Here is a 72,089-nt window from a genome sequence, read left to right as displayed (position 1 = left end):
AGTAAGTTATATACAATTCCATAAATATTCACATAATTACATAATAAGGAGAATGGGGAAATTAAGTTAAATTCATAATATAGCTGCACCAAGTAAGTTGCTAACTGATGAAAGATTTACAAATAAAAAACAAAACTATGAAAACACTAGAAGTAAGATATGATATTATACAAAAATAATCTAGGGGTGAGGATTTATTCCTGGGCAAGATGTAAAATCTAAAAGCTATAAAATAAATATATTTGTATATAATATTTGAAAATTATATAGGTCTAAAATGCCATAAAGACCAAATTATTTAAAGGGTAATTCAACAAATATACAAAATTCAACAAATAAAAAGAAAGAAAAAGAAAAACCAACAAGTCAATATGCACAAATAAAAAAAATGTAATAACAGAATTGAGACATATAGGAAACAAGACTAGAAGTGATAAAGTATAAATTTTTAGAATATGAAAAGTTCTCCCACGTTGAAAATGAAAAGTAATAAATATAACAGAAAATAAATAGATATGAAAAACATGATTTTTAGGCAGGTTAGTTGGTTCCTAATGATGAAAGAACTATCTGAAAAGAAGCACTAGCCAGATTGAATTGAAAATAGCTTAAGGAAAAAGTCTCAGTGTTCAGACAAAAGGGTTTCACCATCGGGGATTCTAGGGAAAAGAGAATGACTCATATACACAGAGTAGGTCATCTTGTCCCTTTGATTATTAAAGTTCTACTCTGCTGAGGTTGCTCTGTGGTGAGCATTCACATGAAATACTATCTTCACACATTGCCTCCATTCACAAGTCTATCTACATACCTCTTCCTCAGACCTCCTGTTCTCAAATTTTGAAATGTGAAAATAAAGACCAACCAAAGGAGAAAAGCACAGGCTTTTCTTGACCTTGCTATTGCAAAGGAGTCAGCCACCATGACTGACTGGCATTTTGTCATTGTCTCAAAGGAAGACATAAGAATGAGAAAGTTGTATAGTGGAAACAAGGGAAAGCTCCAGGTATGCACTGACTGGAAGTTGTTGGTATAGAGAAGCTGTAGATGGGCTAACTAATAGGTGGTGGGGGCACCCTATGGGATTGATTAGGAATATATATATGGCTTGCTTTGGTTGATACTAAGTTGGAAGCCGGAACAAACCAGGTTGGTTCAATTGTTACAGAAATTATTGTTTAAAACTGCTTGGATTGTTACCAAGATAACAATCTGGCTTTCTATAAATCTGATTTATAGCAGGCTGGTTTCCTGAGCTGTTTATTGTAGATAACAAGGCTCGTTTCCTAGGCAGATTTCTTCAGACTGTACATCTGAGTTCTATTTTTACTCATGGTCTGACCATGCTTCATGTATATATTCAGTTTCTCAATACTATGTTTGTTCCAAGTCCTGGCTCATTATGCCAAACCCACTGACTACTATTACTGGATTAGTGTAGATCCTATCTCTGGCTATAACTACTTCCAGGGGAAATGTGTAACAGTTACTCTACTCAAAGCTCTCTTCAGGGAGGAGTTTCCCCTTTTACTTCTGTCCTATCAAAACCACCCTACAGTGCAGCTATAGTAATACTGGCTTAATCCACTTTAGGGAATTGCAAGCATAATGTGCAGAACTATCTCTAAAAACACACCTATCTTTTTTTTTTTCTTCCTAAGTCAATTGGTCATAGGAAACTCACCATGAGGCCACAAATGGTATTCTGAGAGAGAAAAGAGATTTGACCGGAATAGGCATTTAGACCATTTACTTATGTAACTTATTTGTGTTATCAGGGCTTGTTTGAGCCTAATAGCAAATTTACCATCCCGTTTGATATTGGAGTGCTGTTGTGCACACTCAATCCTATGTCTTGGTGTGACAGAAAATACTCAATTTATTATAGTCTAGGTTTAGTCTCTAGTAGCCCTGATAGCAAATTAGAAGTCTATTGCATCTCAAAAGGAAAATTGTTTTCTGCAGAGGATGGCATGGCCTTACCTCAAAATCTCAAAGGACTGCAATATGATTCATCTTTAGAAGCTTGCCAGAAATTCCATATAGCATTCCTAACTGCCACTCCAAATACCACCAGATTTGCTGATCTTTTGGTCCAATGACTGCAACAAATACAAACTCCCATACAAACTGTTCAATCTTTCCTTATCCAGGTTTTACTCAAAACAGGAAACCTTTTATATTATTTGGTAATTGGTTTGGAGCAGCACACTCAAATGAGGAAATATGTTGCTTCCCAAATCCAAAGAGATCTATTAACAATGTTACTGCTTTCTTCATGGTCAAGAAGCAGATGCAGCAAATTATCCTTCTCCTGAAATGGATAATTCACCCTTCCTGAGATAACTGGACACCTACAAATTTCACTGACGTTTTAGATCCTTTGATTTTTGGGATTTTCTACTTTCTGATAATGTTTTTTCTTATTAATTCATCTAAAGTCCCCCCCAACTTTCTACTCCAGATACAACTCATATGTTATCATCAGGTAATGGGCTAGCATGATAGTCTATAGAGAGATGGTCAAGATCTCTGTGTACTATATTATGACTTAGAATTGGTGCATTGATACAGTGTTAAAATAATAGAGTGGATGTGAGTTGTTGTCCTGCTGAAAAGAAACTATTCTACTTTTCTCAGGTGAAAAATGTGAAGCATAAGAAATAGAATTTTGACTTGGGTCAAAATTTCATGGAAGTTCCTGAACCCACCATGTGGTTATTTCCTTACTTCTAGAACATATAGTTTGAATAAACATATTCAGAAACTTATAAAATCCAAAACTCACCATGAGGCCACAAATGGTATTCTGAAAGAAAAAACTCTTCATGAGATAGAGAAAAAAACTGTTCATGAGGTCAATAACTGCGTAACTGCATATCAGGTATTGAAGGGTGTGCTGATTCACTCCAGCAATGAAATCACATTTGAAACAAAAACTGAAATTGTATCAATACCTTACTAAGTTTATGATGATCATTGTCATTCTCCAAAAACCATCTTTCTTCATCATCGATCAAATAAGTGAGATGAAAGATATAGTGGGAGTCAACATTCATCATTTTTGTTAACATTAATCTCTATAATGTCTTTTGGATGCAGTATGGGATTTGCTTTATTGTTTTGATAGAGGTAGTCCTGGTAGCTTCCACTTGGTTTTTCTTGTCGTTATAATCTGTATTCCATGGGTCAGGGGACAAATGTGAGGATCTTATAAGTTTCTGAATATGTTTATTCAAAGTATATGTTCTAGAAGTAAGGAAATAACCAAATGGTGGGTTCAGGAACTTCCATGAAATTTTGACCCAAGCCAAAATTCTATTTCTTATGCTTCACATTTTTCACCTGAAAAAAGTAGAGTGCGATAATAACATCTACTTTAAACTGTTGAGATATGAGATGACGATAAGTGACATGTTATAAAGTTCTGCTATTTAGTAAGCCTTAAAAATATTAGTTTCTTTTTTCTTTAATTTGATATCCATGAAAAATATTTTTACCATACTGACAATTATCAGTAGTATGACTTTAAGTAAAAAAAAAAAAAATTAAAGAAGTCAAGCCAACAATATAGTTATTTTTAATTATGAAATTCTAAACTTAGAAATTAATCTTCAACATAATTTTGGATTTTAAAAGTTCTTAAAATATAAATTAACATTTTTATATTTTAACTTAAATTATAAAAATTATAAAATATGTAAAGCATATTTTTGGAGAAAATAAAGTGCAAATCTATCAAAATACAATATAAATTTTTATCATGGACTGAGTAATTTATTTTGTCAAGAAGGACAGAGCTGAAGAAAATTTAGTCTCTGAGGCTTGTCAGTGAACAGGACGGAGAGAGATTATAACAAGAATAACACATGAAGAGCTATGGTCATTACCTGGATACATATAAAGAATTAAAATAGACCAATGATAACCAAAGTTCAACATAGGAATGGAAGTTGAGTATAGAAGGAAAAACTGTCTGGACTCTGAGGGTGAAATCAGAAGGGAACAGAAAAGTTCCCTTCATATTTTATATTCAGCTAGTCAGCTTGTCCTATATGATTCTTCAGAAATGTTCTTTTTGGATTATTCTCTTTTCCATTTCCACTGTTACCCTTGGTAACAGGCTCCTCTGTATTACTCAGAAGAGGATATATTTTGCTGAAATAAGAATTGCAATTTAGGGGCTGAATATAAACAAACATTTTTCCCTCATGCCATGGGGGTAGATCATTTTTCTTCTAAGCCACAATTCAGGGACACAGCTCTAGACCACTGTAATATCAACCATCTGGAAAACTGGGAAAGGAGAATAGGGGAGTGATAGAGCAGATACCAAGTTACCCCTCCTAGAAAGGACACTCTTTCCTTCCACGCACTTGCTCTCACCTATACTAATCACATGGCAGACATAATCCCTAATAGGTGGAGAACTATAGAGAGGCACATGGACAATAATTTCACTAACAGTTTCTTTTTTCCATTCCACCTTTATTCATTGCTACCTAACTAAAATAGCATTGCTTTAATCTTCATGACAATTTTCTCCTCCATTTCTAATCCATGTATTTCCCTTAAAATTCTCATTTCTCAAAAGTGCCTTCATTAATAACCTATTACTATGAACTAGGTTGACACTAAACTCCATATCCTAATTTATAAAAATCTCCATATTCCGTTTCTACTTTGCAAACTGGGCCAAATGATAATAAAAGACATCTATTCTGTTACTTCTGCACATGTCATGCCACTTTCAATCTTACCCATGCCATTCTCTTCACTGAAGTGACTGTCTATGTGGATAGGAGGGAGACTATCAACATTAGGAATTCTATCTGGATACTAAAATGAGTTCACATCTAAGGAGATCCCTCCTACCTTCTACTCTTGATTTCAATCCAACCAGCAACCAGCTTTCCTGAGCTTGTGGCTGTGAGATTGGTAAGAACATAATATCTGGGAAGATACAAAAACAACAGGCTCTGCAGGATCCTAGAAAGAGAGAATTGACAAAACAAAACAAAACAAAACAAAACAAAAACCTCCCCCTTTAAAGTAAAGGCCAGACAGGAAAAACCATAAGATGAGGGTCAAATAAGAGTACTTCTGTAGACAAAGCTTGGATGAGAAAGACCAGTACTCATCTCTAAGCATATCTATGAAAGGATTTTCTGGTGCCCTGGATCTCTAAGACAGCTGCTGGGAAGAAATGGTAGTCTGACTTCTCCCTACTGCTGAGGCAGAAATAGCACCAGACTTTGCAGATGAGAACTCCAGGAAATAGAAAGACTAACCAGGAGCAGGAAACGGATACAAAAAAATTCATGAATGGATTCTGCTAACTCACAGGACCCAGTTTTGGCCCTCTCATTATTCATAATGAGACTGTCACCTATTAAGGACCTGCAAATTGTTACATATCAGGAGTGGTATATCAGTAGGCAATAGAATATAACCTAAGAGAGCCCAGCAAATATAAGGAGGAAGAGGAGGAGGAAGAGGAAGAAGAAAAAGACAACGACAACGGAGGGAAAAAAAAGAGCACTCATAGTATAGTGAGCTGGACTGCTATAAGAGAGAAAATAACATGAAGCAAAATAAATAAGAGAACTTAGGAAGATTCAATTACAGTACACATATTTTCTAGAATATATAGGTAGGTAGATAGTGGTATTAGCTAAGTATATGTGCTATATTTTATTTGAATTAAAGCAGAAAAATGGTCACTGAATTAGATTACTAAATGAGGCAGAATTAGGAATTCACTCAAAGAGAAATTTCAAAGCACACAGCAAATAGAGTTACAGGAAGAGCAAAAAAACAACAGCGAGAAGAGACAAGAATTAGATAAATAGGAGAAAACATCCTTGGGCTGGAGTAAAATCAGATTCTATAGATTAAAAGGCTTCACTGACTTCCAAAAAGGCTAAATGAATAAAAGGAAAACAGTTAGGTATATTGGGATATAATTCTTTAACTCTAGGAGTAAAGAAAAAAATCTTGTATGCTTTAAGAATAAATAACTACTTAGCTACAAAGGAAAAAAAATCAGAGTTACATGAAACCTTAAAATGCTAACACTGCAAGTTAGAAAATAGTAGAACAATAGAGTCAATAAGTCACACATACATGCAATATAAAAATATACTTGTAAATATGGAAGAATTTGAGATATAGAATGAAAGAACATGAAAAGAAATGAAATCTCATTTACTATCTCCTTCTAAGTAGAAAGCCAGTATTTCTTTTGATCAAATTCCTAAAACATATTATTTCATTTCTGGGGTTCTAATAGTATTACTTTCCCATTTCTGAATTCCACTTGGAGATATAGAGTATTAAGATGTGCGTACCCAATCAGAACATATCCCTGCCCCCATTTTTTTAATGCTGACCAAAAATACATAAAGGAAATGGAGAGTGTACTTTCCCAAAAGAAGTTCATGTTGTTAGAAAGTGAAATAAAAATCAGGGTTGTATTCATGTCCATGAAGACTCAATATGACAAGATGTCAATCTTATCAACCTAGTCTATATATTTAATGAAATCCCAAATAAAATCCCAATAAATAATTGTGTAGATTAAACACACACACACACACACACACACACACACACACACACCTGATTGTAAAGTTTATATAGAGAGGAAAAAGATGCAGAATAGACAACATAATATTGGAGAAAAAAAAAGTAGGAAGACTGACAATACCAAACTTCAAGATTTAGTATAAAGTTATGGTATTAACAATAATAGAGCACTGGCAAAACAATAGATAAATATATCAATTGAACAGAATATAGAGCCAAGAAATAGACCCTTATATACTCAATGATCTTCCACATAAAATATAATCTATTAAAATTATATTATAATATACTGTATTAATGTAATATATATAAAGGAATATTACACAGTAATAAAAAGAAGAAAGAAATCCTGTTATTTGTCACAATATGGAAGGATCTTGAGGGCATTATGCTAAGTGAAATAAGTCACACAGGGAAAGACATATACTTTAGGATGTTACTTATATGTAGAATCTAAACAAAAGAACTCAAATACATAGAATAGATTGGTGTTTGCAAGAGGTGGGGTCTGGTGGGTGAGCAAAATTTGTGTGAAGGTCGTCAAACATACAAACTTTTAAGATAAACATGTCCTAGAGATGTAATGTACACCATGGTGACTATAGCTAATAATACTGCATTATATTTTTTAAAGTTGTTAAGAGTAGTTCTTAAATTCTCATGATGAGAATACAAAATTTATTTGTGATGATGGATGTTAACTAATTTTTTGTGGTAATCTTTTTCAACACATACAGATCGAATCATTATACACCTAAAATTAATGTTTTATGTCAATTATCTTGATAAAAAAAGATTATATGTATTCAACATAAATATATACCTATGTGTATGTATATATAAAACATTGTATGTATATATTTATATTTATATATAAGTATATTATATATATATAAATAACCAAAACAACAATGAGGTATCACTATACACATATTAGAATGGCCAAAATCCAAAACACTGACCCCAAATTCTGTCAAGGATATAGAGCAATAGGCTAGGGGCTAGTTGATCTCATTCACTGCTGTTGAGAATGCAAAATGGTACAACCATTCTGGAAGACAGCATAGTAGTTACTTACAAAACTATATTGTTACCATACAATCTATCAATCATGCTTCTTAGTATTTACCCAAGGGAATTGAAAATTTATGTTCACACCAAAGCCTTCACCTAGAGGTCTATAGCAGATTTATAATTGCCAGAACTTGGAATCAACCAAAATGTCCTCCAGTAAGTGGATAAATTGTGGTACATTCAGACAATGGAATATTATTCAGAGCTAAAAAGAAATGAAATATCAAACTGTGGAAAACGTGGAGAAAACTTAAATGAGTATTACTAAGTGAAAGAAGCTAGTCTGAAAAGGCTATAAACTGTATTCTAACTGTGTGAAATTTTGGAAAAGAAAACTATGTAGAAAAAAAATAAGTAGTTGCAAAGGGTTGAGAAGATAGGCAATGAATAGCTAGAACATAGATGGTTTTTAGGGAAGTGAAAATACTCTGTGTGATACCATAATAATGGGTGCACATCATTACATATTTGTCCAAACCTGGAGTTGATAGAAAAGTATCAATTTTTGGTGATTATGATGTGTCAATATTATGTACTGTAACAAATCTACCACTCTGGTAGGAGATACTGAAAATGGGAGAGATTCTTCATGTGAAGGTGAATGGAGATTATGAGAAGTCTCTATTCCTTTGTCTCAAAACTGTTGTCAACTTAAAACTTATTTTAAAAATTAACCTATTACGCCTGGGTGGCTCAGTGGTTGAGCGTCTGTCTGCCTTCAGCTCAGGGTGTGATCCTGGAATTCCAGGATCAAGTCCCACGTTGGGCTCCCTGCATGGAGCCTGCTTCTCTCTCTGCCTAGGTCTCTGCCTCTCCCTCTCTCTCTCTCTCTGTGTGTCTCTCATGAATAAATAAAATCTTTAAAAAAATAGAAATTGTCCTATTGTAAAAATAATAAATAAAAACTAGGTCTATTACTTGTCAAATGCTGTTAATAGACCAAAAGGGTGTTTTTTACGATTCTTTGGATGGTGGGACACAACACACTTGGCAGTTGAATACCTGAAAAGGACAGATCTTAACAGCTCCAAAAAAGAGTATGCTACCATGGAGGCCCACACAGTGTTTGCACCCTGGGACAAGCTAACAGCACCCTGGAGTTCCAGTTCCAGAGGACAGTTTATGTATGTCGAGCAGGGTGGGATTAGCTAGGTTTTGCAGGCAGGCTTGCAGTCTTTAGGAAACAATCTTGTGGATTGTTTAATTGGAATAATTTCATAGGCTCAGGGTTTAGGGGCTGTCCCTAGCTGTTTGACACTTGGTCTTGGGGTAATTAAAACAGGTGAGTAGTGTATCTTACACTAGGGTGTGAGAGCCTGATGAGGAAAGTGGTTGCCATGGAACCTAATCAGCTGTTCAAATAGGGGAACTGACCTGCCTTAAGCCAGGGCCTTGAAACCGGATTAAGAGAGCATTTAAGAAATATCAAACTCCACTAAAAAAAATACAAGCCAGACTTGCAGAACAAGTTCATAAACATATCTGATAAAAGACCCCCATCCAGGTTCTGGAATGATTTTCCACTCAACAAGAAGACAACCAAAACCTTAATAAAAAGAAACGTGCAAAAATTTGAATGGACACTTCCACAAAGATCTAAGATTTAGAAAGAAGTACATTAAAGGATGTTTATTAGTCATTAGAGAAATGCAAAGTAAAAACACAATGATATACTACTAAATATCAAGGTGGATGGCTAACACCGACATCAAATCCCGGTGATGCTCTAATAAAAGTGGAATTCACATTTTGCTAGTGACAATACAAAATGACTTAGACACTTTGCAGAACACTTCATAGCAATTTCTTGTAAGATCCTTGAAAATCCTTTCCTAAAAACTACTAAAGGTAAATGAAAAAATGTGGGGTTTTTTCCTCACAAAGATTTGTTTCTAAATATTCCTAAGCTTATGTGTGATATCCAGATGCTTGAAACAAACCTCATGTCCACCAATTTATGAACTGATAAAGCAATTATGGTCGGTCCTTATAATACAAATCTACACAGAAATAAAAGTAACCTGATTAACTATTGATACACCTAACAACATGAATGAAATTTAAAAGGATCATGCTTAGTGAAAGCAGTCAGACACAAGACTATCTACTCTATGGTTAATTTATGTGATATTCTGGAAAATGTAAAATTACAGCAATCAGAAAGCAGAGCAATGGCTGCCAGGAGCCAGTGATGGGCAATAAAATGCTTTGGCTACAAAAGGGCATTATGGGACATTATTCAGTAATGGAAATATTTTCTATTATGCTTATTGTATACTTTAAAAAAAAAAGCTTATTTTTTTTACATGCACATTATACATTGAAACTGTCGATTAAAAACATAATAAAGCCCACCACAACTTGGTTTTTGGCAAAGAACACATTCAATTCCTTTACAGAATAACAGATTTACTATTTAATTTCTAGTCCTAATTTATAGCACAACTCAGATTTGTCATCTAAAAATGAAATGGTAAGACACTTAATAACGGTCCAGCCCATGTCACCGATCCTACACTTGTAACTCCTGGTTTCCTTAGGCTCATCAGAAAGTCAGTTTTGCATATGTATTCCCATATCTCACTAGATGTTAGACGTTTTAAATAAAGTCCAAGAGATGTATTGTAAATTACAGAACATTATAAAAATTAGTTACCATTATTTTTTTTTAATTTTTTTTTTTTTATTTATTGATGATAGTCACATAGAGAGAGAGGCAGAGACACAGGCAGAGGGAGAAGCAGGCTCCATGCACCGGGAGCCTGACGTGGGATTTGATCCTGGGTCTCCAGGATCGCGCCCTGGGCCAAAGGCAGGCGCCAAACCGCTGCGCCACCCAGGGATCCCTAGTTACCATTATTTATTGTCCTTTAATGTAGCAATTTTTCCTAATCCATCTTTGTATGACACTAGCAGTGCATACAACATGGTTTTTTGCTCAATAAATATATATTGAATGTACTTAAATAGGTGATTGGGATTCTTATTTTTATATTTTAACTTTTCCAAGTTGCAACATTTAATTTAGGCACATGATAGCATTATCTTTGGGACAAAAGCTGAATAGTGACTAACAGTGAGACCTTGTTTTCCTATCAGTTTTACTCATCATCCCATTTCCTCCAAGTGAACTATTTATTGAGTTTTAGCAGCACTGAGTGCCAAAGGACAATTAAATTGATCCTCAACAAATTACTAAGAAACACTTCCTTGATTTTAGTGTTTCCCCTTAATTGTGAAGCCAGGGCAGCTCCACAAATAAATGGGTGGCTTAACAGACTCCACGGCTAATAATGTGAAAAGCTCACATTACCTAATGCTGCTTCCAACATCTCTATTACCACTTTGGAGGTAGCCAAAAATAGTGATAAAGACAAGAATAGTTGCTATATTTTTCACCACAAAGTACATCAATCCTCTATAAATACACACACATTAAAATATTAAACCCATACTTTTAAAAAGTTTTGTTCTTGTTCAATCACTTTGACATGAAGGATTTGATCCCCCTAAGCCGTTTGGAAGGTAGATGAGAAATTTCATTTTATATAAAGATAGAAAACTAAGGATTAAAGAGTAAATATATTTTTTCTTTGCGGGGGGTGTCAGCTTTAATTTCAACACAAAATACTGAGAAATAATGACTCATTTTTCCGATATCTAAGTATGAGCTACATGGAAGTAGCTCCATAAATAAAATTTTCAGCATTTTATCAGCAGTGTCCACCATGTTTCTTAATTAATAACACTGAAAATAAATAATTACCCATCCTGAAAGCTTATGTCCCAGAAAGCATGTTAAGCAGTTTATATATTCAATCTCATTAATTCTTACAACAGCTTTGTAAAATGGGGACCATTACTCCCATGTTACCTTCTACTGCATGTGATCCTTCATTCCATGATAAATATGTTCTTTGTATTAGCTTTTTAAAGCTGTCCTGACAAAGTATCACAAACATACAAGCTTAAAAGAACTCCAATTCATTATCTTACAGCTTCTGAAGGTCAGAGATCCCAAGACTAAGGTGTTGGCTGGTTTCACACATTCTTGCAAACTCTAGAGAAGAATCTATATCTTTATGTTTTCTCTCTGATCAGTTTTCAGTAGCCACATCTCCCCCTGACCACAAGCCAGAAAAGTTTTCTCCTTTGAAAGATTCGTGATTAGATTGGGCCCACCTGAATAGTCCAGGCTGCTCGTCCCCATCTGCAGGCCTTTCACCTAACTACATCTTCAAAGTCCCTTTGGCTGTGTAAAGCAACATATTTCCAGGTTCTGAGGTTTAACTTGTGGACATCATTTGGGGCCATTATTCTGTCTGCCACACCTGTATCAACAATTTTTCAGGGACCATTCTGGTAGGCTCTAGCTAAATTGAAACTTTTTTCTGAAGGCATTACTTTTCATACTATCTTCACAAGTAAAAGCTTTCTCACACTCTAAAAAAAAAAAAAAAAAAAAACAGAAGTGGGACATATGTCATCTTAGTTCCATGCTGACAATTCCCAACCATTATTTTAAAGTACCTATTCTTGGGGCTCCTGGGTGGGTAGGTCTGTTAAGCATCTGCCTCTTGGTTTTGGCTCAGATCATGATCTCAGGGTCCTGAGACTGAGCCCCACCTCAGGTTCCATGCTGGCCATGGAGCTAACTCAAGAGTCTCTCTTTCTCCCTCTGCCCCTCTCTCATGCTCTCTAAAAAAAAATAAAGTGCCTATTATGAATTTCTTAACATCCAGATATAAAATTTCTATCTCACTTTGTAATTTTCTCTACCAGTTATTAGGCTTACTCATCCACAATAAACTTTTTTCTCCTTTTTATTTATTCCCATGGCCTCATCCTCAACCTTACATGTCTATTTCAGTTGGGCTACCAACATGTTGATTGTTTATTTTTCCTTCTTTCCTGTTTACTTTTGCTTTATACCTGCATTAAAGAGAGAGTAATGAGTTTCATGGTTATGAGCACCAGTAAGCAGAAAGACTTAGAATTTTTCCAATTATTATTAACTCTCTTCTGATTCCCCAATAGAACAGTCAGGAAAGAATTTATTCAATTATCAATTGGCATTTTTGAAAAGGTAGATTCAGCAAAGGAGAGAAAATGATAAACTCTTGACAAAATGTTTCCATCACAATTCAAGGAAAATATCTTTGAAGTCAGTCTTCTCCAGCTATTTCCATGGTGAGTGCCACCACTACTCCCCTCAGGACCTAACTTGTTCTTTGTCTTGAGGCTGGTTTCCTATTTCCTAAGTGAATCTTTCATAAATCTTGCCTTAGAAATCTCTAGCACCTCCAAGGGAAAACCACTCACATACACAGGAGTGGGTCTTGTTGCCTAAACTCATTACCTCCTTTCACATTCATTTACACAATTTGTGAATATCTTTGACTTAGCTTCCCAAGTAGTGATGCCCTCCGTTACTAAAGTCTTGTCAATTAATGTCAGGTAAAGAATGGAGCTTGGGGTGGTAGTGGAGGAGACGGTGGTGGTAGTCGTGGAATAAATTCTGGGACTCTATCATTGAAATAATCATGAATCCATCTTCATTGTTAGTCTCATCTGTAAGAGCTTAAGATATATTTCATTAACTAGTGCACCTCTTAGCTCAAGCACACATCTATATAACAAGGACAGAAACTCAGGTGGAAGGGGATAAAGTTCGATCTAAATGCATATGGAAGAATGAAAATTTACATAGTTTGGGAAGTTGTCTACCATTTCCTATGAAGACAGCAATTTGCATTTCTGTGTAAACTATTGTTTGGTTTGTTTTCATCCCTGTGAAGTCTCTTATCAGAGTAGCAAATGTAATAGATTACCTCTTACTAGGTTTCTTCTTGGTTACCACAGGACAGGTCCCTGCTATTTTCATTCTCATAATAATATAGGAGGAAAATAAGTTATTATACTCAGTTTTCCTTTGGATGTCGAGGACAGTAAGGAAGAAAGACAGTCACATTTTCCACATATACTTTAGAATCTAATTTTTCTGCCTAATTTACATCCCATTATTCTGCAAGTACTTAGGGATCTTCAATTGTTGAAGGCATTTTTCACTCATAATTTTAACATCCTCACTGAATTTTCCACCGGCATCTAAGTTTGCTCGGTATTTTTATATAAAAATAATTAAAGAAAATGAAGAGAATCATAGGGGCACATGGGTGGCTCAGCCAGTTGAGCACTGGACTCTTGATTTCTGCTCAGATCATGATATCAGGGTCATGAGAGATCCAGCCCTTAGAAGCTGCTATGCTCAGCAAGGATTGGGCTTTTCTCCCTCTGCTCTTCCCCCTACCTAGTGTGCAGAAGTGCGAACTCTCTCTCTCTCAAATAAATAAATCTTGAGAGAGAGAGAGAGAGAGAGAGAGAGAGAGAATGAATCATGGACAATCTTCCCATACTGCACCTCTCTCACCATTATTTTTTCTATTTCTTACATTTATAGCCAAAATCATTGACAAAGTTGCTTGAACTTTCCAGTCTGCTTTGCTTACTGATTATTTACTGCTTATGACACTGAAGTTGAGCTTATGACCCCGTCATGTACCAAAACATTCTTCTCCAGGTCAATATTGATCTCCATGTTATAAAATCAGTAGACATCTCAGTAGCTTTAAATCTCTTTTTAGGGGATCCCTGGGTGGCTCAGCGGTTTGGTGCCTGACATTGACTCGGTATGATCCTGGAGACGGGGGATCCAGTCCCACATCAGTCTACCTGCATGGAGCCTGCTTCTCTCTCTCTCTCTCTCCCTTTCTCTCTGTCTCTCATGAATAAATAAATAAAATCTTAAAAAAAAATCTTTTTATGTATTTAACAGGTTTTATTTATTTATTTGACAGAGAGCATAAGCAAGGGCAGCAGCAGAGGGAGAGGAAGAAGGAGAAGCAGGGGCTCCCTCCGGGAACCTGGGGATCATGATCATGAGCTTAGGGCAGGTGCTTAACCAACTGAGTCACTCAGGCACCCCCTTTAAACCTTAAAACTACTATTTTCTTTGTATCTCTTACCCCTTTCTCCTTATCGACCTCTCCCCTAGTGATTCCTTCTCAGTGTCAGACTTACTCTCTCCTACCAATCCTTTAAATGTTAGTTTCCTACTGCAGGCATGTCCTCTCCTCAGTGGACCATGCTTGCAGTATGAATGCACCACAGAGGTGGCTTCAGTTGTCACCATCGCTCTAATGATTCCCAATTCAGAGTCTTCTATTCAAACTTCTTTGCTAAACCTTAATTATTATATCCAATTCCTTCTTGCTAATATTTACATAGGATCCTCTCAGGAATCTCATTCCCAGCAAGTCAGAAACAAATTTTTATTCCTGTTTCACACCTAAAGACTACTTTAAAGAAAACAAAACAAAACAAAACAAAAAAAACAGTGTATCCTATGTAAAAAGTGACCCAAACTAACAGTAGCCATTCTATTTTAGGATATATTTAGAATGTTTAAAGTTGCTAGTTGTTTTAGTCTTCATAAAAACATATCCTTGCAGTTTGTTAGGGAAACTTCCAACTATACTATATTTGTAAAACAAATATCATTCAAGAAAACTTAATAGTTCTTGGAGAAAATTCTGAATGCAGATATTTCTAGTAAGTATAACAGTGTTGTGAATTAGCTGTGTGAGTTTTCAAAACTCTTACTCTGGAGGGTTTGTGACTTCTTTAAGGAAATGTCTATTTTCCTGTACATAGATTTGTTCCACACTATGTATTTTATTTCAACCTATATGAAAATGCCAAGGACTTTTGTGAAAGTATGTTGGCCTTTGGAGATACACAGCCTTGAGTTCAAATCCTACCCGCTAGCCTTATTAGAAATATATTTAATTCCCCTTAGCCAGATTCCTTATTCATAAAATGTGGGCACTGATATTTAACTGACAAGCTTGATGTAAAGATCATGTCACCTTACTTGTCCTTCCAGGCATGCAGCTAAACGCGTGTATCTGGAACTATTAAAAAAAAAAAAAAAAAAGAAAAAAGGAAACTGTTACAAGGTTAGTATTAACGATTTTATTTTACTTGGTTTTTCATGCATGCATTGCTATAAAGAAAGAGGAAACAATCAGCAAATATAAATATCTAATTCCTAAGTTCTATTTATAGTTTTAATTCCATGCAAATGTATTTGCAATCATTTGTTCTTTTGCTTAGTATCTCTTAAATCATCCCTAACTACTCAATACATAGTATACTAAAAAAATAAATAAATAAGTATATGAACTTACAGAAATGAATCTTACACCAAACCAGTATATTATTATCCTTGAGGAACTTATAGTGATCACATGGAGTTATATCTACCCTTTGTGGAGTTACATTGTGTGTGGTATGTTTTGTTACGCAATGATTTTCTTTTTTTTTTTTTTTAAGATCTTATTTATTTTTTCATGAGAGACACGGAGAGAGAGAGAGAGAGACAGAGACACTGGCAGAGGGAGAAGCAGGCTCCATGCAGAGAGCCTGATGCAGGACTCGATACCAGGACTCCAGGATCATGCCCTGGGCCAAAGGCAGGTGCTAAACCACTGAGCCACCCAGGGATCCCCCTACACAATGATTTTCTATAGCCAATTGAAGCAAATATTTTAAGCAAACATTTCACTCTTATGCTTTTTTTCTTCAATTTTTATTTTGTTTTTTAATTAAGAAAAAAGTAAAAACAAGTCAGATATTTATCTAAAATAGCAATGGAGTAAGCTGCATAAAAAAATAAGAATCATATTCTTGAAATACCATTTGAAAGTTTTCTATTATAATTAAGGTCTAATTTTCTTTTAACTACCATAAATATTATTTTAAAGATCTATCTTTGAATATGTTTATCAGTGTGACACCATGCTAATTTCTCAAGATGTTTTATATGACTATATCAATAAAATATATATAGAATACTTGTAATCATCTAACAATAAGTATTGATAATTATCAATTTCATGATAAATAATTTGGCATATTTGATGCTTATAAAATACAATTTTCAGGCTTCAATTCACTCTAAGTAATAATTAAACTAATTATTTTAATCAACAACATATGTTGACCATCTATTCAGTTTTATAGGAATTCATTCACAGATTATTTTATCTTCACATTATTCTGCCTGGGGATAAAATTCTATAACTGTTAGTAATAAAGATTTTTAAAATAGTTTATGCCATTCATTTCATGTAACTTAAAAATTGTGAGAATATAATCATTTTTCTGGACAGTATCATCACAACATTTACATTAATTAGCATTTTGTATTCAGTGTTTCTATACTGAAAGCTAATTTAAATAATTCTGATTTTTCTCAGATTCTTTCTTATATAAAATGAAGCTAATAGGTCGTGTTAACTTTTACAGGATTAGGAATTGTTTAACAAAGTAATTGGTCATTTTGCTCCTCTATTTTTTTTTTTTTTGATACTAGTTGTCAGGATAACTATTAGTACTCACAGTTTTAACATGGCAGCATTTTTCCAAAAAATATGAAAAGATACATTAAAAGAATAGAATCAACATAATTTTTATTTATAACAGTGTTGTAGGAATTGTATTCAAAACATTTTAATAATAAAAATAATTTAGCTAAATATTCTAAAATACAAAATTCTAAAGAAACATGGCCATTTTGATTAGTTTAATTGCAAACAACCATTCATGTTGTCCCTGTATATTCAACAATATTTTAAATTCTATTTGTCAGGTATTATGCTATTGTCTGGTAGAGTAAAAGTGACTAAAAGCCAAATCCCCTCCTTCAAAGAGCTAACAATTCTTTTTATCATCAAAGATATATTTTTTATCAGAGAAGTTATTGATTAGATTTCATGTAAATCAATTTTTTTCTATTTTGACATTCATGGTGTTTTTTATATTTATAGAATTTTTAACCCAAATTTAATCTGATTCTCCACAATAAAATATAAATAACAAAGCATGTGTTTAGTTTCTTGGTGTCAATTGACATAACTAAACTTTCAAACAAATCCAAAATGAGGTTGTGAAATAATGAGCAATAACTGATTTTTATCATACATTTTAGCCAAACAAATTATATTGGCCTGGCTAAGTTTTTTATTTTTTAAATTTTTTAAGGCTTTTTAATTTCTTTTATTTTTTTTTTATATTTCTTATTGGAGTTCGATTTGCCAACATATAGTATAACACCCAGTGCTCATCCCGTCACATGCTTCCCTCACCCTCAGTGCCCATCACACAGTCACCCCATCCCCCTGCCCACCTCCCCTTCCACTATCCCTTGATCATTTCCCAGAGTTAGGAGTCTCTCATGTTTTGTCACCCTCTCTGATTTTTCCCACTCATTTTCTCTCCTTTCCCCTATAATCCCTTTCACCATTTTTTATATTCCCTGTATGAGTGAAACTGTGAAACTCTATGATAATTGTGCTTTTCCAATTGACTTTCTTCTCCGCATAATACCCTCCAGTTCTATCCACGTTGAAGCAAATGGTGGGTATTCGTCATTTCTAAAGGCTGAGCAATATTCCATAATATATATTGACCACATCTTCCTTATCCATTTATCCTTCGATGGGCACCAAGACTCCTTCCACAGTTTAAGGCTGAGTTTTTTAAATATCCACATATAACTATCTGCACTGGAGATTAAGCAAAAAATAAATAAATAAAAAATAAAAAAATAATCTGTTAGAGTTTTGGCTTCAAAAGCTAAACCACCATTCCTTATGTTTGCAGACTTAAACACCCAACTTCTCCACTTCCGGTTTTAGATTCCAATTTAAACAGGTAGAATGGTATGTTTTCTAACTGAGACACTGAAGATTCTTTGCATTCTAAAGACTATTCCCTCACCTTAATGAGGTATGCACATATACATTTGTCTACAAATCTTGAAAGCCCTTTTTCTTATGTATTTCCTGGCTGGGAAAAGGGCTCAGAAAGTCTGATAATCCTTTGAAACAGCATTCCTTGTAAGACTCCTCATTTATTAATAGGCATTATTTTATTTGAGCTCTCAGATCAAATAGCCTGATTTTTTTCTATGTCAAAAGCACCGTTCTATAATTCACCATATCCTTATTTGGTAATGCATCTTATTTGGGCCTGAGTCTCTCATCTTCGGATGGTTCCTTTCCCCAGGTGTTATTCCTGATTTGCATAAAGATACCCCACCACATCCATCATGATTTCAGTTTATCACTCCGAGGACTGAGCAGAGATTGAAAATTAGAATTGCTTCAACAGACTCCTCATTATATTTGTAATACTCTGGAGTGGTGATCATGCTGTGTCTGCTTAGACTTCCAGTAATAGAGATCCATCTACTCCATTAAGGGCAGTTCTGAGATGAGGAATGTTCTTCTTACATATAGCCAAAGCTTACTTCCTTATGATACCAATGATTCATTCATTTACTTATCCAGTGCATAATGAGTATCATATTATGCCCTGGACTCGATGAATAAAACAAAACAAGGTACAATCTGCCTTGAAAGCAATTTATTTATTGTCTAGTGGGAAAAGGCTAGAATAGCATCTTGTTCTAATGAGGTAGTTGTGTAACCACACCTTACTTTCTTTGTGGTTCTTTCCAATTAATCCTTCCAATCTCTCATTAAAGATCACTGCATGACCCTTGAACCTAGGAGCAGTCCTTTGTAATGTGCAGTGGAAAAATCACTAGCTATTATTTTAGAGCCTATATCTCAGTGTTGTAACTATATAACTCCTCTCTCTCTCCTCTGTTACACTCTAAACCTCATGAGATTAGAGACTGGATTGTAATTTTTTTTTTTTTTTTTTTTTTTTTTGCTTAGTAACAGTGCTACTTTTTTTCACCACATTATAGCTATATTACTGATTTAATTAAGTAACTATTTTTTTTTTTTTTTTTAAGAGAGAGAGGTGAGGAAGAGGCGGAGGGAGAGAGAAAAAAAAAAAAAAAAAGAAGAAGAAGCTTTTGCAGGCTCTATGCCCAGCATGGAGCACAAAAAGGGTTCAATCTTACAACACTGGGATCATGACCTGAGCTGAAATCAAGAGTCAGTCTCTTAACCAACTGAACCACTCAGGTGCTCCAACTATATTACTGATTTATTCCTGCAAAACAAATTACTGCAAAATAAGAGGCTTGAACACTATATACCTATTTCACAGTTTCCATGGATCAGGAATCTGGGCATGACTTAGGTACAATCATTTTGGAACTTGGCTGCAAGCAATGTCTCCAATCTCATGTAAGTCTTGGTGTCATCTTTCGAGTCGTTGATATTTGACAGAATCTAGTTCCTTGTAGTTTGTAGATTCTAGAGGCAGCCCACCATTCTCCACTGTATGACCCCTTTCTACTGCACAGCATTTAGTATTTTCAAGACCAACAGGAAAGTTTCTTTGGTACTTCTTTTGTCTCTGACCTCCAGATTTTCTTTTATAGGGTTGTCTGGAGTTTAGCTAAGCTACTTTATGGTATTGTAGCTTTGGGACCTATTTTGTTTGGTCAAGTAGCCTGCAGTGACCTCAGACTGACACTAATCTCTTCATGCAAGCACATGTCTAACATATGAGCCAGCAGAGTCACAAGCAAAAATAAGGTCCTAGTATAACTTCCCCAAGAGCCCTTGTGAATGACAGTACCCTCTGCCTCTCAGTGCTTTTCCTTTATGTGCCCCTAGATAAGACTTTTGTGTGGCTTACCAAAATGTAACTTTTTGATTTGAATTAACCAAACCAACCTTAGTTTAGGAATCCCAAAGCATTCCATCCGTGGACCCTAACAAAGGAATGTGACCCAGGTACTCTTTATCTGCAATCTGCCTTGACCTCCCCATGTATCCTCTTGAGGCATATTGGGCAATTCATCCAAGACCTGTGAGTAATAAACTCCTCTATTTCACGCCCTCTTTTGGTCTGTTTTTGAACCAAGGCTCACCATCCAGCACCTTGTGCTCCACTGAATAACTGTTAATTTGACAAATTCATAACAAGTGTTCAACTTGTTAGACTCATCCAATTTCCCTTTTGATTAACTTAAAGACAAATTATTAGGAATCCTAATTATATCTATAAAATCTCTTCACCTTTGTGGTTAATCTCATATGACAATATAGAAACTGTATTTCTATGTAGAGAACAAATTTTATATTATTTTAGAAGTTATATCGTAACACAGACTTAGGAAAAACTGAAGTCTTTAATTCCTTTCCTGGAAATTTCCTCAAGCTAGGTTTTTATGTTTATATTTGAGTAATTGGTATTTGGGAACTACATAGAAATTTCATTATTTTCTTATAAAAATCTCTTTTGTGTGTGTTTTTAGTTTGTATGCTATCTCTAAAATATTGTATCAGTTATAACAGACTTCAGTATTTCCTCAAGGCTTACATATTTGTTGTTGTTGTTGTTTTACTATTTCTATGTTTGTTTATTTAGTCAGTTGTGAATTGCATACAGTTAAGTTCAATTTCTTCTTTAAAAATAATGTTAAAGGGTTTTGGAAGAAATAGTTGAGAAAACAGGATGATATTAAGCCCTTAGAAACTTTTCTCTATGTGGACAAGGAATCATAACACTCCATGTTCTTGTACCACAAGTGGAAAACAAGTTTTTCTATCTCTTTTGTAGTGCAACATGACAAATATCGCCAAATACTTTGCTGGATGAATGTGTATTTCTAAGGTACTACTTAGATCTAAAAACTTCCATCAAAACTTTTAAGAAATTAGTTTGGCATGATTTTTTCCCAAGTTGTGTTGCACAAATTATTCTCCACAACAACAAATGGAGTGCATAGAAAGATCACTGAGCATATGTCTGGAATACCTATTCAAGAAAACTGCTTTATCAATCGTAATTTCTTTTTTTCTTTCTTTCTTTCTTTCTTTCTTTCTTTCTTTCTTTCCTTCCTTCCTTCCTTCCTTCCTTCCTTCCTTCTTCGAAGACTTCCTTTCTTTCTTTCTTTCTTTCTTTTTTTTTTTTAAATTTTTAATTTTTATTTATTTATGATAGTCACAGAGAGAGAGAGAGGCAGAGACACAGGCGGAGGGAGAAGCAGGCTCCATGCACCGGGAGCCCGATATGGGATTCGATCCCGGGTCTCCAGGATCGCGCCCTGGGCCAAAGGCAGGCACCAAACCGCTGCGCCGCCCAGGGATCCCCCTTTCTTTCTTTCTTTTTCTTTCTTTCTTTCTTTCTTTCTTTCTTTCTTTCTTTCTTTCTTTCTTTTTCTCTCTCTCTCTTTCTTTCTTCTTTCTCTTTCTTTCTTTCTTTCTTTCTTTCTTTTCTTTCTTTCTCTTTCTTCTTTCTTTCTTTCTTTCTTTCTTCTTTCTTTCTTTCTTTCTTTCTTTCTTTCTTTCTTTCTTTCTTTCTTTCTCTTTCTTTCTTTCCTTCTTTTTTTCAGTAGTTCCATGCCCACTGTGGAGCCAGCATGGGGCTTGAACTCACACCTTGAGATCAAGACCTGATCTGAGATCAAGAGTCAGATTCAACCATTTGAGCCACCCAGGCATCCATATCAGTGATCATTTCAATCATGCCAGAAGGAATTCTTATGATTCTACTGTTTGGAAGATTGAGAGAATGAGGGTGATGGGAAAGGGAATACAGTTGTCAAGTAAGAAAAATAACATTTGGGAAAAAAAACGGTTTCATATTCATTTTGAACCCTCGTCTTTTGTTTGTAGTTTATTCTGCATTGGAGCAAGTGATATAAAATCCAAATAAGAGTATTCTATATGAGGAGAGTTTACTTCATATAACAAATTGTTTAACAGAAGACAGACCCAAGATTGGCTTAGTAACATCATAATTCCCTCAAGGACTTAGACTGTCTCTTCACTTCACTTTCCCTAAGACTGCCTTTTAGAAGTAGTACAAGATGGAGTGCCTGCCTAATCTTTCCTTTAACTAGCATGCATTACACTAGATACTGATAATATTTTTTAACATTACAGTCTATTCTTTCCAACACACTGTGATGTTATATTTATTAAATTACTATAATTATACCATGTATCAAAGCTTTCAGATCATTTTTTTACTTTTCTACTAGATTCTCATCCATCACATATACCAATATCTTAATAATTCTCTCATTTTAGACATATAAGCTATTCCCAATTTTCTAATTATTAGTACATTATTATTACATTATCACTTTCCATTTACTGTTTATTGCTTATCTGATAATACTAGAGATATTGGGCAGAGCCCTATATGTAGGTATATTGATACTTTCTAAAATGTTGATAATTTTAAGTATCTTTTCGGTTCTTATTTTATTTATATGTATAATAACTGTTTTCCTTCTACATATAAACCTTAATAAGTTTTATAATCACTACAAACTGTCTTGAGCCTGCTTTTATAAAATACCTTTGAGATATCACTGACATCTAAAAATTATGTATGTTTAAGGTATACAACCTGATGCTTTGATATATGTACACATTGTGGAAAGATGACCACAATCAAGCTAGATAACTTATACATCACCTCTACATACCTACCATTGTGTGTTTATGTATATGCTGAAAGATTTAATTCACAATTTATTTTCTTAGCAAATGTCAGCTGTAGAATTCGGCATTATTAACTCTTGTCTCCACACTGGACGTTAGATCTCCAGAACTCATTTATCTCACATAACTGAATCTTTGAATCATTTGAGCAACATCTCTCAATTTCCCTCTCCCCGTGCCCATGTCAACCACCATTCTATTCTCTTCTCCTATGAGTTTGATTATGTTAGATTCCACATAACCTGAGATCATAGAGCATTTGCTTTTTTGTGTCTGGCTTATTTAGTTAGCATTATGTGCTCCAGGTTTATTCATGTGGTTGCAAATGGCAGAATTTCTTTCTTTTTTATTTTTTTTAATTTATTTTTCTTTCTTTTTTTAGAGCTGAATAATATTTATTTGTTGGTTCACCACATGTTCTTTAATCCATCAAGGAATACCTAAGTTGTTTCTATATTTGACTATTGTGAATATGATGAAATGAGCACAGAAATGCAGATATCTCTCTGAGATCCGGATTTTATTTCCTTTGGATATATACCCAGATGTAGGATTGCTGGATCATACAGTAGTTCTTTTTTACTTTCTTATGGAAATGCAATACTCTTTTACATAGCGGCTGAGGCAGTTTTCATTCTCACAAATAATATAGAAGAGTTCCTTTTCTCCATACACTTGCCAGCATTTGTAATTTTTGTCTTTGGGTAATAGTCATCCTATCATGTGTCAAGGGATATTTTATTGTGGTTTTGATTCACATCTCCATGATTAGTGATATTGAGCATTGTGTCAAGGGATATTTTATTGTGGTTTTGATTCACATCTCCATGATTAGTGATATTGAGCATTTTTTAATGTACCTGTTTGCTATTTGTATGTTTTTGTTTGTGTGTTTTTTTGTTTTTTTGAGAAATGCCAATTCAAAAACTTTGCCCTTTTAAAAATCTGGCTACTCGTCATTGTTATTGTTGTTTTGCTATTGAGTTATATGAATTTTTTATGTACTTTGGATATTGACCCTTTATCAGATACAGCTTACAAATATTTTCTCCCATACTATGGGTTACTTTCCTGGTCAATTTATGGAGGAAGTATATTGAATGTACATGTCTTCATATAAAAAACTGCATATTACATATCAAGATATAGAGCATATGAAACTCTAAAAGAGTCTGGTGAGAATAAAGCAAAATAGTAAGGACACTTTGGAAAACCTTTTGGTCGATGTTTAAATAAGTTAAACATAAATTTACCAAATAACCTAGCAATCCCATTTCTAAATATTCATTCAAGAGAACTATTCAGATAAAGATCTGTACACAAATATTTATAGCAGCCTTATTCACAGTCCCCTGGAACTATAAAGATCCCAAAAGTCCACTAACACTAATTGGTGAATAAGTAAACAAATTATGGTATAACCATACAATAAGATACGGCAACAAAAAGGAACAAACTACTCATAAATGCAAAACTATGTGTGAATTTTATAAGCATTGGCTTTTTTTTTTTTAAGATTAATTGGTTGATTCAGAGACAGATAGAGAGAGAGAGTGGCAGAGACACAGGCAGAGGGAGAAGTAGGCTCCATGCAGGGAGCCGGATGCAGAACTCGATCCCAGGCCTGAGCCAAAGGCAGATGTTCATCCGCTCAGCCACCCAGGCGTTCCATATAAGCATTGGCTTTAATGAAAGAAGCCAGACACCAAAGGCTACCTGCTCTATGATTTCATTCACGTAATGTTCGAAGGAAAGACAAGTCACAGCAACAGAAATCAGATCAGTGGTTGCCAAGAAGTAAGGTAGAGAAAGAGATTGCATCCAAAGGGGTACTAAAAATTTGGGGGCATGATATAAATACTTTATCCTTTTTAATGTATACATGACTATATGCACTTGCCAACTCTTGGAACTATATACATAAATTGGTGAATTTCACTATATGTAAATTATAACTCAATGAATCTGATCCCAACAAAGAAAAGAACAAAGAAACGAAATGTGTTTAACTTACATTCAATAAATATTTACCTAAAATATCAAGCCAATACAATCTAAGCAATATAATCACATTAATATGCACAAAAGTATTTTCTGATGCCTACTGTGAAAGCTATGTAGAGTGACCATGAAGTGTAAAACTTGACAACTCATTCACCAATCTGTTTACAAATTAAAAATCAGAGCACTCTTTTAATGATGACAGAGCACTCTGGTATCACTCAACATTCTCAAAGTTAATTAACATAATTATATTACCTTGATTCATATAAAAATGTGATGTAAGTACATATTTTTGGAGCCATGAAAAATGATAAATTAAAATTAGAACATATAGACCTGAAAGTTTCAATGAGATTTAGAAATTTATTTTGTCCTCTGTGTGAATAGATGAAGTTATAAGGAAGAATTGAAGTTTATTTAAAATGTTGTCAAGAATTGTATATTGTTGAGTCTTATGTTAAAAAATGCAGTACATATTTCAATAATTTTTTCATTTGTTTTCAATCTAAAAATCTAATTTTAATAATCTTGCAATTGAATAATCTGATAAGACCTTCAAAAATGTTTTTTCTTGAATATTAAGTCAATACGCTAAAGAAAATATAAAACTTATTTATAACATAACATTATATTTTGGAAAAGCAACAAAAAATATTAACATGACTTAAGTAGGTAATTTTACTGTAGTACTTTGAGATACACACACACACATTAAAAAACCTCAGATGAATGATATTTGGAAGAGAAACAATAGAAAGATACCAGATTCATTCATGGAAAGCAGAAGAGTGAATAACATATAAACAGAAAATAACAAATGCTTGATATAAAGAAAAGAGGATTTGGAAGAGAAATCATAGATTTATAAAGTATTGCAATATTCCCGAGGGTAGAATTTAACTCAATGATGAGTTAAATTTTTACTCAACATAAAGAATAACTTTCTACCTGACTAAAAATACATGGATCATTCTATCAATGGAAAATTTCAAGCAGGCAATGGAGGATAATGACATGCAAATAATAATGAGACATCCTGCAACTGCTGAGAGGTTAAACTAGGATGACTCCTTCCAATTATAAAGATTTCTTTTTTCAATTCTAACATCGTATGAATACATGATGCAATGTAAACAATACACAGATTTTTTCCACTGTAGAAAAACGAGGTAGAGAAAAATCCTATTATAAATGATGGATATTCGAAGATTTGGTTACATTGATATTTAAATCATATTCCCTAATTTCACAGGAGAGTAAAAGTTGGTCAAGTTCTGCTCATGTTTATTCAGTTAAAGTTATAACTAAGGGCTTATTATCTCTAGCTCAAAGCCAAATTTTACTTTTATTATTTCAAGAAAAGTACGGAGATTCTTACAACGTTATGGATTTCCTCTTGACTTTCAATAATAGTGAAGAACACTTATTTGATTAAAAAGTAATGGCCAGCTGCCAGAGTGCTCTGTTGACAATTTATAAAGAAAGGTAAAATTTATCCAGGAAGAAAAATGTTGCCTGGAGTCTTTTCCAAATGAATATATCACATGAATGTGGCATAACTTGTGGTAAATAACACTAAACAAAGGAACCTTGTATTGACTCTTACTCTCGAATTGAATTGGGATATTAAGGATACAACCACCTCCAAAGTAAACATACAACAAATATTCAGCACATTAAGCAGGGAAGCATCTACTCCTCATAATAGAGATCCCAAAGTCCATATGTATCCTATTCAGAGAACCAGAAAAGAAAATAATTCTTAAAGATACAGAGAGAAAGGATATGAAAGAATAAAGAGCGACAATGGGTATTGTCATATTTTGAAAGTCATAATACTAAAGTAATACTCCTGGGACACCAAGAGCCATGATTCAAGATCCCAAATTATAATTCAAATAGCAATGTCCACAATAGCCAAACTGTGGAAGGAGCCTCGGTGTCCATCCAAAGATGAATGGATAAAGAAGCTGTGGTCTATGCATGCAATGGAATATTACTCAGCCATTACAAACGACAAATACCCACCATTTGCTTCGACGTGGATAGAACTGGAGGGTATTATGCTGAGAGAAATAAGTCCATCAGAGAAGGACAAACATTATACGGTCTAATTCATTTGGGGAATATAAAAAATAGTGAAAGGGAATAAAGGGGAAAGGAGAAAAAATAAATGGGAAATATGAGAAAGGGAGACAGAACATGAAAGACTTCTAACTCTGGGAAATGAACTAGGGGTGGTGGAAGGAGAGGTGGGCAGGGGGTGGGGGTGACTGGTGGCAGGCACTGAGGTGGGCACTTGACGGGATGAGCACTGGGTGTTATTCTGTGTGTTGACAAATTGAACACCAATAAAAAATAAATTTATTTAAAAAAATAAAATAAAATAAATAGAAATACATAATAAAATATATATATATATCACCACTACCCTCAACTGTCAAGAACCAACTTCTTTTAGTATTTATTTTTATTTTTTTATTTTTATTTTTTAATGATAGATTTATTTATTTATTTATTTATTTATTTATTTATTTATTTATGATAGACAGAGAGAGAGAGAGAGAGAGGCAGAGACACAAGAGGAGGGAGAAGCAGGCTCCATGCTGGAAGAGTGAGGCGGGACTTGATCCCGAGTCTCCACCCTGGGCCAAAGCAGGCGCTTAACCACTGAGCCACCCAGGGATCCCCATAGTATTTATTGTATTTATTTCTAAAGGATGGCATTCAGCATACTACTTTTTCATTTGCCACTTGCATTTTTTTTTCCCAATCTGTCTCTTCTTACATGCTTCATCCCCTTCCATTAAAAACCCCTTCCCACATTACTACGTGTGGTTGAAAGGAACTCTGGGATTCAGTCTTTTCAATACAATGTTGTTACCATTTCATGGGCCACAGCAAGGTAATATTTTCCTTTACTGTCTGTATCAATCAGAGTCCTGGCAGGAAGTAGCATATTTTGGGTAACAGGAAGGAAGTTTAATAATAGATTATTTACTAAACTATAGGTAGGGTATTATACTGTGGTTCTCATTCCAGAAGCTGGTAGTTACAAGAATAAGCACCTTAGGTCCATAGAAGCAAGGGAAAAGAGCAATTCTCAGAACCCTGAAGATAGTTACATGCAAAAGGCAATCTAGACAGAAGTTTAGATTGATGGATTTAGCCAACACGAGGCAGCCCCACAGGGAAGGAACTGGATGAATAAACACTCCAACCTTGCTCTTCTCTGTTATCCATTCTTTTTTCTGGGCTTCTCCAACAGCCATAACAAACCTGAAGGCAGAGAACAAGGGAATTTCTTAATGTAAGTCCCACAGGCCAGACCCATGGGGGCTCAGAGCATGGAGAAGAAGGGTAGAGAAGGTAAAACCTAGATATAAAAGGATAGATGACAGACCTCCTCTAGATATTTAGACATAGTAATATGATAGATGGTGGTCCTTATTGATAGATTTGAATAATTAAGGGTCTCATAATACAGAAAAGGAAAATGAGATTATATGTAAATATGATTGCTTCCAAGTTCTTGATGAAAGCCTTAAATAAAGACCTTTCACGAGGGATCCCTTTTGTCAATGCCCTCAACCTTTTTATTTTTATTTATTTATTTTTTTGCCCTCAACCTTTTTAAAAATAAAATGTATTTGCCTATTCATAGTTTCACTCATATCTAAGAATATATATTTTTCAAACCATACTCCTTGAGAGAAACCATTATTTCTCTAAGGTAGTACAGTCTAAACCACAAGGAGAAGAGTAAGCTTTTTTTTCACCAGGGATATATTCTGACTCCATGATTATCAAAGTTAGTTCTCTTACAATAGAGTTATTCCTTTATATTAGTAGTCATGGGAGCTTTTGAATAGTCAGATTTATCTATGATTTTGAAATAATTGAACTTAGATTTAGATATTTTATACTTTATACTTAGATTAAGTACTTAGATGAGTTGCTGACCTTTCCTGGTCTCTGTGAAGAGGAAAATATTTTTTTTAATAAAAAATAAATACATAGAGGAGATGGAACACATGCCATATATGGAGCTTGTTTATTTGTTGAAAGGTTTTGTTTAACTACATGGAAGTCTAGAACTTAACATCAATTATCACTTTTCCTTTCTCCAGGTAATAAAAAAGCAGTAATGACTGAGAAGGAAAAAAAAATACATAAAAATGAGCACTACATCCTGACTCTGTCACACACTAATCATATTCTGTTGAAAAATGGTTTAAGTTCTCTGAGACTCAATATCAATCATTTATTGACAAGCTACTAGGTGTGGGAGATATAGCAGTGTTCTTGAGGATTTAATTTTTTAGGGAAGGAGACATTATGCAATTAATTATAAACTTAGTAATTTAATTAAAATTATGTTAAGTGCTGTGAAAAGCAGATATTGGAAATTATGAGGGCATATAACCAAAGATCCCTGTTTAGAGAAGTTAGGCATGGTGTCCATGAAGAGGTAACTTTGAAGCTACCTTTGAAGATGGTGTAGGATAGAATTTTACAAAAGGTTTCTTATTAGGGAACATATAAAATCACCTAAAAGACTGTCAATTTTATATGCATAGGTCCTAAAATGAGAGGGAAAAGAATCTGTTGAATAGGTGAAATCTAGGGGCAAACGTGCAATAAATATCATATAAAACGTAGCTCTATTTTTTTCCCTGAAATCAATTAAAATAGTATAAATTTTAGGTGTTCATCATATACTAAATTTAATGATTACTTTCTTTTCCCTCTAAGCTTAAATGCATTATTAAAAAAAATAGAAAATTTTGTTTCAGTACCACTCTGTTATAATTTCACTTGGTACTTCTTTTCTTTTCTTTTTTTCCTTATTCTACCATACTGGTATAGCTATAACTATTTTGTGAACAGGCTGAGATCGCTTACAAAATTATTAAAAATCAGTATAGGAGATAGAATATTTAACTGATAATAAGATATATTGTCATTTTAGGGCCCAGTTTGTGTTTTTTGCACACAAAAAGGCATAAATCAGAATGTGTTATAGAAATGCCAGCCTCCAATTTTCATGATTTATGTTATTCTATTTGATACTGAAAGGATTTAAATATTAAAGTATCCACAAAAGAAATCTTACAACAGGTTTTCTTTATCATAATCAAAATGCTGGTCTGATATTAAAAGATTGAGAACTGACTGCTTTTTGTTCCATACCCATAACTACCGAGTTACTGGGACTTCTTAGAAGGCCTAATACATTTCAGGTTATAAGAATAAGAGGATTCAAGTTAAATAGGGTTTGGCTTAGTCTATTATTATACAGATAATAAATATCTAATAAATAAAAGAAGAGGGACACCGGCATGGCTCAGTGGTTGAGCATTTGCCTGTGTCTCAGGTTCGATCCCAGGGTCCTGGGATGGAGTCCTGAATCTAACTTCCCACAGGGGGCTATTTTTCTCTCTGTCAATGTCTCTGCCTGTCTCTCTGTGTCTCTCATGAGTGGATAAATGAAATCTTAAATTAATTAATTAAATAATTAATTAAAAGAAGATAGAATTGGATATAGAGTTGATGTTATAATTAATATGCCATTCTTCTTTCCATGATATCACGAAGATGAAAAAGTGTCTTTAATCCCATAAAACTTCTTCTCTTCTACTGGCATTCTTTCAAAATTTATGCCCAATGTACTAAAATGATCTGTTGCTTTGTAAGTTAAGATTTTTTTTTTTTAATTTATGATGGTTTTCCTTGCCATACGATATACAAATTTTACAGACTAACACCAAGTGTTTAAGAAAAGTTCTTTCAGGATTACTAGCAGAATACTTTGCACATTAATTGATGGATTAAGGGATCCCGGGGTGGCGCAGCGGTTTAGTGCCTGCCTTTGGCCCAGGGCGCGATCCTGGAGACCTGGGATCGAATCCCACGTCGGGCTCCCGGTGCATGGAGCCTGCTTCTCCCTCAGCCTGTGTCTCTGCCTCTCTCTCTCTCTCTGTGTGTGTGTGTGTGTGACTATCATAAATTAAAAAAAAATTAATTGATGGATTAATAAAAGTTATAGAAGAATTTCTATTATACCAAGATAGTTTATTTCCATCTCTATGTGCTTAGAAATTGGGCTCAGAAAGACATGCTTCTCCAAGGTAGGGACAGAAAATTTAAGAGACTCATAACTCAGACAAGTGACAGCAAATGAGCCTGCCTTTCTCCCTGCCTTTCTTCCTTCCTTCCTTCTGTCCTTCCTTTCTTCTTCCCTATTTCTCTCTCCCTCCCTCCATCCTTCCTCCTTTCGTATACCTCTTGCCTTTTAATTTTACTCTTTAAATAACTATTTTTTATTCTTTATTCCTATATCCAGTTTTCATTTAGCAGAAAATCGGATGTTATTCTTGTCCTATTTAGTGTCAGAATATAAGATAATCTTTTCCCTGTCACCCTAAAAGTTATGAAGAATAGGTACCTTTGTGAAAGGAGAAAACAAAATATTTTGGTGGGTTATTTTCTTGTTTGTTTCTATTTTTCCAATTCATTTTTAAGAAAAAAAATCAGTGATTAGAGCTACATGAGTGAAAATCTTTCACATCTTTAAACATTTCAAAGCTAGAGGCTGAGACAGAAGTGCCAGATCTCTCATGAGATAATGCATTCTCACATGTTTCCTAGCCTTATTTCTTCATCAAAGAAAGTTCAGAAGAGGAAAAGAAACTCAACCTCCCAAAGCTTTGTGATTCACCTATCACTAATTTAAAACAGCATTACTCATTCTGTTTTATAGGCTACACCAAGGAGATGTTTTACTGCATGTCTTTTAATCAGTGAATGTGAGGTGAGGCCCTCCCAAGAGGTCAGAAGTGAGTGCAGAGAAAAAGAATATATAATTTTCAGATTCATGAGTCCTCATATTTGTTAGAAGGTTAACTATTCATTACAATGCATTGTCCCAAATTCATCTTACAATAGTTTTTATTGGTTAATGTAACTCTTTGCAAATCCTAAATGTATATTTTATTGTTATTCCTGTAAGAAGGTTGTTTTCATGCAAGTGATTCATTCATTCAAGTTGCATACCTCAAGAGAGGTGTATTTCCAAAATATCCTTGGTGCTTATTTTAGTTTAAGAAAAGTATTTCATTATTTGGAAAATACAAACAATGAGGGAACTTTCTTGGATAAAGAGAGTCCAGGCTAAAGTGACAATTAGTACCAAGTCTAAGAAGTAGGGGTGGAGATAAAGTAAAGATTTAGAGAAGAACTTTTTGTCTTCCTCTGGATTATGCCATTTACACTATATTCATTTGAAATCTAACTAAATTAAATACTAAGTGATATGTGCAACCAAAACTTATAAAACTTCTTTATTTTCATACCTGTATATTTTAATTCATTCTTTAATAGCTCACTATTAGATTATCCTAGTCTTTCAAATGAAAGACTATCTTAGATTCTCTTGAATAACAGTGATTCAAAAATCTTCCCATTATTTTTTTGACTAACACTTAGTCTCTTATTTTGCCTTTGCTCATTCTTTTCCTTTGGTTCTCAAGAATAAACTTGTTTTAAATCTCTTCCCCTCTGCCTATTCTTCTAATTGCTCTTTTAATTCTGTTCATCTATAATGAGGATAGCTATTGTTTTATACCATTTTATCTCTTCCAAGTACAGAGTAAAGCCCAAAGACTCTAAAGTCACATTAACTTGAATTTAAATTCTGTTTCTGTACTTTAGGAGTCATATAGAAGCGAACAAAGTCTTTAACCTTGATGAAATTTAGCTTCCTCATCCAGAAAGGAGGATATAAATATCTACCTCAAACATTGTTGAAAGGCTAAAAAGAAAAATGATATTTCTTAATAGAGTATTCCATATGTATCTTTTATTTGGTGTAGATTTATATGACACATTATTTACAACGAGGGAACTGAAGTTTAAATAGCCTGATTATAGTTGTGGACCTGGATAAAGCCCAGCTCTTTGACCTTAAGTTTAGTTTCTTTTCTACTTATCACTATGATAATATATCTCATGAGAACTCATTTTTTAAAAATTGATTTATAACATCGAAATATTTGAATGTACAGAATAATCCACAAAAATCCAATTTGCTTTGAATCCACATGCTTAGACACTATATGCAAAACATTTTGATGTATATTCTTGGAGAATCCTTTGTGTAATGTTAAAAAAAAATAAAACTAATATCAGATAGCTTGCCTTTTAATATTTTCATCATATATATGTTGAACATGGTCTTTCCACGATACATTAGAAACATTTCTACAAAATTAATTTTATTATGTATATATCAATATGTAGCGTGGATAAAACATTCTCAAAGTTCCACAGTACTTTCAAAAATTTCCCAGTAGGGTGCTATTGCAAAAATCCATGTAGCTACCAATCACAAATTCTTTAAGATAAATTCCAGAAAAAATGTTTATGGATAATTCCAGAGGGTTTTTAATTCCCATTCTTTAAGTTGCATTCGAGAAAGAATGCATTTAAAAAATATCTTTTAAAATCTTTTTCCACAGGTGGTTTGATGTATTTGAACTTTAAAATTTCATTAATAGATAAATTCTGGATTTCTTTCCCTGGAAAGCAAGACACACGTAGTAGAATAAAAGTGCCATTTTATTTTATTTTTGGCATAGTCGAATGTAATTATCCCTTACCTCATTCTCCTACTCAAGAGATCATCCTGAGATAGATATGTATAGGTAATGTATTCCTTAATGTAAGAGCAAATTGATAAACTTTTAATTCTTTGTATTTTCTATAGATTTTAAACTATAAAGTTTTTTTATTGTTTTGCAAAGTGAGAGGATGAATAGCCTGTGTTTATTTTCCCAGAAAGATGCACTATATCATAATTTCAATCATCCCCAACCATGATTTTCTTTCCCTCATTTCTGTCACAATACCAAAAAATAGTGATAGTATTCGTGTTTTATAGAATAAATCATTTTTGACCATCACTGGCAAAACATTTTTTACATGTTTTGTTAACCAACAAACTCTGTTTCATAAGCAGCCTGTGTAGGAGTATATTTAATACTTAAGAAGGTGTCCAGCTTTCATGGACATTTACCTAAATGTAAATGTGACCACAACTAATTTCTTGCATTTTCCCTCTAACTTTCTCATTATTAGTGTTCATCCTCTTAGGGTATCTGTTTATCTAATTTCTTAGGCCAAAAATCTTGTAAAGTCCTTAAATTATGTATATTTTGCAACACTTAACTCAAATCATCAGCAAATTCTGTTAGAATGGCTTTGACTGACTTATTTCACTTTGCATAATGTCCTCAAGGTCTATCCATGTTTCACAGATGACAAGATGTCCTTTTTTCTTATGGCTGAATAATATTGCATTATATATATATTACATTATAATATATTATATATAATATATTCCACATCTCCTTTATCTATTCATTTGTTAATGGGCACTTAGGTCGTTTCTGTATCTTGGTTATTGTGAGTAGTGCTGTAATAAACATGGGAATCCTACAATTACTAATCTCCTAGTTTAGGAGCTAAATTGTTAATTTGAAAAAATGTGAATTTCATCAGTGGTTACTGTGATATTATTAATAATACTAAGCAATTATCATTAATAAACAGGTTCCTAGTAATCTCCACCCCTTAGAAATAAGATTTGCCTCAAAGACAAATTCCCATCTTCTATGGGTGAATAGTCCAGACTGGCAATCTGCCTTTTTGTAGTATTTTTCTCAGATGCTTTAGATGAGGTTCTCCCTCTTTAAAAAAAAAAATCTTGTCATATTCTTTGGATGAAGTCACTTTATAGAGCTAATATGGTTCTGCTCAACCTTCACTGATACCAATCTTTTTAGAATACGAAAAATATAGAGAGACTGACATCATATTTATTATTCAATCCTTGAACTACTGACCACACTTAATCTTTTTCAAATCACAGAAAGTTTTCACTAACATAAGTATAAAATACCTTGATAGTTGTAAAACTAGCAATAATTTTACTTCATTTTCTAAGAATCATACCAATTAGCAAATTCAATAGCATAACTCAGTATGAGTTAGTATTTTGATTAAACAGTATAAGATTGTATTGGGAATGGCTGTGGGTGCCTACTTAGATCATCCATTTTGCCTATCCTTTTGCACTTATATTGAGATCATGTTTATCTAACCTTCTACTTCTTAAAGCCTATGGTACTGGTTGAGCTTTATTTTGTTGAAGTCCGGTAGAAGCCTAGTTATACATCTTTGATTCATTCTAATAGCCATGAGTGACAAATTTTTATTTCTCAAGTAATTATTTCATATTTTTCACCTAATTTAATATGAAGTTTTTTGTCCCTTCCCAGAAGACACATCTTGAACAAGGTAAAGAAATCATATACTGATTGCTAATTATCTGTTAAAATTTCTTTATCTAAAGATTATTCATGCATAAAAAGTGTATGTATTAAAGAATAGAGAAGAGGAAGGAATTAAGATGGTGGAGATATAGGGGGACCCTAAGTTTGTCTTGTCCCTAGAATACAATTAGATTGTTATCAAAGCATTCTGAACACCAAAGAAATAATTGATTATCTGAGAAAATGAATGCTGCAAATCTACAAGTAGAAAAGTGACCATCATTTGTAAGGTAGGAGATGTGGAGAATTGAATCCCATGTGACATAGCTGAGGATACCACAGAGGGGATGGAGCCTGTTTAAGAAGGCTACTGCAAAGTATTATAAGCAGCAGAGCACAAAATGGGAATTTTTAGAAATCTGCTACAGTGGGGGACATGCCTGGCTTAAAGATGCTCAGGTGGTGAAGTGGAACAGAATCCCAGGTGTGGTTGAGGATCCCTGGGATCACAAGATGAAGAAGTGATGCCTAAGTGCAACAGAGTTCCCAGGCATAGGAGTAGGGAAGTCAGCTGAGAACAGCAAGTCTAGGTGCCAGCTTTCTGTCCTTTGTTGCCATAAACTGCAAATCACTGCATGGTCATTCTATCACTTTCTTGGAATGAGTCCAGCAAAAAGCAGAAGTGTGTCAAGAACAGCTTTGCCCCCACCCCCACACCCTGCCCCAGAACAGCATTGATCTATGCTGTGGGAGTCCCTAAAATTTGGAGTTTTGAAAGTCAGTCATGTGCCTGAGATAAAAATGTTCAGTCACAGGCCAGTAAACACAGAGTTCTGACAGAAACTGAGGAGACAGGAGTGATTGACTGCTTTTCTGTGATGGCTCACTGAAGAGTGTGAATCAAGAATTTTCAGCTCTGGGGTTAGAGAGCAGAGCACAGCCATACTCATCCCACCCGTCAGTGTTGTAAACCTCCAGGGAGCAAAACAGCACCACCTAGTGGAGTCTACAGCCATTTACACCAAGCCCAACCTCCCTACACACTAGAGGCACATTTGCAATAGGAGCATGCCCACCTGAGAATCAGTTCAACAGCTGCCGCCCCCACAAGATCCACACAAATAACTGACTCTTACCAGCCTTACTTATCACAGAGAGCTGTAAAGCTTTAGTCTTTGGGGAAAACAGAATATAGCATTCTTTGTATTTTTATTCTTTTGTCTTTCAGTATTTTTTAAGCTATTTTCTTATTTTTCCAATTATTTTTAACTTTAAATTTATATATATTTTATTTTATTGTATTTTTTGTTTTATTGCATAGTAGTATATATAAAATTATATATATATTCATATATATGTGTGTGTGTATATATATATATATTTCCTCCTTCTTATTTTGGGATCTAGTTCCTTTTAACAAGCAGATCAAAACACACCAAGTATCTAGGTTTGTAGTTTCTGTTGTTACTATTGTTGTTGTTGTTGTTGTTTTTTGTTTTTTTATTTTTTTTCTTCTTTTCTTCCTGACAAATGATGAGATGGAGATATTTACCCCAAAAGAAAGAATAGGAGGTAGTATTCACATCCAGGGATTTAATCAATATGCATATAAGTAACATGTCTGAATTAGAATTTAAAATGATGATTATAAAGATAATAGCTAGAGTTGAAAAAGCATAGAAGACACTAGAGAATCCCTTACTGTAGAGATAAAATAACTAAAATCTAGTCTGGCTGAAATTAAAAATGCTATTACTAAGATACAGTCCCAATGGAGGCCATAAAAATGAGGCTAAGCGAAGCAGAAGAGTGAATCAGTGATATAGATGATAAAATTATGGAAAATAAAGAAGCTGAAAAGCAGAAAGAAAAATATTACATTATAAAGGTAGATTTAGAAAATTCAGCAATTCCACAAAGTGAAACAATATCCGTGTTATAGGAGCCTCAGATTATGAAGAGCAAGAAAAATGGCAGAAGGTTTATTTGAACAAATTATAGCTGAGAACTTCCCTATTCTGGGGAAGGAAATAGGCATTCAAGTCCAAGAGGGACAGAATTACCCTCAGAATCAACAAAAATAGGGATGCCTGGGTGGCTCAGTGGTTTAGTGCCTGCTTTTGGCCCAGCATGTGATCCTGGAGTTCTGGATCGAGTCCCACATCAGGCTCCTTCATGGAGCCTGCTTCTTCTGCCTACATCTCTCTCTCTCTCTCGCTCTCACTCTTGCTCTCACTCTCGCTCTCTCTGTACCTCTTGTGAATAAATAAATAAAATCTTAAAAAAATAAAAAATAAATTAAAAAATAGGTCAACACCTTGACATATTATAATGAAACTTGCAAATTACAAAGATAAAGAGAAAATCTTGAAAGCAGCTTGAGACAAGAGTTCCTTAACCTGTAAGAGTAGATACATGAGCTGGCATCACACCTGAACACAGAGACCTAGCAGGCCAGAATGGACTGGCATGATATATTCAATATGCTAAATGAATTAAATATGCAGCTAAGAATACTTTATATAGCAATGCTTCATTCAGAATAAAAGGAGAGGGGTGCCAGGGTGACTCAGTCGGTTAAGTGTCTGCCTTAGGCTCAGGTCATGATCCCAGGGTCCTGGAATCAAGCCCCACTTTGGGCTTCCCTGCTCAGTGGAGAGTCTGCTTCTCCCTCTGCCCCTCCCCCTGCTTGTGCTCATTCTCCTTGCTTTCTCTCTTATATAAATAACATCTTTAAAAAAACAATTAACAGAATAGAAGGAGAGATAAAATTTTTCCAAAACAGAAACTAAAGGAATTTGTAAACACCAAACCAGCTCTGCAAGAAATATTAAAGGGGACCCTTTGAGTGGAAAGAAAGACCAAAAATAACAAAGACCAGAAAGGAACAGAGACAATCTATAAGAACAGTGACCTTACAGGTAATACTATGGCACTAAATTCATATCTTTCAATAATCGCTCTGAATATAAATGGACTAAATGCTACAATCAAAAGACCTAGGGTATGAGAATGAAGAAAAAAAAATAGACCCATTAATATGCTGCTTACAAGAGACTCATTTGAAACCCAAAGTCACCTCCACATAGAGGTAGAGGTGAGAGGGTGGCGAACCATTTATCACTGCTAATGGACATCAAAAGAAAGCTGGCATAGCCATCCTTATACCTGAGACTTTTGGGGATCTCTGGGTGGCTCAGTGGTTTAGTGCCTGCCTTCGGCCCGGGGCATGATCCTGGAGTCCCAGGATCGAGTCCCACATCAGGCTCCCTGCCTGGAGCCTGCTTCTCTCTCTGCCTGTATCTCTGACTTTCTCTGTCTCTCCTTGTGTGTCTCATGAATAAATAAAGAAAATCTTAAAAAAATAAAATAAAATAAAGCAAAGAGATGAAGAAAGACACTATATCATAATAAAGGGGGCTACCCATCAAGAATATCTAACTTGTAAATATTTATGCCCCTAACTTGGGAACACCCAGATATATATAAAACAATAACGAAGTTTAAAAGAACTTAGAGATAACAATGCAATAATAGAGGACTTTAACCCCCCATTCCCAGCAATTCAGAGATCATCTAAGCAGAAGATCAACAAGGAAACAAAGGCTTTGAATGACACACTGGACCAGATGGACTTAACAGATATATTCAGAGCATTTTATCCTAAAGCAGCAGAATGCCCATTCTTCTTGAAGGCACATGGACATTCCACAAATCAGGTCTCAACAAATACAAAATGATTAAGATCATGCCATCCATATTTTCAGATCACCAGATCACCGGGCTATGAAAATTGAAGTCAACAACAAAAAAAATTTGGAAGAACCACAAATACATGGAGGTTAAAGAACATCCTACTAAAGATTGAATGAGTCAACCAAGAAATTAGAAAATATTTTTTAAGTACAGAAAGCAAATGAAAATGAAAACATGACAGTACAAAACCTTTGAGATGCAGCAAAGGCTGTCCCAAAAGGGAAGTATATAGCAGTAAAGACCTTCCTCAAAAAGCCAGAAAAGTTTCAAATACACAACCTAAACTTACACCAAAAGGAACGGGAAAAAGAAGAGCAAATAAAGCCTAAATCCAGCAGGAAAAGAGAAATAATAAAGATTAGAGTGGAAATCAATGTTTTAGCAATAAAAAAAAAAAAAAGAAAACAGTAGAACATACCCACAAAACTAGGTGCTGGTTCTTTGAAAAAATTAAAAAGATTGATAAACCTCTAGTCAGACTTAGCAAAGGGAAAAGAGGAAGGACTCACATAAATAAAATCATGAAAGAGGGGAGATTACAACCAACACTGAAGAAATACAAAAAATTATAACAGAATATTATGAACAATTATATGCCAGCAAATTAGCCAATCTGGAAGAAATGGATAAATTCCTAGAAACATATAATCTACCAAAACTGAAACAGGAAGAAACAGAAAACTTCAACAGTCCCATAACCAGGAAGGTAATTGAATCAGCAATCAAAAATCTACTGCATTTCTATACACCAAAGATGAAGCAGCAGAAAAAGAAATCAAGGAATTGATCCCATTACAATTGCACCAAAACCCATAAGATATCTAAGAAAAACCTAACCAAACAGGTGAAAGACCTGTACTCTGAAAACTATAGAAAACTAATGGAAGAAATTAAAGATGACACAAAGAAATGGAAAACATTGATGCTCATGGAATGGAAGAATAAATATTGTTAAAATGCCCATAGTACCTAAAGCAATTTACACATTATTTCAATCCCTATCAAAATACCAACAGCATTTTTTGCAGAGCTAGAACAATAATCCTAAAATTTGTGTGGAACCATAAAAGACCCCAAATAGCTAAAGCAATCTTGAAAAAGAAAAGCAAACCCGGAGGCATCACTATTCTGGACTTTATGCTATATTACGAAGCTTTACTCAAGACAGTATAGGACTAGCACAAAACAGACACATATGTCAAAGACACAGAATAGAAAACTCAGAAACGAATCCACAACTATACTGTCAACTAATCTTCAACAAAGCAGCAAAGAACATCCAATGGGAAAAAAAACAGTCTCTACAACAAATGGTGCTGGAAAAACTGGACAGCAACATGTGGTAGAATGAAACTGGACCACTTTCTCACACCATACACAAAAATAAATGCAAAATGGATAAAAGACCTAAATGTGAGACAGGAATCCATCAAAATCCTAGAGGAGAACATAAGCATCAACCTCGTTAACTTCAGCCACAGCAAGTCTTGCTAGTGTCCAAAGGCAGGGGGGACAAAAGCAAAAATGAACTGTTGGGACTTCATTTGGATAAAAAGCTTTTTCACAAGAAAAAAAAGTAATCAGCAAAACTAAAAGGTAATCTACAGAAAGGGAGAAGATATTCACAAAATGACATCAGATAAAGGGGTAGTATCCAAAATTGATAAAGAATTTATCAAACTCAACACCAAAAAACAAACAAACAAATCCAGTCAAGAAATGTGCAGAAGACATGAACAGATATTTCTCCAAATAAGACATACAAACAGCTAACAGACACATAAAAAAATGCTCAATACCACTCGGCATCAGGGAAATACAAGTCAAAACTACAGTGAGATTTGTGACCTCTCGCAGAGGTCAGAATGGCTAAAATTAACTCAACATACAACAGATGTTGGCAAGGATGAAAGGAAAGGGGGACCTTCTTACACTGTTGGTGAGAATGCAAACTGGTACAGCCACTCTGGAAAACAGTATGGAGGTTCTTCAAAAAGTTAAAAGTAGAACTACCCTATGATTCAGCAATTGCAGCACTAGATATTTATCCAAAGGATACAAAAATAGTGATTTTAAGTGGCACATGCACCTTAATATTTATAGCAGCAACGTCCACAATAACCAAACTGTGGAACGAGCCCAGGTGTCTTTCAACAGATAAATGGATATCGAAAAAGTGGTGTATGTATGTAAATATATATAACTTTGCCATAAAAAAGAATGAAATCTTGCTATTTGCAATGACATGGATGGAACTAGAGGGTGTTGTAATAAGCAAAGTAAGCCAGAGAAAGACAAATACCATATGATTTCACTCATATGTGGAATTTAAGAAATCAAACAGATAAGCATAGCGGGGATAAAACAGAGGCAAAGCATAAAAGAGACTTAACTATAGGAAGCAAACAGGGTTACTGGAGGGGAGATGGTGTGATGATGGGGTAATTGAGTGATGGGTATTAAAGAGGACATATGATGTAATGAGCACTGGGAGTTATAGGCAAATGATGAATCACTAAATTGTACCCCTGAAAATAATAATACACTATATGTTAACTAAATTGAATTTGAATGAAAAAATTTTAAAAAGAAAAGAGAGGGAAAATATACATGTTCTATGCTGTCCTCCAAAAGAAAAGAAATTTGTGGCTGACAATGTTCACTGTGAGAAAGAAACGAAACTAGCCAGAACATTAATGCTCTTTTACTGCAGGTAAAAATCAACATCCCCCATCCCTTGCAAAGTCTGAGTGACCTGAGCTATTGCTGACCTCAGCATCACTAAGATAATCAATGATTCCCATCATTAGGTAGAGGGCAAAGCCATTTAGTAATGTCCAGGGTTCCTCCGCTGTCGATCTACAGAAACTAAAAAAATAAGAAAACACATTTGTTTTTCTAGCTTGCTTTCTTCTCCTGAATATTCTCAATAGTGCCCAATACATATTAGAAACTCAGTGAATATTTGTTGAATTAAGTAATGAATGCAAGAAGGAAGAAAGCAAAATGATTAGGAAATTATCGTCCTAAAATTTTCATTACAAAAAAAAATTTCATTACAGTTAAAAAAATCAAAGCAAGACCTAGTCCAAGGAAAAGTGGCAATTTTGATTTTGGCAGATTTCAAAATGGCTTATTATTATAGTTCTCATTTGCCTATTCCAAAACTCCTCAAATGATTTTCTGTAACAAAATGCACTCATTGCTGAACATATTTCCCTAAAGGCTGTCCTAGATGACATGTTTATAAAATCCAGGTGTGTCTTTCTTCTCTTTTAATGTACTGAGTAGGAAGTTTAAACCCACTCACTTATTCCTGGGAATATGATTTGAGCCAAATGAGGGAATAATCCCATTTCAAAACAATTTTAAGAGTTTAAATTTCAATGATAAATTTATACTAGATTAAGACCCAAATGTTAACTGCACCTGTTGTTCAAAGACCTTCTCTAATTATATGCTTGTAAGTGTAGGCTTTTTTATATTATCTGGAGTATATACTTGCAGATTCACCCAGCCATAAACAAAAACTAGTCAATTTGTCTTGTAGGCAAATAATGCCATAATTTTTATACTTCTTTTAACTTTATGAACACTTTGATGAACACTGTCTATAATTTATATTTCCAACGACGCTGTGTTCACAATGACCTTGTGAGATAATTAGGTAAATTATTTTATTCCTCACTTTTTAGATGTTAAATTAAGATGTAACATCATTAAATTTTTACCTAAGGTTACATAGTAATAAAGCCATTAGCCTTTTAACACAAATTCCTGTCTACAAATGTTGTTTATAACATAGTAGTTGTTCTCAAACATCGATGTGCAGAAAAATCACCCAAGAGCTTGTTAAAATGGAGATTACCTTGATCACTCAGAGGTTCTAACTTATAGTCTGAGTGGGGGACATAAATATTAATTTTCATTAAGAATTGAACCACATTTTTGAGAAACATTGTATTACACCATGTGACTATCAATAAGTATGCCGTGTGATTTATGTTTTTGTTATTTCCCTTGAAACTGAGCCAAATATAATAGAGCTTGAGACTACAAATCTCATAAAGGCATAGCTAGGAAAAAATATATCTCATTATTTTATCCTGGGCATCTAGGCATCTGGCAAATAGTGTGACCTTCACCATTTAGATAATAAATGAATATATGGTATGCATAATTTAAAGTGTAAATGGTTAATTTTGTTTCACATAAATTAATTCTGCATTTTTCCATATTAAGCATATTTTTAAAAGATTTTATTTATCTGAGAGAAAGAGATAGAGATAGTGACAGAGATAGCAACAGAGATAGCAAGAGAAAGCACATACAGGGGGAGAGGGAGAAGCAGGCTCCCCTCTGAGCAGGGAGCCTGACAGGGTGCTTGATCCCAGGTCCCTGGGATTATGACCTGAACCAAAGGCAGTGATTTAACCAACTGAGCCATCCAGGTGCCCCTCCATATTAAGCATATTAAATATAAATTACTCTCCAACATCCATCGGTGGCTTCAAAAATGTCAGTTTGCTCTCATATGAGCATATGGACACTTCAGCTTTAAGGACTTTGATTTCTCTTTCCTCTAACTTAATGTTTTTTGGGTTTTGGTTTTTCTTCCCGCAAATAGCCACATAGTATCACACTCTCTCCATTGACTCAGTCCTTTTTATCTCCAACATCTTATTCTGAAAAATTTCAAACCACAAGATGATTGAGTTGTAGAGTAAAAACCCATGTACCACATTACCTTGAATCTAAAATTCATATTTTATTTAACTTGCTTTAACATATATCTGACCATTTCTCCATGCATCTACCTAGTCACCAATCCATTTTCTTTTACATGCATCTTGAATTCAGTTGTATATACCAGTGTACTTTTTCTAAATATTTTCATAGGCATTAAAATCAACTAGAATTCAATATTATTTTATGCTTAGTTTTTCCTTGGAGAAAAATGTTTTCAGAGGATGAAATGTTCAAATGTTAGGTAGATCATTATAAGAGTTTGATGATCACCTACCACTCCCGTGGAAACCAAATATCTAACAAGATACAGTATATTCCATCACCCCAGAAAGTCCCCACATAAAGCTTGGTGAGTCAATACTGCCTGTAAAATTCCCTCTAAATCAAACAGCAAACTGAGTTCTTTCACCAGATTTGTTTTCTTTCCCTAAACTATCATATAATTTGTGTTATAACATATTTTCTTCATTTACTGTTGTATTTTTTCGCTCAGCAAAATATTTTTGAGACCAATCTATATGGTTGCATATATCAGTGGCTTATTTCTTTTATACTCTTGTTTTGTTTTTCCATTATTCTGTTGATAAACATCTTAAATATTTTTAGTTTTAGCTGTAGTGAAGAAAGCTACTATGAATTTTCTTTATGGGAATAAACATTATCAATTCTCATCAGTTTACCATTTGGATTGTACACTTTTACATGAAAATCAAATTAGGAGCTCTAGTTGCTTCATATTCTCAAAATACTTGGTCTAATTACTCTCGCTAATTTTAGTCTTGTGTGTGTGTGTGTGTGTGTGTGTGTGTGTGTGTGAAGTGATAACTCATTCAGGTGATAACTTGTATTTCCATGATGATGACTAATGTTAATCTCTTTTTTGTGTCTGTATCAATTGTTTATATATCCTAATTTGTGAGGCGGTTATTTGAATCTTATGTTATTCCAAATACTTGCAAGTTAGAACTTTTAAAAAGTATTTTATTTATTTATTTATTTATTTGAGAATGGGAGAGCGAGAAAGCAGGGGTAGAAGCAGAGGGAGAGGGAAAAGCAGACTGCACTGATCACAGAGCCTGATTCAGGGCTTGGTCTCACAACGCTGAAATCATGACCTGATCCAAAATTGAGAGACACATGCTCAACTGACTGAGCCACCCAGGCATCCCACATGTTTAAACCTTTTATTATTGTTACACAGATACTCAAAACTCTTCATTTAAATTTGTTTTTTTCAAAATGGGTTATTTATAATCACACTCACTTTTTCATTGATCTTTTGTTACCATTCTCCTTTTTAAGCTTATCCAGTGAATTTTGTATGTCAATTATTGCTTTACAATTCTAGAAATTTTAATGGTTCATTTTATAGTTTTTTTTATTTATCAGCTGAAATGTTTCTATTTGATATTTGATAATTCTATTTGATAATTCATTACAAGTATTTCTTCTTTCAATTTATGTCTCTTTTATTTTTTTATTTTATTTTATTTTTTAATTTATGTCTCTTTTAAATCTTGATATACTAATCCCAACCTTGGGGGTCATTCATCATGGATTTTGGTTGATTTTTTTTTTTTTTGAGAAGGAGTGGGGAGGGTCAGAGAGAGAGGAAGATAGAGAATCTTTTTTTTTTTTTAATTATTCAATTATCCAACATATAGTACATCATTAGTTTCAGATGTATAGTTCACTAATTCATCAGTTGCATATAACACTCATCACATCACCTGCCCTCTTTAATGCTGATCACCCAAATACTCAATCCCCTCACCCATCTCCCCTCCAGCAACCCCCAGTTTGTTTTCTATATTTAAGAGTTAGGAGAGAGAACCTTAAGAGGTTCCATATCCAGTGCAGAGCCCTGGGGCTCAGTCTCACAATCCTGAAATCATAGCTTGAGCTGAAATCAAGAGTTGGTTGCTTAACAGCCTGAGCCACCCATGTGCCCCTCAGAATTCTGTTGATTCTATTTTCTCTTAAGTAGTAGTTTTCCTGTTTCTTCATATAATAAGTAATTTTGAATTGAGTCCTGGACATTGTAAGTAACATATATTAGAAACTCTGACTTTTGTTATACTCCTCTGAAGAATATATGTTCTTTTTTGTTTGTTTCAATTTAGCAGGAATATAACTGACTCAAACTACAAACTGTCCTCTGTAGTATATGGCAGCTCAATTTCCATTCACTTATTTTAATATAACTGTTCTCCATGGCTTCTATTTCATGCATATATGGTTCAGGGATCTGTTAGAGATTTAGGCACAGAGTATTCACAGGAATTTTGAGTTCCTCTTTCCAGATTTTCCTTATTCAGGATTCCCTATCCCCATGTCACTTTGTCATTGTCCTTGGTTGTCCCAAATTCCGTTGTCTGAATCTTAGGCCAGAAAGGTTGAGAATTTTCTATTATAGTTTTATCTATCCACCATAGCCCTTCCTGCGTCAGCACTCAAAATGAAGGGTGCAAAAACAAGAAATACACGCAGTGCCATTTCTTTATTCCAAGTGTCCACTCCCCTCCACTAACTGAATAATTTTTTCTTGTTTTTGCTCTCCAATGTTTTTTTTTTTTTAAGATTTTATTCATTTATTCATGAGAGACACAGAGAAAGAGACGGGAGCAGGGGAAGGGACACAGGCAGAGGGAGAAGCAGACTCCATGCAAGGAGCCCGATGTGGGACTCGATCCCAGGACTCCAGGATCATCCCCTGGGCTGAAGGCAGGCACCAAACCACTGAGTCACCCAGGGATCCCCCATCTCTCCAATGCTTTTATACCATAGATATTTTATAAATCATCTAGTTTTCTTTGAGGGTTGGTCTAACAGAAACTGTTGGAATTGTCAGAAGCAGAAATCCAGACCATTTTTAAAATATCATTTATCATTTTAAACCTTTCTTGACTGTGATATATAAAATAGCATAACCTGACTTACTTGACAAATGATCAAGAAATACCAAAAAGCTAACATTATCAATGTACAATTTTTGTCTTACAGAAGGATATATTGACCTGTAAAATAGAGAACCCATAAATATTCAGTCTTACATGGAAACCATTTATTACAGAAATGGCAATAAAATGTTTTCTCAGTTCTACTGTCCTTGCATGCTATTTTTATAAGCAAGGGCCCTGCATGGCTAAAATCTGATATTCAAGGATGTATGTATCAAAAATATTTATTTTGTTTATGCTACTTTTGTAACATGACATCATTCATATAAAAGTTTGATTTTATGTTGTTATTTAAAATTTTTTAATTTTATTTTATATTTTTTAGAAAAATATTTTGAAAATAGTTTTTGAATAGAACGATTTTATAAATCAATGTGATTATAAGTAAATACTTGGTAACTCTTGTTTATATTATTTTATCATTCCGTCTTACTTTTAAATGTGTCCTAGTGTGAGTGATAAAAAATATGATAACCATATACTTGAACATATGAAAATAAAATTCATTCTTTCTAATTTAGTAAAATTTAAAATATATCCATCATGAAGTAGCATTTCACACACAAAAAATTTAAAAAGTGAAAAATACTAAGAATCTGTGAAAAAAGTATATGGAGATGCTCCTCATTACCAAAAGCAGAATAAATTGGTACAACTCCTTGGGAAAAAAAAATATTTACAAATATTGAACACATTGAACCTAGAACTACCATTGTATAAATATGTAAATTCTCTTTAGAATTTCTTTTTTTAAAAATTTTATTTATTTATGATAGTCACAGAGAGAGAGAGAGAGAGGCAGAGACACAGGCAGAGGGAGAAGCAGGCTACATGCACCGAGAGCCCAACATGGGATTCGATCCCAGGTCTCCAGGATCACGCCCTGGGTCAAAGGCAGGCGCCAAACTGCTGCGCCACCCAGGGATCCCTCTCTTTAGAGTTTCATTTATGAATGAACAAGTAGCAGTGCTAAAAGAATATTAGAAGTCGTGTTCATGATACCAGAAAAAAAAAAAAACCCTTAAAAACTGTTGGATTCATTAGGAATGAATTACTGAATAGTCATGTAATGGAATACAATAGTTAGGAGAGTGAATGCACTACTGCTATATACATTAACATGATTGAATCTCAAAATATAATATTGAATAAAATGTGAGGGTCATTCATAGAAAACCACAAGCATTATGGTTCCATTTATAGAAAAAGAATTTTAAGTAATATATTTTTTTCTCTTAAGGGAATTCAGGATTATGGTTCCCCCTTTAGGGGGAAGAGGTGAATCTATTTAGGAAGAGGTATGTTTGGAGATCCTGAGATACTGTGAATTAGCCTTTGGCCTAGATGTAACAGGTATATGAGATTGTTTTATTATTGTTTTCTGTACTATACATATATATTTCCAAAATTATGTTTCAGGAATGGCATTTTTCAAAATAAAATGACAACAAGAAAAAGGAAAGATAAAGGTAAAATAACTTCTTAGCCCACATTCGTTATTAACAACTCACATACTAAAAAAAAAATTAAAAAGAAAAAACTCACATATTTCACATTCATATATTTATTTTCTTCTCTTCCCCCATCAGAACAAAAACTGTAGAATAACTTTTTTATGTTTTTTTAATTGTCATACCTCAACTTCAGCATCACTGATCCCTAGCAATAAATGTTCAATAACAAATTAATATATAAATATTAAATATATAAATAAGTCATAGTATCTTTAACAGTTGCAGCAAAGTATTTCATAAATAGAAGGCAATTTGCCCAAATATCATTGTTATTAAATATTTTATGTGCCCTTATCACTTTTATATTTATGAAGCTTGCAAGACTGCTTACATCCAAGCAAAGTAAATTCATATAAAATTATAAGTTCATATAAAAGCTTATAATTTTATATGAGGATTATAATTTTATATGAGGATTATAATTTTAAAATAGCAACACTCATGAGGGCATACCGTAAATTCCATTTAAAAATGTTATCTTGTGTGAAAACAGAGGCTCAGTTAAAATTTGAAGACATATAGATTTTTATAAACTTGCTGACAAATATTATGTGCAGAGTGGCAGACTATGATCTGGTCTACTTTGATTGGAAAGTTTACTAAACACATCCTTATGATATCTACTTAATGTATTTCATCACACATACAGTCAATAATACTTGGGTTAGAGAACCCTAAAGAAAACAGGTAAGAATGAAAATACTTGTTACAATCCATCAGTAGTAAATCTCCCCTCCTTCTTTTTTTAAAAAGGATATTGTATAGCTATCTTATTATCATAACGACTTTCTGCTTGACATTATTGATGGAAAAAACACTAAAACATTTCAAATATTTCCATATAATTTTTGCAAAATCTGAAGATATTTTGAGGAGTATAATGGGAAAATATTATTCAAGTACATTGTCTATATGTTAAGACTAGCATGCTTTTATCACTTCTAGAAAATTTTTCTTTATCATGTAAGTAAAGATCTACATTCTGATGCATAACTCTCAATTAATCAACCTAAATGAAAAGATACTGTTAGAATTATAGATATGTGTGTGTGTGTGTGTGTGTGTGTGTGTATGTTCATCACCATCCCCTTAGACCGTGGATACCATAACCATTAGTTTGTTCTCTATAATTAACAGTCTGTTTCTCTCTCTCTCTCTCTCTCTCTCTCTGTTTTGTTTCTTAAATTCTATATATGAATGAAATCATATGATATTGGTGCAGCTGATCTGGAAACAATATGGAAGTTCCTCAAAAAGTTAAAAATAGAACTACCCGATGATCCAGCAATTGCATAATTAGGTATTTACCCAAAGAATACAAAAATACTAATTCAAAGGGATACATGCACCCTAATGCTTATAGCAGCATTATCTACAGTAACCAAATTATAGAAACTGCCCAAGTGTCCATCAACTAATGAGCAGTAAAGAAGATGTGACACATACATACAATGGAATATTTATTACTCAATCATAAAAAAGAATGAAGTTTTGCCATTTGCAATGACGTGGATGGAGCCAGAGAGCATTATGCTAAGTTAAATAAGTAGTCTTAGAAAATTTTTTTTTGCTTGATAACAGATTGGCCCATCACTTCTTTCTTTCTTGGCATACTTCTGTGTAAGGACAAAGCACTTGGAAATTGTGATGGTTAATTTTATGTGTTACTTTCTACGGGACTAAGGGTTACCCATATAGCTGGTAAGACATTTCTTGACCATGTGTGTGGAGGGAGCTGTTACTGGAAGATATTAGCATTTGAGTCACACATTGAGTAAAGAGGATCTTCCTCACCAATTCAGGTGGGCAGCATCCAGTCCACTAGGACCTAAACAGAACAAAAAGCCAAAGGAAGAATAAATTCACTCTCTTTGCTTGAGCTGAGATATCCATCTTCTCCTGCATTTAGACATGTGTGCTCAGACAGAGATATAACACCATTGGCCATCTTTGCTCTGTACCAATTCTCAGGCCTTTGGATTTGGTCTGAATTATATTACCAGTATGTTCTCTGGTTTGATCATGAGACTTATTGGCCTCTCTCCCCATGTAACTCTCAATTCCTGGAGTAAATCCCTGTTATGTATCTTATCGGTTCTGTTTCTTTAGAGAACAATGATTAATACAGAACTCTATTGGTCACTTTGTAGAGATGGCATTGCCAAAACTGTTCAAATATTGGAGCAGAAAGAAAGGAAGAGCATAGGTCTTCAATAACATTGTTAGCTGCATTCCTAATATGGCATTTGCTAGGTGAAATAAGTTAATATTTTTATTGTTAAAGCCATCTTTTACCCTGGAAAACTAAGGGGAAGTTTGGATGATTTTTTTCCTCTCACTTAGGTGGCAAGAGTCACCTAAGAGTCATATCCCATTTCAGAATTTAATAGGGCACTGGGAACCTCTAACATCTCCTTATCTAACCACTTACACACCTTGCACACCATTGCTTAGTTTAAATGGGATTTTGGAGTTTACAAAATAATTCTTTAACAACTACTTTAGTAACAAAATAGAAGAAGTACATGCATTCCCTTGGATTGAAAGACTCAAAATAATAAGATCAGTGATAAATGGAACAATCTGCTTTTATTGCAGGATTGGGAACTGAAGTGTTGAATTGATACATACTCCTGGAAGATGTTTTTCTCTATTAATGATATTTCAATTTCCTCTGATCTAAGAGACTCTCAGTTCACGATACTGTGTAGAATATGTGTGTCTCTAGAGACCTCTGTCAAATTTAGGACTTTGTCACTCTCAATATGTGAGAAATAGAGGCAAGTTTTAAAATCCCTTATTCATTACTTTTGGACCTGCCCTACCATGCCACTATTCTGCCTGAAAAATATATGTATTTATTTCTTCCTGAAAGAAGTTAGTATGAAATTTTATAAGAAGATCATGTGTCATATTGTAGAACATGTGGAGATTTTATATAATGGTAAGCCAGAATAAATTCTATGATAACCATAATTTAACTCATATTAAGAATATTGAGACCTGTATGGGCTTAATGGCTTAGAATACTTCACTATTTAATATAATACTTTAATGCATGCATTAAGTATATATAACTATTATTTTTGGCATACATTTAATTTTGTATTTTGGAAAAAATATATTCTTTACTCTCGAAGAAAGAAATGTATCACCTTTCAGAATATTATTATTTTAAAAATATCCCCCCTACAAACACACACACACACACACCAAAACTAAAATTTTAAAAAGAGTGTTTCTAGTAATCATGATTTGCCTGTCAAAATTTGTTTTAAAACTCAAGAATCTTAAATATGGAAGTGACAATATATGTTACCCTTTCATTACCTCGCTTAGAACTGGCTGGAAGTTTTCAACCAGAGCCCCTCCTCCCCACACATATGTAATGATGCTTTGCTCAAATGCAATATACACCTTTCTTAATGCAGGTATCACAGATTTGTATAGTTAGCATGGTAATCACTCTGAAGATGACAGTAATTTGTTTTGAGAAAACAGTGTTTTAGCCAAACAAATATCCACAAAATTTGTTTTGGGAGGATGGTGGGATATTTCAAATCTGTGATTTGGTAGAATAATATTGCCATTGCTTCTTTTTCATGTTACAAAAGCATAAATATAATAATAATAATAATAATAATAATAATTTACATATATACTGGTTTATATTTAAATGATAATTAATAATTTTATTTATCAGATATTACTTCCATGGACTCATTCAACAAAAATTTACCATTTCAGTGTCTGTACTAAGTTCTAAGCATATAATGCTAAACAAAACAGAAAAGACCTTTCCCTCTCTACATTACTGTTTAACAAATAGTAATAAGTGCTATGGAAAAAAATGAATCAAGGCAAATACAACACCTCTCCACCCTTTTTCCATGAAGAATATGTTGAAAGACTCCTAACGGATGCCTGAAACCACAGATAGTATTACATACACAATATATTCCTATATATGCCAATTTTTTTTCTCATATGTAAATACCTATGATAAAGTTTAATTTATAATTTAGGCACAGTGAGAGATTAACAGCAATAATTAATAATTACATAAAATAATTATAACAGTATACCACAGTTAGTTATATGAATGTGGTCTCTTTCTTTCACAAATCATTGTAGTGACCCTTCTTCTAGTGATAATGTGAGATGATAAAATTCCCATGTGATGAGATGAAGTGAAGTGAATGACATAGGCATTGTGATATAGGGTTAGGCTACTACTGACCCTTTGATTATATGTCGGAAGGAGGATCATCTCTTTCAGATCCTGGTTGACTATGGGTACCTAAAACCATGGATAGTGAAACCTCAGAGAAGGGGGAGCACTGTATAACAAGTTATGCTCAGCATGTGGAGAGATATAGAATACCTATGGTAATGCTTTGCCCATAAGGTGACATATGGGCAGGCACTGAAGGAAGTGAAGAAATCAGGCATGAGGATATCTGGAGAAGGAACACCAGAGGCAGAGAAAACTGCAAATGCAAATTACCTGGATCAGAAGTGAGTTTTATGGGTACAGAACCTTCAAGAAAGCCAGTGATAGAAGTGAATTTAGTAGGGAAGAGTGGTAAGAAGTGAAGGCAGAAAGACAGAAGGTGTCAGATCTTATAGAGCTTGAAAGCCACTGTAAACTCTATCTCTTATAAATAAATGTAATGAAGCCCGAGAATGGATAGAGTTTCACGGGCTGACCTTTCAGAAAGAATGTTCTCTAAGTTCACAGAGCAAAGGCACAAGTTGGGTTGATGAATCTCATCCAAAATCTTTCAGGTTGGTTCCCAGAAGGGTGCCAGTCTGTATTCACTCCCAACGTTTATTTTCTTCAAAAACTTTATTCTTCCTGAATATTAATAAGCATTAATTAAAATTAGCCCCAAAGTAATGTTCTTATGTCAGAGAACTGAGAAGGAAAATGAGCAGAATGTAGAAGATAGGAAATGACTTGAAGCTGAGACCATCATTAAGTTCATTATTTTATCATGACCTCGATGGCATATAGCAAACTTACATGAGTATATATATATATATATATACTCATACTCATATATATACTCATATATATATACATATATATATTATACATACATTATATATACATATATATAATGTGTGTATTATATATAATATATTGTATTATATATACAAATATATAGTGTATATTATATATATACATATATAATATGCAGACACTCAGAGAAATTCATTCTATCAGCAATAAACATAAATGGTGTCCTCAAATAAAGCCCATGTTATGACCTCAGATGGAGAAGAGCCATCCATTTTGCTGAGTTAGTACACACTACTGCTGGCCTCTAGAAGATATAGTTTATTTCAAATATGAATCCCAAGATACTAATAAAATGCTACAACTTCTAACTTCTAAATGTCTTTTTCAATGACAATAAAGAGGCTCTCAGGTTAACTTTGAGCTCTTATTTAAACTTTTCATGGTAAATTTTACCATCTCTACTATGATTGGAGGTTTTCCAGAAGGTGACAAATGAAGACAACATGGTGAGATACTACTATTTATTTGCCTTAGAGTCTACCAGTTGAAGGCCTCATTTTCACGAAAGGGAAGTTTTAGAACTGCATGTGCACCCTAACCCCTCAGCATGCTCCATTCATTGCTACACTGCAGTGGGGTAGATGTGTTTGATTGGATGTGAACTACTTTTTACTGCCCATTCTCAATGCCAGTAACAAGAAGCATTTGTTTTCCTCAGAAATCCACAAAAATAATCCTTTACCTATTTTATCTCATCTAAAAGCATATAAATCCTTCTTGGCATACTTTTAGGTTGATTCTGAAGAACTGTTTTTCTGTAAAAAGTCAAGTACTCTGCTTTTCATTCTATCATCTTGCTAACACTGAAACATAACTCTGTCAGTGATTCTCCATTGTTCTTTGATCTTTTCCTGTTCCTTTTATATAATCTTCTGCTCACCCTGTAAATATGTTCAAACTCCCTCAGAAAAGATAAAAAAAATATTTTAAAATCTGGTACAGTATCACTTTTTCATGACTACCATATTTGTTGGTAGTCTATTTTTTTTAGTATAAGAGTTGACATTCTCTTTTTCTACCTCCCTTCTGCCCCAGTTATCAGGTAAAATTCTCTGGCAATAAACTCCATGATGCTACAGTCAATGGAAAAATTTTTCTCTTCTTTTTCTTGCTCTCTAAATATTTTGAGTAGCATATAATTTTCTGCTACATATAGTGTTATATGAATCTAACTATTGTGTTTAAAACTATTCACTTCTTCATGAAATTCCTAACATCCTTGGATCTCAAAAGAAAATTTCCTTGGATTTCCTACTATCTTTTTGAGCACTCTCAAACCTGTTAGCAAAAATTTATTTCTTCTCTCATCCCCTAAAAATTAGAATTCCGTATGGCCTTGTAAAATGTCATTGCTCTTCTGACTTTTCAGATATGCTCTCAGATAATCTCATCCACTTTCAAAAGTTTAACAGTCATTTTATTATGATGTCACCCTTATTTATGTCTAAAATTGGCTTACTTCATGGGCTTTCGACAAAAAAACCCAGCAGTCATCTTTATTACCATAAAGAGAAATGTGAGAAGAAAGATGAATAGAAGCAAGAGTAAACAAAAGTAGCTGAACCTTATTAACATATAAACTTTGGGATGCCTGGGTGTCTCAGCTGTAGAGCATCTGCCTCTGGCTCAGGGAGTGATCCTGGAGTCCAGAGATCAAGTCCCACATTGGGGTCCCTGCATGGAGCCTGCTTCTACCTCTGCCTATGTCTCTGCCTCTCTCTCTGTGTGTGTCTCTCATGAGTAAATGGATAAAATCTTTAATAAAAAAATTAAATAAAAATAAAGCTTTATTTAATGTTTAGTCTATCATGCATTACCATATTTGGTTTTCACAAAACCCTTGATTTAAGCACAATTATAATTTTATTAAATCTCATACATGAGGATACTAAGGCCTACAGAGGTTAAATAATGTGCCTATTGTCTTATAGCCAACAAAGAACAAAGAAAAGGATGAGAATTCATATATGTATAACAATGTTAGTGTTCTAGATGCATGCAATAATTGCTTCTGCAAGTATGTCATACTCATCACTGCAAACCATTTCTACTTTCTATTCCTGCATTATCTCTTCCTGTGTATATTAAATAAATTAATACACTTGCATCTACTTAAGCCATAGAATTTGCCATTCTTCCAGATTTATAATGACCAGGTTTTGTCAATATCCTCCATTTCAGCTCCCACTGCCCCTTAACCTGTGCTCCAAGCCGTAATAATGTGAAACAGCTTGTATGTCCTCAGTATTGTATGGTATTTTAATTTCTCTGTAACCTTGCTCATTTTGTGTCCTTTGCTACAATACACTTTACTTTCTTTTTTATCTAATTCTCACATATCTCTTATGACGCTTTTCAAGCTTTCTATACTTCACTATGGTTTCCTGAAACCAAAGCCACCATAACTCCAAAAGGTACCATTCACTTGTAGTTAGAATAGATTTGTTGTTGCAACAAACTGTTAGCAGATGGTCATAAAGTATAATTAAGTTTAATTAAGAAACATTACTTTTCCCTTAATTTGTACAAAATCTTACAAATTTGCCTACTTAAACTTTAAAATTTGGGTAAATGTCCCAAATTATATAAGTCCTCTAACTCACATAAGTGATTAGTTGCCAACCCAATGCAAAGTCTCTTTCCTTCTGACAGAAAGACTGCAAGACCCCATGTCACTTTTTATGGGCTATAATATCAATGTGTAGATATGCAGCTGGGTTTCTTGCTACATCTAGGCAATAGGCAGTGACTCATTATTAGCTGTAAGGACCTGCGGGAATGTCTGCTAAGAGTAACTGAAAAATATTTTACTTCTTAATGAAAAAAGAGAAACGTGAGGAAGCCCACTTTCTCCAAATACTCCCTGTATTAGTTTGCTAGTGCTGCCATAACAATATACTAGAGACTAGGGAGCTTAAACAATAGAAATTTATTTTCTTACTGTTCTGGGAAGCAGGAAGTTCAAGATCAAGATGCCAGCAGGATTAATTTCCTCTGAGACTTCTCACATGAGGTAGATGGCTACCCTCTTGCTGTCATTTTATATAATTATCCATCCTTGCATATGTACCCTGATGCCTGTGTGTCCAAATTCCATCTTTTTCTAAGTATACCAGTAAGGTTAAATTACGGCCAAATCTAATAACCTCATGCTAACTTAATTATCTCTTTAATGACTCATCTCCAAATATAGCCACAATCTAAAATACTAAAGTTTAGGGCTTTGACATATAAATTTGGGGGTGGGGAGACACAATCCAGCCATAATACTCCTCAACCATTTATTATCTTGTATCTTATCATGTAATGTGATATTTTGTATAGTGACAGGCATCTGTAGAGAAAGACAAAAATATCCCACAGAAGACAACCCAGAATTTTTTTTTTCAAGATTTTATTTATTTATTCATGAGAGACACAGAGAGAAGGCAGAGACATAGGCAGATGGAGAAGCAGGCTCCCCACAAAAAGCATGATGTGGGACTGGATCCAGCCTCCTGGGATCACGCCCTGGGCCAAAGGCAGATGCTCAACCACTGAGCCACCCAGATGTCCCAAAACAACCCAGAGTTCTAATTCTAATGCCACTGACCTACTGTATTAGCCAGGCTTGGAACCCTTTGGCTTCCAAATATTTCAAATTAATATATACATTTATATTTTAAAATAATTTTAATTTTATATATTTTGACTTGCACCCTAAAATATTTAACTGATATACTATTAAACATTTATATATTATAATGATCAATAAAATTGATTTTAACTCTAGTAATAATGCATTTGTTATTGTCTTTCTGCTACGCATCACAGAGCCTAACACTAAAAATTTATGGAACTGAATGAACTCTATGATTTTACTCCCACATTTGCTCATAAATTCATTCACCTACAATCACACAAAATTCCTTCTCTTCAACCTTGGATCTCTCTGGAAAAATCTTCATTGAATAACCTTTCCCTGTAACCACTAGAAAAATTCCTTTTCTATTTCTTCTCCAACCCTACTGATATCTCTGTCTTTCCACATTTTGACTTTTCTTTGCTCCCTAATTATCTGTACCTTCCAACAGTCATGAATAAATAGTGATTTTATATTTTAATAATTAATATTTATTGTGACCTTATTATAGAAAATATATGAACCAGTTGACAGTTCTATAGTTACTATATTTTTTGTTCATTCAAATATTCAAAGTTGAACTAAAATACAAGAAGCTTAAGAGACATAACCTCCACAAATATATGTGGACTTTAACGGATCCTGATTCACATAAAAAAAATGGTATATTTTTTATGACATCATAAAAATGTGATTATTGATGCATTAGTACTTCATATCAAGGAAACACTTGATACTTCTGTTTGAAATTAATATTGGTTTTACTTTTTTATAAGAATATAAACTTTTTTCAGAGATTCAGTCGTAAAATGATGTGTGGAATTTGTTTAAATACTTTAGAGCAAAGAAAGATATACATAACTCACATACAAAAAAAATCTTGAAAATTTGAGTTATAAGGGGATTCACTGTACTTACATAACTGTTTTAAATATATTTTTAAACTGTATAATAATTTTGTTAAGCATGATGTTTTCAATGACAGAAACAGGATGACAAGCTCGTTTGGAGGAAAATAACAAATAGTAATTTTTTAAAAATATTTATTTATTTATTTATTTATTCATGATAGACATAGAGAGAGAGAGAGGCAGAGACACAGGCAGAGGGAGAAGTAGCCTCCATACCGGGAGCCCGACGCGGGACTCAATCCCAGGACTCCAGGATGGTGCCCTGGGCCAAAGGCAGGCGCCAAACCGCTGAGCCACCCAGGGACCCCCAACAAACAGTAATTTAAACATGATTTAACTTTATTTATTCTTCCTCTTTCAACTACTTTTTGTAACTAAATCAACAGACCATATGATGGAAGTGTGATGTGATATATTATTTGTTGATTAAATACTAATACTGTCCCAGATAATGATTTTTTTCTGTATAAAAATAGTTCACAGTTGAAAATATTAATTTCTTGGATTCAGTCTAGTCCTTTCATCAGTATTCTGACATAGGTTCAGTTCTTCTTCATTTAGCTAAATTTGATTTGTTCAATAATTTTTATCAGATAAACAGCTAAAATTCACTTTGATATTAACTTTTGTGGTTCTCAAATCTGAGTTAGAGCTGCACTGACTCTTACACATGTGTAATACATCATGAAATAAAATACTGCTTATTCAAAAAAATCCTTGAGTTTGACATATATTTTATGCTACTCTGAAGTCCTATGGGACCTCAAGCTCCCTGAGTATCCATAGAATCTCTGAGTTGATGTATATTTCTGGTGGAACTATGTTTTTTGCTACTTCCTCTTGACAAGTGTGCTAATGATTAGCCTCGGTTATCCACAGCAAAAGAGAAACAGAACTAAAGTTGTTCACTGATACTTTTGATAAACAAAACTGCTTACTCTTATTTTTCTTTGTCTTATTTTTTGAAAACTCCAAATTTTCCAACTCATTTTGAGGGCTTGAGGTTTGGATTAAATGAAAATTTAAAAAATCTGTCAATATGACTTATGTAAAAATACAAGGGTCATGAATATCTGTTGCTATAGTGAAATAAAGCTATCAGCATTAAGCTCTTCCATGGGCTGCCAATTTGCACATGCACATTAGTCAGTTAAAGTAATAGGTTCGGTATGATCCCTATCTTCTACAAGTATAAGAATCAAGATAACCATAAGAGAGATATTAAGACTATATGAATAATCAAACAAATAAGGAACTAAGGGAGTTGTTATTAGAGAGGAATGAATATCTTTCTTCTAATTAGTCATTATGTTAACTAGGAAATGTGGAAATCAGAGTGTTAAAATCATATTTTCAGAATGTTTTCAATTTTTTTTTTGAGAGTTTCAAATGCTTTTCTGATGCTAGGTAATTTTTCTCTAGGGTAATGACAGTTATTTCCAAAAAGTTCTAATATGTTACGTAAGTTTCTCCATAGCAGTCTGTTTTTGGATTCTGTATTACACCTTTGTGCAAATGGGCCTGTTTTTTATTATATTTATTTATGGCTTACTGCATATGACTAAGCAGTAGGATCAACCTTTCTTATAAATCAAGGCAAGTAAAATATCATCCTTAAGGTAGAGTCTTTCCAACTTGTATTACTGAATTGAACTCCTATAACATGTATGGTGTTCTCCATGAAGGATTTTATAGACTTTTAGTTAAATTCCAAGGCTATGTGTGGTTGGTAGACATGCTAGTAGAAGGAAAAATACTCAGTTTAAAGATGAGAACTTCCATACGATTTATCTTCACCAACAACTGTCTCAAAGAAATAGGTTCTAAACATAAGAAACTGAATAATCATTCCAATACCTTTCCATGTAGCCGAGTACATCTACTTTCAGAAGTCAAGGATAAATAAATGCTGAAGATCACTGCCAGTGGGATCTAGAGGATGACATATGGTATTGTTGAAAATATGAACCTCTACAACAGAGGTTTTGTAGGGTGACATCATAATTTTATAAATTCACTAGGAAATTGTGAAGTATATCACACAGACCTTAAGACAGAAAAAATACATACAATTTGAAATGAAAATCCAGAAAATTTATTATGTTTTTAAAAAAATATTTCCCATTTGTGAATATACTGGTCAAAGTTTGATCCTGTTCCTAGAGTCTAGAGGATTGTAAAAATAGCTACTGATCCTACTTGTTTGCTTTAACAAAGCAATCTACCATGTATAAACTAACAGCAGCTTTGTGATATTTTATGAAAGTATAATAAATGATGAACAGATATACAGAATGTGTCATTTAAAACAAGAATGATGATTCAGGACAGGGAAGATGACTGGTGTAATAACACAGTAGCTACATTTGCCATACTGAGCATAAGCAGGAGCAAAATGAAAGGGAAAAAGAGGAAGAAAGTGAATTCTTAACTGTCATTTATTGAACATAATAGTCAATGTAGAAAACTAAGTAGTCATTTGGCTATAAAAGGGGAATGAATAGGTCTTATTTGTAAGGTTTACTAAATCCAAATGGTTTATTTTATCCACATGCAACATTTTCCTTCAAAATCATATCGACCCATCCCCCTAAAGTATCTCTAGTGAAAGCCACCCAGATTTTATGGAATTTTAATACTGCTCAGATTGGTCTTTCTCTGAAAATCTGTTTAATTTTATTATTGAAAGACTTTTGAAATATGATAGAAATTTCCTAACAGCTAAATTATATATCTAAATTAAAAAAAACAGGTACAGTTTTTGACCAGATATGCATCTATAATAATATATATAACAATAAAATATACATTATATGTATACTTAGAATGAAAGGAGACTCGCTGATTCTTTTAGGCAGGTAATCATGATAGCTTCCTTAATGAAATATGTGGCTTCAGGAGAAATAATAGTTAGTATATGATGAAGGTGGAGGGAGCTTAGATGGTGGAGTAGCATGAGGACTCTAGACTTGTTTTATCCCTTGCAACAGCTAGATAAATATCAAATCATTCTGAAACCCCAAAAATTGATCTGAGTACTGACAGAACGAACTGCACAACTAAAGAAAGAGAAGAGGTCACAACGTTGAAGGTGTGGAGATATGGTTTGGGGGATAAAAGGACCATGGATGCTGTGGATATAAGGGAGCCCTGATCACAAAAGAGGTCTGGGGTGGAGAGAGAAAGAGAGAGAGGAGCACACAGAAGATAGCACAAGGAAAACATTTACCCAAAGTCATTGACTGGGAAAATGAGAGGGGCTGATTATTATGAGTTTTTACAACCAGTGGAGCTCAAAGTCGGGAGTTTTTGAGGTCCATGCAGTGGCAGGTGTGGAGCTGGTGGGCACTGCAGTGCTCCTATGGAGAAGGAGGACAGAGACCTGGAGGCAGACAGTGTGATCTGAAGATCCCCTGGGCTGCACTGGTAGAAGCAGTTCTCCTTTCTTAGAACACATCTGGGAGTGGTGGCATTGCCACCAATGTGCTGGTGGGTACCATTATGTTCTTCTACCCTTTAGCATAATTGCAGAGACACCTACTGAGGGTGGCTAATCTGGGCACTGGCTTTTTGCTACACTTTACTCCAAATTCCAAGTTCCTGCACATTGGGGCAACTGTCCCCCTGGAACAAAACTGCACCAGCCCAAGCATGGCAAGATTCTCCCCCAGAGGACCAATGCAAGTCTGCATCACATCAGGTCTCTACAGTTTGGAGTTTTAAAACTCAGCCAACCTGCCAGAGATAAAACAGGTACACTGCATTTCCAGGTGGGAAGACAGGCCAGACACAGACAGGATGAAGTCAAGGATCTGAGAGATGCCTGGGACACATAAGGAGATATTGTTTACTCTTCTCTGAAGATTTCCCAGACTGCAGCAGGTGGGAACTCCCCTCTGCGGGATTAGAGAGAGGGCTGGTGCAATTTTCTTCCTCCTCAGTACAGTGCCAACAGTGGCAGCATAAGCCACTTCAAGCCTTCCCCCACCTAGTGATCTGCAGGTGCTTCTTCACTAAGAAATAGCATCAGGTCTCTTTTAACAAGCAGATGAGTACACACCTAGTTTAAACTCACCATATTCTGGCCAAGGTCCAAACACTCCCCACCACAGGTAAGGAGAAACTCTGCAGATGACTGACCTGAGGGAAAGAGCAGCTAAAATATAGCAGCAGAATGCACACAGCTTACACAAGAAACACTTCCTGAAGTGCCAGGCCTTGGACAGTATATGACCTCTTCTTAATAAAGCCATTACTCTCAGGAGCAGGAAATAAAACAGGCTTTCCTAACACAGAGAAGAAGAGACCTAGACAAAACACTGAGACAGAGGGATTTATCCCAAAAGAAAAACAAGGAAAGGTCACAGCCAGAAATCAGATATAAGAACCAGAATTAATAAGTACCTGAACCAGGATTTAAAACAACAATCATAAGGATACTATTGGGCTTGAGAAAAGCATGGAAGACACCAGAGGTGGAAGACACAAAAGATACCTTACTGCAGAAATAAAAGACCTAAAAAGTAGTCAGGCTGAAATAAAAAATGCTATAACTGAGATGCATAACCAACTGGATGTAATGACTGCAAGGATGGAGGAAGTAGAGGAATGAATAAATGGTATAGAAGATTAAATTATTGAAAATAGTGAAGCTGAAAATAAGAGAGAAAGAAAAATATTGGATCATGAGTCTTAGGGAACTCAGCAACCTCGTAAAGTGTAATAACATTTGTATCATAGGAGTTCCAAAAGAAGAAGAGAGGGATGAATGGGCAGAAGGCTTATTTGAGGAAAGTATAGCTGACAATTTCCCTAATCTGAGGAAGGAAACAGATATCCAAATCCAGGAGACACAGATAACTCCCATCAAAATCACCAAAAGCAGGCCAATACCAATAGTAACATTTGCTAAATATAGAGATAAGGGAAACATCCTAAAGCAGCAAGAGGAAAGATGTCCCTAGCTTACAGGGGAAGACAAATAAGTTTAGCAGCAGATTTCTCCACAGAAACTTGGAAGGCCAAAAGAAAGTGTCACGAGTTATATATATATATATATATATATATATATATATATATATATATATATATATAATTTATAAATATATAAATGATTCTATAAATTATATAAATAAATATATAAATTATATAGTTATATATAATATATTATATATAATTATATATATAATATTATATATATATATATATACATATATATATATTATCCACCAGGGCTATCATTCAGAATAGGGGAGAGAAAGAGTTTCCTAGACAAAAACTAAAGTCAAATTTCATTGACTATTAATCCAGCCCTGAAACGAACTAGGGGTGGTGGAAGGGGGGAGGAGGGCGGGTGTTGGAGGGGAATGGGTGACGGGCACTGAGGTGGACACTTGACAGGATGAGCACTGGGTGTTTTTCTGTATGTTGGTAAATTGAACACCAATAAAAATTAATTAAAAAAAATCCAGCCCTGAAAGAAATATTAAAGGGGACTCTAATATAGCCATCCTTATATCAGACAAACTAGATTTTAAACCAAAGACTGTAATAAAAGAAGAAGAAGGACATTATATGATGATAAAGGGGGCTATCTAACAAGAAGATCTAACAATTGTAAATATTTATGATCTCAACTTGGAAGCACCCAAATATATAAATCAATTAGTAACAAGATTTTAAAAACTCATTGATAATAATGTAATAATAGTAGGGGACTTTGAGTCCACACTTAGAACAACAGATAGATCATCTAAACAGAAAATCAACAAGGAAAGAGTGGCCTTGAATGACATCTGGAACCAGATGGACTTAACAAATATAGTCAGAACATTTCATCCTAAACTGGAAGAATACAAATTCTTTTAGAGTGCACATGGAACATTCTCCAGAATAGATCACATACTGGGACATAAATCAGGTCTCAACAAATACAAAAATATTGAGATCATACCAGGCATATTTTCAGACCACAGCACTAGGAAACTTGAAGTCAACAACAAGAACAAAATTTGGAAAGATCACACATATTGGAGGTTAAAGAACTTCCTAATAAAGAATGAATGGGCTAATCAAGGATTAAAATAAATTTTAAAAATACATGGAAGCAAATGAAAATGAAAACATAATGGTCCAAAACCTTTGAGATGCAGCAAAAGTGGTCCTAAGAGAGAAGTATACAGCAATGCAGGCCTACCTCAAGAAGCAAGAAAAATCTTAAACAAACAACCTAACCTTACACCTAATGGATCTAGAACAACGTTATATATATAAAGCCTAAAGCCAGCAGAAGATGGGAAATAATGAATATCATAACTGAAATAAATGATAGAAAAACAAGCAAACTAACAAAAAAACCCAGCAGAATAGATGAATGAAACTAGGTGCTGGTTCTTGGAAAGAATTAATAAAATTGATAAACTTCTAGCCTGACTTATCAAAAAGAAGAGAAAGGACCTGAGTAAAAACACAAATGAGAGAGGAAAGGTGATAAAACAATTACACAGAAATATAAGAAATGATAAGAGAATATTATGAAAAATTATATGCCAACAAATTGGGCAATCTGGAAGAAATGCAAAGATTCCTAGAAACATAAACTACCAAAACTAAAGCAGGAAGAAATAGAAAACTTAAACTGACCCTTAACCAGCAAAAAAATTGAATCAGTAAAAAAATCTCCCAATAAACAAAAGTCCAAGGACAGATGGCTTCCCAGGGGCATTCTACTAAACATTTAAAGAAGAGTTAATACGTATTCTTTGGAAATTGTTCAAAAAAATAAAAATGGAAGGAAAACTTCCAAACTCATTCTAGGAGGCCAGCATTACCTTGATTCTAAAACCAAAGACCCCACTAAAAAAGTGAATTACAGGGCAATATTCCTGATGAACATGAATGCAAAAATTCTCAACAAGATACTAGCAAATTTAATCCAATAGTATATTAAAATAATTATTCACCATGATCCAGTGGGATTTATTCCTGGGCTATAGGGGTGGTTCAATACTTGCAAATTAATCGATATGATACATCACATTAATAAAAGAAAGGATAGGAACCATATGCTCCTCTCAATAGATGCAGGAAAAGTGTCTACCAAAGTACAGCATCCATTTTTGATAAAAAAAAAACCCTCAACAAAGAAGAATAGAGGGAACACACTTCAATGTCATAAAGGTGAAATATGTAAAATTTCAATGAGGAAACAAGACTTTTTCCCTTACAGTCAGGAACAAGAGAGTGCTGTCCTCTCACCTCACCACTATTACTCATCATAAAACTGGAAGTCCTGGCCTCAACAATAAGACAACAAAAACAAAAAGCATCCAAATCCACAAGGAAGAAGTCAATCTTTCACTATTTGCAGATGACATGATACTCTATGTAGAAAATCTGAAAGACTCCACTAAAAAAATGCTGGAATTGGTACATGAATTCAATAAAGTCACAAGATGCACAATCAACATGCAGAAAGCTGTTGCACTTCTATACACCAATAATGAAACAGCAGAAAGAAATCAAGGAATCGATCCCCTTTACAATTGCACCAAAAAAAGCATAAGACATCTATGAAGAAATCTAATATAAGAGGTAAAATATCTGTATTCTGAGAACTATAAAACACTTATAAAACAAATTGAAGCAGACACAAACAAATGGAAAAGCATTCCATGCTCATGGGTTGGAAGAACAAGTATTGCTAAAATGTCAATACTAACCGAAAGCAATCTATACATTTAATGCAATCCCTGTCAAAATATCACCAACACTTTTCACAGAGAACACACAATCCTAAAATTTGTATGGAACCTCAAAGAACATCAACTTATTGAGCACTCCCCAACTTTTATCTGCATCTTAGGCTTCTTATTTCAACTCCAGTCTCATATCCAAAAGCCTATCCTATACTTCCACGTAGACAACAAATACACTTCAAACTTCACATACCAAACATCAAAAGCCTACTCCTGCTTCCAAAGTCTTTTTATCTCAGTCTTCCCCATTTAGCCAACTAGATTGCATTCTTCCAGGTGCTCAAGTTTCAGTCATTCATTCCTGACTCCTCTTTCCTTCACACTCTTTGTAAAATCCATCAGAAAAGACTCCATGAGCATACTTTTAAAATATTTCTGACATCTCATATTTTTTTACCATTTACTGCTATCACACTGTACTAATACCACAGTGTACTAAATAATCTGCATTATATCAATAATTTCTCTGCTTCTACTATTGCATTTGTAAAATATTTTCTCATCACAGCCATCAGAGTGATCATTGTAAGACAAATCTTGGCACTCTTCAGTTCGAAATGGTCCAGTGGCTTTCTCTCACATAATAAATACCAAATCATACTACTACATGGAAGGATATATGATCTAGACCTGCTACCTCTCCAATTTCTTTTACTATTCTCCCTATCAATTATTCCATTTTAGCCACAGTGGCTACCTTCTCTCAAATATGTGAGTCTTGGGTTTTCCATCTTTTTCTCGAATAATAGGTCATGATCAAGGCTTTTGTTTGGGGCTCTTACCCTTAAATAAAAAGCTCCTCCATCAGTGCCTTGTGTCCTTACCTACTTCATCTCCAGTTGGGCTCCTTTGACCACATTATATAAAATAACAGCTTGCCTCCACCTGTTTCTAGAACTTGTGATAGTCTTCCATTATACTTACCACCATTTCAAATAATATGTAGCTTTCTCCCCCTCAATTATTTGTCTCCACCACTAGACTGAACATAGGGATTTGAAACTCTTCTTCATTGTTATCCTCAGCACATAGTACAATACCTGACACATAGTAAATGTTTAAGAAACGTGAGTGAATGAAGTAGCTGAATTTTAAATATTTTTGTTCAGAGGGAACATTTTATTAATAAGCATGAACTTAAAGAAAAGAGAGGTGGATATGAAAATTCTGAGAAATCAAATAGAAAGTTCTCAGTTGATTGACACTGATTGTCAGAGCTTTGTTTTACTTGCATAGTACTGTGTTCAAATTCTTAGAACATTTTATCTCACACATAGATAATTTCACACTCTGGTTTACTGTATTATTTCAGTGTTTGGTGGTTAATTAATAATAACATAATTATATTTATGTTGTATAGTCCACAGCCTATCAATCATGTGTCGGGAATTATATTGAACATTCCTCACCATTTCATCATCCTTTCATCCCAGACTCTTACTCCAACCATAGCTGCAGCAGCCAGTTCCAGGTAGGTACTGGTTTTGCATGGGGTATCCTTAGGAAATTATCTGCATTCATGCATGTACAAGGTGAGGTGAGGGAGTGAACACTGGAGGCAGTCCATGATCAGTAAGGGATTAGAATTGGTGGATATGGGCTTCATCCTTTTGGCCTCTGGGTAATCAGTTCTAAAATGCATTTAATGAGGCTTTTCAGAATGTACTGATGCAATCAAACACCAGTTATCCATAGCAGTAGTATACTCAGAAATGCACTCTTGATTTGTCTATCTCCCTGACTTCACACCCCTCTTGCATTTCTGCTTCATTCATGCAAGAGTTCATTTCAGTTTCTGCCCTGCAGGGAGCTCAAGTGTAGAGCTGTATTAAAGATTTTTAAATACTTTAAGTTTGTTCCTTTGGAAACTCACTATTAAGTATTATTAAAACCTCCATTTTTCAAAAGAAGGAAATGAGGCTCAGGTAATTAGCATATCTTGCAAGGGTAAAAGAGTCAGAATTGAAGGCCTTTTTAGTCTAACTTCAAATCCATGTTCTCTCTATGGAGCAGAAAGGCCTAAACTGGTAAGCTAATAGGACTCTGGACTCATGATGCTTTTTAAGTTAAAAATTAAATTAAAAAGTAAAATGGAGGGATGCCTGGGTGGCTCAGCAGTTGAGCATCTGCCTTCAGCTCAGGGAGTGATCATGGGTCTGTGGATCGAGTCCCGCATCAGGCTCACTGCGAGGAGTCTGCTTCTCTCTGTGTCTCTCTGTCTGTGTCTCTCATGAATGAATAAATAAATCTTTGAAATAAAAAATAAAATGGATAGGATACAAAGTTTATATTGTGCAAAAATTAATAATACAGGATAATTCATGAGAAAAAACTTCAAAAGAAAATATAATGGGCCCATATTTTATTATAATGTACCATAAAAGGTTTAAGGTCTTACCCTGTGTTGCCTTGTGAACATGGGACAGATATTTTGTTTACTTTTTCTCTGCCTTGCAATGTATTTCTGGGAGGCTCATCCTTATGAGCTAGACAAACAAACTCCTTTGCCCTCTGGTTATAGTTTCAGCTATTGAGAGGAATTAGAATACATGGTGGGCTAGATTATGGCCAAGGTGTCTACTACCTAGGTTTCTTCACTGCTTCTAGAGAACCTTACAACTGCTATACCTAGCTCTCTTTGATTTGTAGGAAGCTCTACTTTCAGGTTCTCTAGTCCTGGGGTACTACACTTCTAATGGTTCTCTTAACTTCACCCACAACTTTATAATTAGCTGCTTTATCAAACTCTTCTTAATTACTCCATTTTTGAGTATGCCATCTGTTTCCTCCCGGAATTCTGGATCATACAAGAGATAACAAAAAGTCATAAAAACTACAATATTTTTAAACAAGAAGTGTTTGGAAGTAACTAGGTATAGGTTGTCCATCAGGAAGGGGGAAAGGATATCATAATTACATATTAAAGCGGAGGAAATAAAATATATACATTATTTATGGGCCAGAGGAGAGGCAGTATAATGTGAAAAAAATGAAAGAATCATGAACTAATTAATTTACTATAAGCCTTTGTTATGCATATTTTATAAAATAAATACATGATCTAACTTTCAAATGTGTTGGTCATCAATTGACAGAATGTTCACTATTGTGGCTACCATACTCAAGAAAATGTCAACCATGACCTGTAGATTATATTGATTATATCCTTGAAGTAAACCAGCATAGGCAATGACCTTAGAGATGTTTACTGTGAGTTGTATGGTTTAGAATTTGAAATCATTTTTACAGGAAAAGCAGTCTTCTTACCACATATAGGTTTGCATTAGATAGATTTCATTCTACATCGACTTCCCATAAAATTGGAATCTAAAGTTAAATTTTTTGGATATAAAGCCATGAAATCTAATCTTAATAAAGAAAATTTCAGAAACTGCTTCAGGACTAGAGATTTATATAGCTGTAGAATAAAAGATTAATGGAATAGAAAGTCTGAAGTATACTTCCTGCAATTCCTCCTTTTAGACTTGGTATTCAACCTATTATCTAGCAATTTTGTAATTTCCCTCCAAAGTTTTCTTCTTTCTTCATTCTTCTTCTCATATGATTTCTACTTTAAAAATGGTAACTGTTTTAGCCTTTTTCTTTAATAGTAAATAAGTCTCAATAACTTAAAACTAGTGTAGTTTGAAAATATGAGACTTTCTGATTGTGGTCTCTAGCAATTTTTATTAGGAAGATCCCTTGCTCACAAGAAGATAGGAAAGTTTCAACTTTGGCATTTAGACAAGCATTTTTCATATTATTTTACTTTAATATGAGTCCAGCATGTATTCTTGTAAGCATAACCAGAGCAACACAATAGATTGAATAGTACATCATCTACTGCTCTTGTTATCTGAATTTCCTTAATATTTTATTGCCTTGATGAGCTGTGCTTTTTTGCACTATGCTTCTTTATTTTTATACTTTGTGAGGAAAATTTAATACAGAATTTTCCTCTAGCTATTATAGTTTTAAGTGTTTCTATACTAAAAATTATAACATACCTAAAGAGAAATATACAGAATGATTTATCTCAGAATGAATACCCATATTACTTCCCCTGAAGGTAAGAAATAGAATATTTTCAATATTCCCCCAAATCCTTTATTCCCCCTCCACTTGTTATTTCCTCTTTCCCTTACTAAAATATTGGAGTTATTGTGATTTGTGGACTGACCATTCTTCCTTTTCCTTTTAAATTCTACTTCTTAAACTTACTTCACTAAACATATAGTTATGTTCCATCCATCTTTATTTTGGGGGGAACATATATAGATGAAATCACACAGGATTCATTGTTGGTTCATAGCTTTTTTGTTCAATATTATTTTTTTAGAATCATTGAACATTGAACATAGATATAGTGTGTTCATTTCCAGAGCTGTATGACATTTCAAGTTTGAATTTATTCTATTTTTAGTATATAATGCCAACATTTTTCCCACAAAATGATGGCTTAAATATTCACTCTCACCAGCAGTCTGGGAAAGCATCTCTTCCACAGTATGGTCTTGGGATAGAATTGTAAATGAGATGAACTTATATATGCATTAGCAGGTAGAAGGAAAGCAGAAATCACTATTTTTGGAGAATTATGGCAGTTCTTCTAATCATCCAGCATAGCTTCTCAGCCCTTTATGGCTCCTCACACATTTGGGTAAGCCATCATTCCCATATCAGCTACCTAAATCATTTTGTACAGCGTATTTAGCATTGATGCCAAGCCTGAATTATAAGCTAATATGTTCCATATACTGACAAGGATGGTAGACATGAAAAAGGAAATAAAAGAGCACTTTTAAAATAGCAATGGGAATAATGCAGGATTGATGGTTAGTTAGTTAGTTAGGTATGATGAACTAAAGACAGGTAATGTTTGTTACCGGTGATTCTGGGTTTGACACTATCCTAATTATAGACAGAAGTTAAGAAGGAGTGTCTGCTGTGGAGGATAATGTATTCATTTTGTTTGAAGATTTATTTATTTATTCATGAGAGACACAAAGGAGAGAAGCAGAGACAGAGGGAGAGGGACAACCAGTCTCCCTGCAGGGAGCCCAATGTGAGACTCCATCCCTCCTGGATCATGGGATCACGCCCCAAGCCGAAGGCAGAAGCTCAATTGCTGAGCCATCCAGGCATCCCAATATGACATATTCAGTTTGAACATTTTCAAGAATGTTAAAGGACAACAGGAGATCAGGAGAAAATGAACAATAAACAGTGAAAATTTGGAACCACAAATGAAGAAGTTAATTTTGGACCACTTTAAAGGTTGTAATACCTCTCACAGTGATCGCTACCTCACAGGTAAATAGTAATAGTGAAAAGTAATCCTTTATAACATGAATATGTACACATATTTGCATAAGTCAACATCAAATATTATAGCTATTATTATTTTTTTGCAATCCTTCTAATCAGGCAAATTCATAAGTGATTTGTTGTACTCTATGATGTCAATATGTACCACATAGCTATGCTGTCTTAAATCTTAGATTGCCAATTTCTTGCAAGCGGGCATGATAACTTATATACCGTTAGCTTCCTAACAGTATCTAACACATAGTTAATATTTCTCAAATATCTGTTCAAGAAGCAAACAACAGATGAATAAGTGAGAGGTGGATAAATAAATATGGTAGCAACATTATTCTGTATTACTGAATAAACAAATCTTTTCAACTTATTAAAATAAATGTGAGTTGTCAAAGAAGATTGCCTTGCCCTTTAGAGCTTTAGGTCCAAAATATTGTTTAGGGAGGCTGGCCAACTAAAATGTCCTGGGGATCTGGAGATGACAGTTATCAGAGACTGCCAATGTAAGATGAAGCAAATATTCTTACATAAAATCAGAACACATTGCACAATCCTTTCTTAACCAGAATCTTGTAATACTGCCAAGTCAAGAACTTTATTCTTTATCTTCTTCTTAAATTTTTGCCATCTCCTGCCTCAATTTTAATCCAATCATAGTGCTTGTCACTTTTTTTTTCTTAATTTGCCACCAGTATTGCTATATTAATTCTCAAAGTATGTCATATTCTGGGGGTAAGTTAACATTATAATAAAAATAGTTACAAATTTCCTTTTTACAGTACAGTATAATTCACAAATATTCTTATCAGTATTTTTTATTTTTTAAAAAATTCTATAACATAGGCATTTTATCTGCCTTCAACATATAAGAATCTGAAGAAGACAAAAATAATTGCTGATAACTTA

This window comes from Vulpes lagopus, chromosome 9, assembly GCF_018345385.1.
Source record: "Vulpes lagopus strain Blue_001 chromosome 9, ASM1834538v1, whole genome shotgun sequence".
NCBI lineage: Eukaryota > Metazoa > Chordata > Mammalia > Carnivora > Canidae > Vulpes > Vulpes lagopus.
Note: the sequence above shows the minus strand (reverse complement) of the source record.